Below are 72,089 nucleotides of genomic sequence, written 5' to 3'. Positions count from 1 at the left end.
TCCAGAAGATAGTAGGAAAAAATATTATCTGTAATTATATAGACCAGACCAATCCCCATAATGTTAAAAAACAATTTCTCTTTAGTCAATAATGGAAAGAAAAACTAAACACCTCTCCCAAAAAGAAAATTGTTCAATATCCCTAAGTATTAGTAAATTTAAGGAAACCTATAATAGTCAAAGAGCTAGAGGAGTTCTTCTAGACAGACAGTGGAAGAGTTGCCATCATTCATTTTAAAATAATTATTTATAAAATAAGAATGAAGTAACTATATTTGGAGAAACAGAGAGTGACTAGGATGAGAAGATTAAATCTAAACCAAATCATATCAGGATAATTTTGCTAAACTGAGGATGCTTAAATTATAGAAAAGAAGCCATAAAGGTGGTACATAATACCTTTCTTCAAGGATTTGAAAGCCATAAATCGAGGAACTAAATTTTCTTTGCTTCTCCTTGGAAAAAAGAACTAAATCCAATACATGAAAACTGTAGGCATGCAATTTTTGACTCAATATAAGGAATAACTATCTAATAATTTGTGATGCTAAAATATGACAAATGTATTATTTTATAAGGAAGTGAGTTTATTATTATTTATGACATTTAAGTTGAAGCTGGGTGGTCAGTTTTCAGGGAACTTCAAAGGAATTTTGTCTTCCATTAGGAATTATACTAGATTACTTCAGTAACCTCTTGCTCAAAAAACCATTTGTGTAAGACTATTTTTATTCATGGAAATGGGTTCCTCAATGTTGTACACCTGCATTAGGGTTGGAATTGATTAGAGCTTGAGAGAAGAAAAATCTTGATTTTCTGGCTTCCTGATTTGGGAGAGAAGCTGATGGTTCCAGATTCTCTTCAGGTTCTTGAAAGGAAAAAAAGGCTTTGGGAAGAAGCTGGCACACAGAGGGATCAGGATCTTCAACACGTCCCTATCTCTTAATATATGGGAGGCTTTGGGGAATTTCCCCTTGGGTGAAATCTGAGAATTTCTTCCTTTAGATAAGTTAACTTGTTCCTAATGGGAGAACTCTGCATTATCTGGCATATTCTGTGATTTCTGTTTTTCTATTGACTTGGATGAATGGATTGATTTGCCATTTATATTTGCTATTTAATACATGTTATCATTATGGAACTGGGATTTGGAGAAAAAGATGTCAAGCCTTGGATATATAGCTTGGGATATTTCTTTTTCTCATTAACAGACACCAACTAAGAGCACAGCATGAATTTACAAATCATTTCCCCTAGACTAATAATTTTTAAGGGAGCAAATACATATGATTTTAGCCCAGTCTCCTTCCTCTTTGAGGAAGGTGGAGTAGTCAGTCTCTCACCTCAGCTTCCTGCTTCCTTTCTTGGTAGGAATTAAAGTCCCTCTTAGAGAAGAAACAGGAGAGGACACTCCGGGAATATCTATTCTTGCTTCCCTAAGGGCTGTATCTAGACAGATCCATGTGGGCATGATTAAAAAAATGCTATATGTTCCCTTGAAATTAGGTAATTTTGAATACTCACACATGGCTCTTTTAAGCAATATGGTGATGAAGTATATTGTGATATATCTGAATTGTTTTGCTCATTGCTGTGCCATTTTTTCTATTTCAAAAGAATGCTCCAGGCATGTGGGGATCTCCCAATGAAGAAAAAAAAACATAAACCTGAAACTAAATCAATACAGAAACATACCAATGCAAATTGATAACTTCTTTGCAACAGAAAATTTTAGATATTTCCCTGTGACACTGAGAGTTCAATTGGTTTGCTCAGGGTGATGCAACCAGCCTGTCTTTAAAACTGGTCTTTTAATACCATGATGCCTCTTGTGCTAAAAATGGAAATATGTACAATACTGAAAGACTTAAGAAACTGCCAATTTAATTTATTTTTCCTTAAATACATCCCTTAAAGTCCTACTCCACTGTCCCATTGTTGTATTAATATAACATTGCATTTGCAAAGGCTATTTCTTATGATCACAAACTCTAGAAGATCCCATCAAGAAAATGAGACTTTGGTGTGGAATACAATAAACCTGGTATACTTTTTGTCCAAAGATTCAAACCCACCCCTTTTCTAAATGTGTCTATTTCTGTGAAGAATGTAGACATTTGTTCAAATTATCTGGGTTTTTATCATTGGAGTCTTTTTTAAGTCCACATTCTCATTCATCCCACATGTTCAACTCATTGACAAATCTTGCTATTTCAACCTCTACAGCAGACCTGAGCAACCTGGCAGTAGGTAGGGACCAAAATTAAAAACAGGTTAAACTTCTTCAGGCTCCAGTTAAGATAGACTAGAGGCAGACTGAAGATGATTAGTTGCCATAGGTCACGTGACAAATAAGAGAGAGTGTGCAGTGGCAAGCCTACATTTTTCTTATGTTGTGCAGGCCTGCTCTACAACAACTCTCCCAAAATTTTAAGCCATTACACTTGTCAAATAAAAGGTTATTATGTTTATTTGCTACAATAAATTGTATGTCTACTCTATTGCATTGGTCTACCTTTCTATTTCTTAGCCAGTACTAGATAATTTTGATAATTACTGTCATAATATAGTTAAAGATCTTGTGCTGCTAAATGTTCCTCTTTTACCTTTTTTCCTCATTATTTCTGCGGATATTCTTGACTTTTTGTTTTTCCAAATGAGTTTTTTTTTTCTAATTCAGTAAAAAAATTTTTTCTGTAATTTAATTGGGATGTCATTGAATATATAAATTTAGTTTGCATAAAATTGCCATTTTTATCACATTGGCCTTGCCTACCCATGAATGATTAATATTTCTCCAATTATTTAAATCTGATTTTATTTGTATAATTCTTTTAATATAACTTTGTTTATGTGGTCCTGGATTTGTTTTGAGTGATGCATACTATTTAGGATTATTTTAAGTGGAGTACTTTTTACTATCACTTCTTACAGAGTTTTGCTTGTGATTGTATAGGCATGCTGGTGATTTATGTGGATTTACATTATATCCTGCTACTTTGCTAAAATTATTAATTTCAGCTAACTTTTTCATCAAGTTTTTTGGATTTTTGAAGTATATCATCATATCATTTGCAAAAAGAGATAGTTTTATCAGCTCATTCCCTATTCTGATTCCTTCAATTTCTTTTTCTTCTCTTATTGATATTGCTGGGATTTCCAATACAATATTGAATAATGATGGTGACAGTGGGCATCCTTGCTTCACACCTGATCTTACTGGGAAGCCTGCTAGTTTATCCCTGTTGCAAATAATACTTGCTGATGGTTTTAGATAAATTCTTTTTATCAATTTAAGAAAAAATCCCTTTTTACCAATATTTTCAAATGTTTTTAATAAAAATGAGTGTTGAAATTAATCAAAAGCTTTTTTCTGCATCTATTGTCATATGTTTTTTAAAATTTTTATTATTGTGTAATCAATTATGTTAATAGTTTTCCTTATTCTAAACCATCCTTGCATTCCTGGTATAAATCCCACTTGAATACAATGTATAGTCTTCATAATATATTTTTGTAATCTCTTAGCTAGTAGTTTATTTAGGATTTTTGCATCTATATGCCTGGTTTAGGTATCATTACCATATTTGTTACATAAAAGGGGCTTGGTAGAATCCCTTCTTTGTCTATTATTCCAAATAATTTATTTAGTATCAACATTAGTTGAACTTTAAATGTTTGATAGAATTAACTTGTAAATTCATCTGGTTCTAGTGCTTTTCTCTTAGGAAGTTCATTTATGACCTGTTCAATTTCTTTTTCTAAAACAGGTGTATTTAAGTATTCTGTTTCCTCTACTGCTAATCCAGGCAATTTATATTTCTGTAAATATTCTACCATTTTACTTAAACTGTTAAATTTATTGGCATATAATTGGGCAAAACCACTCCTTATAATTGCTTTAATTTCATCTTTGTTAGTTGTATGTTCACCCTTACATTTTTAATAATAGTCATTTGGTTTTCTCCTCTCTCTTTTTAATCAAATTAAATAACTATTTTATTTGTTTTTTTAAGTAAAAAGCAACTCCTAGTTTTAATTATTAATTCAATAGTTTTTTAACTCAGTTCTGTTAATCTCACCTTTAATTTTTAGCATTTCCAATTTAGTGTTTAATTGAGGATTTTTAATTTGTTGTTTTCCAAGTTTTTTTTAGTTGCATACCCAATTCATTAGTTTGCTCTTTTTCTATTTTATTCATGTCAGCATTTAGAGACATTAAGTTTTTCTCTCCTTACTGCTTTTACTGTATCCCATAGGTTTTGATATATTGCCTCATTGTTGCCATTTTCTTTATGAAATTATTGATTGTTTTGATTTGTTCTTTTACCCACTACTTCTTTAAGATTAGGTTGTTTAATCTCCAATTAGTTCTTAATCTATGGTTCCTTGATCCCTTATTAAATTTATTTTTTATTGCATTATCATCTGCAAATGCTACTTTTTAACATTGCTGCTTTTCTGCTTTTAACTAAATTTTTTATGTACTAACATATAGTCAATCTTTGTAAATTTACCATAAACCCCTGAGAAAAAAGTGTATTCTTTTCTGTTTCCATTAAATTCTCTCCAGATTTCTATCATATCTAGTTTATCTAAAATTCTATTCAGTTCTTTAACTTCTTTCTTATTTATTTTTTGGTTAAATTTTTCTAGTTCTGAGAGGGGATGATCAAAGTCCCCTACTATTATGGTATTACTATTTCTCGCCACATGTAATTCATTTAACTATTCTTTTAAAAATTTAGATGCTATGGTTTTTTGTGCATATAGGTTCAGTATTGATATAGCTTCATTGTCTATGGTACCTTTTATGAAAATATAGTTACCTTATTTATCTCTTTTAATTAAATCTATTTTAGTCATTACTTTTTCTGTGATCATAATTGCTATCCCTGACTTTTTTGCATCAGCTGAAGCGTAACAAATTCTATTCCAACCCTTTATCTTAACTCTGTGTTTCTCTCATTTCTTAAATGTATTTCTTGTAAACAACATACTGCTGGATTCAAATTTTTAATCCATTCTACTATCCATTTTTGTTTTATTGATGAGTTCATCTCATTGACATTCAAAGTTATAATTACTTAGTGAATTTCTGTCCATGTTATCTTCACTCACTATTTTCTTTCTCAGCTTCCCTTTTTACCCTAGCCCAGTTACCTTATATTTTCCTTTTACTCTCCTATTCCTTATTTTACCCACCCCTCTAAAAGTCCCTCCTTTATCTATTCACTCTACCCTTCTAATCTTAATCTATACATCCTTCTAAAGTCCCTCCCACTCCCTTTCCCCCAGTTTTTTCAACTCTCTAGAAGTTCAGAAGACTTCTAAACCTCCACAGATGTATAAGTTGTTTTCTTTTCAACCCAAATGACAGTAAGGTTCTAATATGACCAGTACTCCACCCAGACCTTCTTCCTCTGTATGAGTTCTTCCTTTCACACCCAGTTTTTGAGATAATTTCTCATTTTAACCTTTTTCTACCCAATTTTGTTTTTTAGAATGATCTAATCATATACAACTCAACTTTTCCTTTAAACTGCCTTAGTAATGATAAGTTTTAGGAATAATATTACTAATAACAATTACTAATAGTAATAACATTTTCATATAGCATAAATAAGCAGTTTAACCAGAGGTGGGATTCAGTCAGTTTGCACCGGTTTGGCAGAACCAATACCTAATTTTATGTTGAGTTCAGAGAACCGATTGTTAAAATGGCACTTGTAATCAGGGTTCGCTCTAAGTTGGGCACAAATTTACATTCCTTACCTTTTTTTTATGTTCATCTGCACAATAGCATTTTCTAAGCACTTGTAGTAATGTTCATAGGGAAGTGTCCCTTGCTTTCCAAGGTGAGAAACTTGTTTGATCTTTTTTCCCTTTCCATCATCCCTTCTCCTCCCTGCCTTCCCCTTCCATCATCTCCTTGGGGGTAGCTCCTGCTACCGACTGGTCCAACTGCGGTCTCTGCATCTTATTATTCCAGGAGCACAGACTCTCATTGGCTGAGCCCAGGTCTCTGCAGGGTGGCGCTTTGGGAAGGGCTGTTCCCTTACTGTGAGTCTCGGACAGTGGTGCTTCCAGTATTTCAGACTTCCCTGTCACATCTTCCTTGGATGCTTGGAGTGGGGAGGGGATTGTTTCCTCTGGCCACCTGAGGGGGCTGTTTTTGTTTTGGCAACTGTGGGTCAAGGTTCAGAGGAGGCACAAGCATCATTGTTTTCCTTCCACCCCACTCTTACTTTTGGTCCCTTCGCCAAGCCATGAAGTGGAGTGGCTGAAAGGCCGCCCTGCCTTGCTTTTTTTCCGCGTCTTCATCCTCGTCCTCGTCCTCTTCCTCGTCCTCTTCCTTGTCCTCGTCCTCTTCCTCCTCCTTGTCCTCCTCCTCCTTGTCCTCCTCCTCTTCCTCTTTGTCCTCCTCCTCCTCCTGCTTCTCCCTGCCCCCTCCCCAGTAGGCTTTCTGATAGGTGCCAAACAACTGTGAGCTCAATAGATCGCTTAAAAATTAGTGAATCAGTGAAATGTGTTGTGAAATTTTTAAGGCTAATGTTAAAAAGTTGTCAGGCTTAACTTTTGGTTTGGTTTATATTTAGTGAGGGAAAAGATGGCAGCATACTTAGCACCCAAGTCCCATCTAAGTAGGCTCTTTTCAATGTAAATAGTCTACTTTCTCCCCTTCTTTACTTCTTGTTTGATAGTGTCAGTCTATTGTCTCCCAAAATTCTGGAGGGTGCAAAACAAGCAAAGGGAGGAAGAGAAAGGACTGTTTCAAGGACTCCTAGGATAATTGATGGTAGATGTTTTGCTGAAATAAAAGTGTTCTAGATGTTCTTAAGAATAGCCTTAACACCAGCTCTCAGTTTCTTCCTTAAGAATCTTGGGCAGGGCTATTTGCAGTAGTTAAATCAACAACTAGATATTAAGATATATTTATGTGTCCAGGACTGTTGGGAATACAGAAATAGAAAATAATCCCTTACTTCAAGAAGTTAGGATTCTATTTAGTAGAGACAAGACAATGGTACCAACAATGAGATGAATGAAAGATAGTCTATAATCCAGTGCTAAGTAGTTAGGTAGGGAACAATGTCACATTTTAAAACAGGGTTAGGGCATGACTTGGAATGAGTCATTTAACTTAGCCAGACTTCAGTTTCTTATCTGAATAATATGGGAGTTGGAGCTGATGATCTAAGAGGTCCCTGCCAGCTCTAAATCTCAGATCTCATGATGGTAATGACAGTTTAGGAAGGTTGGCTCATTTAGTGATTTGCAGGATGAATTGGAGGGAAAGAGGTGGGAGAAAAAACTGCTCTTGGAGACTAGTGAGGAGAGAGCTTTACTTCTATCTGTGATGGAGAATGGCTCAAGCATCTACTTCTGGTGGGACTCCTATGTTTTTTGTTATATTCTCAAGGCATCCAGATTAGATAGCCACTGAGGTATCTACTAATTCTGAAATTCTGTGAAGTGTCAGAGCCCAGATGATGTCAAATATAGGATGAGCAAAAATAAAAACCTGAAATCTGCTCCCTACTTACATGCTTAGTGACTTGTGCTTGATTTGGACTGAGGTTGTCCAGTATTTAATAAATGCTTACTAAGTGACTGACTAAAAAAAAATAAAAATAAAATGGTCATTAGGGAAGAGAACTGGTTGTTAATTTATTTGAATCCTACCACTGAGTTTAAACTTTATCAGTGCCTTATAATTAGTCTTTAATGATTTCCATAGATTTCTTCATGATCTTTTATATATAATTTTCTATTGAGTTCTGGTCTTTTTGTTACAGATACTTGAAAGTCTTTCAGTTTGTTAAATGACCTTTTTTTTCATTCACGATTATACTCAACTTTGCTGAATTAGTTATTTTTGAATGCAACCTCAGCTCCTTTGCTCTTCAAAATATAATGTTACAAGACCTGTAGTCTTTTAGTGTAGTAGCTGCTAGGTCTGCTGTTTTTCTGTAGTATTTAAATTGTCTTTTTTTTGTAACTTGAATTATTTTCTTTTTAACCTGGGAATTTTGAAACTCGACAATGACATTCCTGTAAGTTTTCTTCCTGGAATTTCTTTCAGGTGGAGATTGGTGGATTTTTTTTTTCTATTTCTACTTTACCTTCTTGTTCTAGAATTTCAGGGCAATTTTCCTTAATAATTTCTTGTAATATTGTATCCAGATTTTTTTTTATCATAACTTTCAGGTAGTCTGACAATTCTTATATTATCTCTCCTTGACCTATTCTCTAGATCAGTTATTTTCTAAAGAGATGTTTCAGATTCTCTTCTATTTTTTTCTAGTTTTCTTATTTCTTGGTGTTTTATAATGTCATTTGATTCCACATGTCCAATTCTACTTTTTAAGGAGTTATTTTCTTCCTTATGATTTTATATCTCTTTTTCCAATTGGTTAACTTTCTTTTCATAATTTACTTGGATTGCTTTTATTTTTTTCCCCTAATTTTTCCTTGATCTCTCGTTTGATTTTTAAATTCCTTTTTAAGTTCTTCCAATAGTTCTTTTTGGGCTTATAACCATTTGATGTTACTCTTTGGGAGTGGCTTTTTTGCCTCATTATCTTACTCTGAATATAACCCAGATCTTCTTTAACACCGAAATAACTATCTATGATTGCATTCTTTTTTCTTTGCTCATTCATGTTTATTTTTAATTTGCCTTATTTTTAGCAGCTTCTTATTATCAATTATTATCAATTTTTAATCCCAAATTGTGGGTAATGTTGCTTTAGGCCTCAGGTCCTCCTTACTATTGTTTTTTGAATTCTGTCTGCAGGCCCAACCTCAGGGACTCCTCTCCTCCCTTAAGCCACAATTAGAGCCCCAGCCATGCTGTCTCAAAAATGTTCTTGCTCCTTGTGGTATACTATTCACCAGGATTGTCTCATTCCTCTTTGCCAATAGCCACAGCCCTACATCACCGCTGGTCAGCCCCACTAGACCCGGCTTCCAGAGACAGCTGGGTCCTTCAATATTCCCCCACTCAGAATCTGCTCTTCCTTAGACGAAAATTTGTGAGGTGAGGTTCCTGAGGTGATCTTTCTTGAGGCCTGGTCTCCTTCCCTTAGTGCCTGCTGTTTGTTGGTTCTGTGGAATCAGCCTTGAGGTGTTTACACTTTGCTCAGGCCAAACTGCAGCCTCTGCAGCCTTTTCTGAGGTCCTCTCAAGTTGTATTAGGAGGATAATTGCTTTAATTCTTTATTTCTGCTGTTCTTTATTCATTTCATGGCATTTTCTCTGTATATTTCTGGAGGAAATCTGGAGAAACTGAAAATTTCTGAGCTAGTCTGCCTTTTCCCAATCTTACCGCACATTACTCCTCTTCTCTTAGGCAGGTAGGTCATGCAGTAAAGTGTTAGACTCACAGTCAGGAAGTCCTGAGTTCAAGTGTTATGTCAGGTACTTACTGTCTGAGTGAGCAAGTCACTTAATCTCTAGCAGTATCAATTTCCTCATCGGTAAAATAAGAGTAATAATATAACGTTCCTTCAGGGCTCTTCTGAAGATCAAGTGAGGTAATAATTGTAAACATTTCCTAAACATTTAAGCACTATATAAATAATAGCTTTTATTTTTGCGTGCTATTGTACAGCTAAATTGAGATTTGTTTTTTACTGTTCCTTATAAATGGCATACTGTCTCCTGTATTCATACCTTTGAAGTGATAGCCTCACATCTATAGAGTGAATTACTTCTTCGTCTTCATCTTTTGGAATCCCTTGTTTCCTGCCATTTCAGCTCATTGCACAAATGCATGGAGACTTTCCTGATCTCCCTAATCATTAGTACTTTTCTCCTCACAATTTTCTTATTTCTATTTGCAATATGCATGCATATGTATATGTAAATGTATATGCTTGTGGATTGCATATTGTGATGTTAATGTAATGGGAAGATATTTCCCATCCATTAATAGGCCTATGTGACCTGCTTTGAGCTCCAGAGTCACATGGAAGCCTGAGTCACACGAGCCTGTGGTGGAAGGAGCTTGCTAAATGGGTGGAGCAGGAAGGGATGGAACAGGAAGTAAGAGGGTGAGACAGAGCAGTCAGAGCCAGGGGAAAGAGAGAGAAAGAGAGAGAGAGAGAGAGAGAGAGAGAGAGAGAGAGAGAGAGAGAGAGAGAGAGAAACACCCAGCGTGAGTGAGAGAGGAAGTGATTTTGCTTAAGGGAGCTTGTTTGTGGGGATGCCTGACAGAGGGAAGATTTGGGGATGGAGGTGCTCTTTGCATTGGTAATGTGTATACACTTCTTTGTTACTATGATGGATTTGGCTTTCTGGTATTTGAATAAATGTCTTGGCTTCATCTTTGAGCAAGAGAGTCTATTATATCTTGTGATTCAAACCTGCAAATATGCCAACATATTCATAGCAGCCACTGTGGGTATAGCATTGGCGATATACATATGCATATGTGGATTTTTTTGTTTATATATTATGTGTATTTTATATGCATGCACATGTAAATGCATTTGTGTGTGTTATATATCTGGATATATACATGTGTTATATATATATATATATGTATATGTATATATGTATGTGTGTGTACATGTTGTCTCCTTTGATTAGATTATAACCACCTTGAGGGCAGAAACCATGACATCTCTTTGCATCTTCAGTGCTTGACTCTTTGTAGGAACTTTATAAATTCATGCTGATTGACTGACCAGCCAAGCTAGTTCAAAGAAGCTAATCACTAGATTGAACTCAAGGTGATTTGTTTTTCTTTTTGTTCAGACCACAGTAAAAGTAGCTACCAAGCCAAATAATGTTTGCTATTTCCATTAGTCATAGTGTTTCCTACTTGAATAAAATCATGGATTCTTGAAGTTTCCTAACACACAGCAGAATGGAGACACAAAAATATACTTGATCAGTGATAGAAAGATTGCCTGAACTTTGATACTCATTGATCCCATCGATCGGAGCTAGAAGAAACATTAGAGATGACCAAGTGTATTATTGTAGAAAAGAGGACAGAAAATGAAAGAACATATCACACAATTACAGAATCAAGGAGCTAAAAAAAGGTGAAAGGGAACTCTGAGGCCATCTAACCTTACTTCTACTGCCTGAGAATCCCTTCTTCAGTATGTACAGTATGTATGTATACATGAATGTAATGTATGCATATATGCATGTATACATGTATGTATGTATATATATTCTCCACCTAAATATCTCTCTCTGTGTCTCTCTCTGTCTTTCTATCTCTATCTCACTCTCCCTCCCTAGGAATGGAATATCTTACTTGTTATTTTAAGTGGAGTTTAATGATCATCTCCAACTAAATTTTTGTTATAGCTATGTATGGGATAGAAAAATCAAATAGTTGGAGAGATATCTTTAGGAGAAGCAAAGCTAATTTATTTTAGGGTCTCATCCACTAGGAAAGTAGAGGAAGGAGGCACATTGCCCAGTCAGCCTATGCCAGATTGACAGTAGAAGCTACATGAGGTGAAAGGTTCAGAGTAGCAATTTTTAAGAAAAGCACTTTGGGTCTATGTAGGAGGCCTGGTACCAAAAACCTTTGATTGAGGCCTGTCAGGTTAATAGTAAGTGACTGAGTCAAAATTAGTAAAGAAAAAAATTCAATTGAAACATTTTTAAATAACATTATCAGGTCAACTTTGAAAATTATATGTTGAATTTATTATATATTTTAAAAGAAAAGTAATTTGAACATAAAAGATATGAACATTTGCTTGCAGAGTCCTCTTTTTCACTTGTACTATATATGTATGTGTATATGTCTGTGTGTATGTATGTCTAAATGGTATATATGTGTGTGTATAAATGTCCATTTTATTGGTTGTTTATTAAGTTCAGAATAGAATCCATCAATTTCTTAAAGATTTTTGAAAATGATTTTTTTGCGCCTTTCATTGTATCTCTAATGCTTAGTACAATGCCTGTCACATAGTAAAGAGTCAATAAATGCTTATTATCTGGCTGGCTGAATATCAAGAATTCAGAGATATTTGGAAAGAATCAAATAATCTGATTTAAAGCAAATAAGCAGAAATAGAGTAATTTAAACAATGGATGTTCACAATAAAATAAAAGAAAAGGAGTGGTAAACAATAGTTATGGAATTAATTTTTAGTATTTCAAATTACTCATCATCGAATATCCATATCTTTTTCATTTTTATTTAAGCTTATATTTACCGGGTAGAATAATGAGTTGTATCTTGAGGTCCATTATTCTATTCCTTCCAATATTTCCTGATTGGTGCAGAATAGTCTTGTATTATTCAAACTTTTTTTTTTTTTGTAATTGAAGGTCTTTCTTATTGTCATTTGAAAATTTGTTGTTTCTTTATGGAATTATTAAATTCAACTATTCTGTGTGTTGGAGTTGTAGCCTTTTATTTTTTCTTCTGAAGAGGTAAACAATATTGTTGTTGTTTTTTAAAAATCAGTACTTTGTATTCTATGTCCAGAACTTCTAGGAAGTTTTCTTGCATTATTTCTTGCATTATGGTGTTCAAGTTTTTAAATACTTGTTATAGTCTTCTGAGAGAACTATAATGAGGAGCTTGTCTCTACATATTCTGTTTCCAAGATCAATACATTTTCCATGTATAGAGAATATTTTAAAAATGTTTTTCACTTTTCTTTCTCTTCTTCCACATTTTCCTTTACTTCTATGTATTTGAGTTCTCAAATTGTTGTTTTCGCTTTTGTTTTTATTGGTGAGAATTGCCACTTCAGTTCCAAGTTTTTCTATTCTTGCAGTTATTTCTGTTGTGCAGGACACAAATTCTGCTGTCATAGTTCTTACTTCTTTTTTAGAACCACTCAAGAGCAGGGTATTGTGGTTCCCTGCTCTCTTCAAAATCCACTGCTTTATCAGGGTCCTCTGTTTCATCAGGTATTGAGTCATTTTCCTTTGTTTCATAGTATTTATTCATAGATGCCTGAATTAATTTACCATATCTGGAGACCACATATCTCTCTACTATTAATGTTCTCCCGATCCTTTATCTGATTATTCTCAGCATCTTCGAAGTTTCTTCCTCCTGATATTTTTGGTATAATTTTGGAGTTTTTTTTTCACCTTATTTTCCTCTGCTGCTTATTTTCTTTCTCCTTTCCCTCTAATAGTGTGTTCCCTGGGGATTAGATCTCAGTGTTGTATCCTTTTCCTGTGCTGGGTAACTCATGTTTTACCAGCTTAATCTTTGCCTCAAGTAATTTTGGAAGGGACAGAACTGGCCTGGATGCTAGATTCTTTCCCTTAGGCTTAATATATTGCCACACAGCAACCTGCAGGAGGTGAGGGTAGGAGCAATTTTAAAGGACAATGATGTAAAAAGAAAAGTAAAAAGCAATAAAACATTTAATAATAAAAAATAAAATAAATATCTAGGATACTTGTAAAACTTTGAACCTTTTAGAATTATTGATTGTGGGGTTATCCTTCGAATCCTTAGACAGGTGAAATTTGAAAGTTTTTTTAAATTCTCATAAGCTTTTAAATGAACTATTTAGGGATTCTGAGACTCATATTCCTCTTATCTTCTAGAAAGCAGAGAAAAGTTGTAAAAGGAACAGTAATTAATGAAGTGAGACATTTTGTAGGTAGAGTCAATCTCTTTAAGTGCTCCACTTAGTGTTATGGAAGAGTTGATATCAAATTACTTGGTGACCTAAAAGAATTACTTTTCCTTATGGATGAGTATTTTATATTAATGATCAAGCTAAATATTAATGAGGTGTAAATGTTGGTGACTTGTTAAATTTCACATCAGCCAGTTTGGGAACACTAAGCATAATAAATTATTCTAGGAGATATCACCCAGTGGGAATAAGGAAAAAAAAATATAAATGAGATAATTACAGAATCTCAGAGTTGGAAGGGAGATAAAATGTCATCTCATTTAACAAGGAAGTAAATAAGAATTTTACTTAGAAATGCTTGATAAGAAAGAAAAACAACATATACCTTCTTAAACCACCACATTTCATTTTGTAAACTTCTAATGTTATAAGCTTCTACATTACATGAAGCTTACATCTGCCTCTTTGCAATTTCTATTTTAGTTCTGCTTTCTGGAGTTAAACAGAACGAGTCAAATCTCTCTTCTATCTGAAAGTCCATAAAGTACACCAAAAATTGTTAATGAGACATCATTAACAAAGAATAATCATAGAGGCCTTCAATATGCTTCTGCAAAATATTAATTGAAATGACTAATGTAACTTAGTATAGTAAGTAGAACGCTTGATTTAGTGTCAGGAAGACGTGTTCAAATCTGGCCTCAAATGCTTGTAACTGTGTGACTCTAGGCAAGTCATTGCATGTATGTCACCTGTAGTTTCCTCTTTTGTAAATTAATGATGATAATAATAACAATAAAATACATTGTAATATATTTATCCAAAGTGAGCAAGCAGAATCAGAAATGTATATGTGTGCGCGTGCGCACACACACACACACACACACACACACACACTGAATTCTCATCTCACTGCACTATCTTTAGAATTCTGCGATTGATTTTTCTACTATGCCCCCACTTAGAAAACTAAGGAAGAAGGAGACTGGGATGATATTCTTTGGAAAAATTTTCACTTTCACAGCTAAAAGAGAGAAGAAAAACTCAGTGAACTGGGAACACAATTCAAAGACTGGAACAAAAACAAATCTCCCCACTACAACAGAGCAAAAAATAAGAAATTGTGAGAATTTCAGAAGAAATTAATAAATGTCAAAGCAAAAAATGAATAAATAAGTAAATCTAGAAGGCTATATAGGAAAAAAAGATAAACAGCTAGTCTGATTTTTAAAAGGAAGATGAAGTTGCATGTACTAATTTTTTTAAAAAAGAATTCAAGATAGAGAAGATGGATGAATACTTACAAACATATAAAATAATCATATTAACAAAAGGAGAAATACGCTATTTTTATGTGATATTAGAAAAATAAATTGAACATGCTATAAAGGAAACTCTAATGCCAGATGGATTTACAAGTCAATTCTAACAAACATTCCAAGAACAGATATTTCTGATATTATATAAACTGCAGTAATAGGAAAAGAGGACACTTTCCCAATCTCTTTCTATGACCCTAAAAATAATCTTGATACCAAAACCCGGAAGAAGTCAACCAGAGAACAAAAGTTATAGACCAACATTCCATTATGGAAATTGACACAAACATTTTTAAAAATAGAAAATAGGTTACAATAGCATATTAGAAAGATTATACATTATGACCAGATTGGATTTATATTAATATGTAGGTTTGATACAGAATTTCCAAGTTCTAGACTTAGAGTCAGGAACACATGAGTGCATTTGCAGCCTGAGATATCTACTAACTTACAATTCATTCCTGTTCTGGAATTAAAGTCACCCAGAATTATACGCTTGTCCTCTTTTGGCACATTGATGATGAGGTCTTTGTAAAGTTTTTCTTTGGCTTTATCAGGGTTTGTAATTGTGAGAACATATGCCCTGATCATGGTGGCATGGCGCTTTCTTGCTAGTGGCAATCACATTCTCATGAACCTGTCATTCACTCCTTTTGGGAGGCATACAAGCATGTTGACTAAATTAGTTTTGATTCTAAAACCTATGCCAGCTTCATAGTGCTCCTCATCACTACAGCCACTCCAGAAAACTATATCCAGCTCCTACTTGGGCAAATTGTTTCACTCAGGGCTGCTATTTGGATAGGATAACTGCTAAGTTCAGTCAGAACGGAAGCTGTTCATCTTTCAGGTCTACTGTATTTCATGCTGTTGATAAATGTGCTCAAATTCTGTGTGAGTGTGTGTGTGTGTGTGTGTGTGTGTGTGTGTGTGTGTGTATATATAAAATCATGATCACTGTTCTGGACAATGAATCTATGTTTTCTTAAAGGGAAGATTAACAGGGTGAGTATGAGGGAAACTTGTTGGGAACAGTCACCAATCTGGGAGAGAAAAGTTGAGAAAAAGTTTCATAGCATGAAACATATAGAGCATGACCTTAGTTTTAAGGCAACTTGGGAGTCAACTGCTCCAAACTCATTTTACAGAGAAGTTTGCTGAGATCCACCAAAAAAGCCCAGAATAAAAACCATAAATTATAGTAACGGTAACAAATTCTCTCTCTCTCTCTCTCTCTCTCTCTCTCTCTCTCTCTCTCTCTCTCTCTCTCTCTCTCTCTCTCTCTCTCTCTGTCTCCCTCTCTCTCTCTCTCTATCTCTCTATCTCTCTCTCTCTCTCCCCCCCCATCTGTCTCTACCTATCACCTTACTTCACTGATCTATCATCTACCTATCCATTTGTATCACATTTATAGTAAATAATAAATGTTTGTTAACAAATAAAAGACTAAGTTACTGTCAAGTTACAAAATGAGAAAAAAATAGTTCTAAGAAAACTTTCGATTATTGAGCATGTTACCACAAAACAACTAATGTTGTTTTTTTAATTGAACTGTATGAATTGCATTTTAGAATGTGGTATTGTAAAATCTGGAGCTAACAAGTATTGGCTTTCTAGTGGTTTAAATGAATTAACTGCCACAGACACGTTAAACAAGAAGGCTATCAGACCTAGCTGTTAAAGGAAATTCATATACATTTTTTTATTGCTTGATTGATTTAGAGCAAAAACACTATCATCTACTTTTATATCTCTTGTAGACATATTGCAATGGTGATAACATAGTAGGTACTCAACACATACTCTTATTTAAAAAAAATTGTTGAATAATGAGTAGATACAGAATTTGAAGAGAAAAATATTTTAAAAAAATTATATGTATTATATTGGAAAGAATGATACTTATTCCCTTTCTTAGCCAAATGCCTAGAAATAGCTATTTATACTATTTTTATCCAATTTCTTACCCCCAATTACTTCTTACCTCCTTGAAATCTAGCTTCTAACCTCTTTACTCCATTTTAATTATATTTTCCAAGATTTTCAATGATCTTGATTGCAAAACATATTGATTTCTCAGTCCTTCTTGATATCTCTGAAGCATTTGACACTGTTGACCAGCCCCTAGTGCCAGATACTTTTTTCTCAATGGGTATTTGTTATTTTGCTTTTTCTCCTGTTTATCTTTCTCCCTGTATTTCTATTATAAAGATTATGTTGTAATAATATTATGATAGTCTGTGGTTCAATACTAAAAAGAATGACTAACATAATATATATGTAGGAGAACATTTTCTAGACCGAGACATTAAAGATCATTTAAAACATGCTACCATTTCCCTGATGCACTCTCCTATACAATTCTTATCTCAGTTCATTGACCATATGTAGTACCCATCAATTATATAAATGTATGTGTACATATGTATACATATGCATGTACATGTACATGTGTGTTTTGTGTGTATTTCACAGGCTATACATTCAACTTTATTTTATATACTGATCAACACAAGTTTTCTATTCATTAATTTTATTTTTAGTAAATAATTAAAACTAACACTTTTCTTCTAAATTGTTGCATTTTCTTACTGATGAGGCATTGTAACATTCTATCCTGTCCTAACTAGGGTAGTGAAGGTTGGGGATGGGACAGAAATAGAGGGGCTATAGATTGGATAGAATTAAACAGAATGATAGCCAGAGTCCTGGACTGGGAAATTAGGGAACAAGGTATATAGTGGTATACATAAAGATGGAACAATATCAGTAATAAAATAACATGTTACGTATCTAGAATTTTTTACTGCCTACAAAGTACATCAGAACAGTTGGAAATAAGGCCATGTGACTACTATTATCTCCATTTTATATAAGAGGCTCACAGATGAGAAATAATCCATCCTAGATCATGCAATTGATGATTGAGTAGAAGACCAGAGACTTGAACCCAGGATTCTTGATTCTCTATTGTAGGCTCTTTTAGTCACTCTTTTAATAAAGTCCAACCACAAGGTGATAATTCCTTTTAATTGATGAAATTCAAAAATACCATATAATAATTCTTATAATATCTGTTGATTTAAACATCATTGTTATGAGTAAGTTCACAAAATCTTGAAATATTGAAGATTAAATAGATTTGTGTTTTTTTTCTTGAGCTCATAATCTCCTCTATACATACCTATAGAGCTAATCAATTAAAGGTTAGTCTTTGATTGGCAAATATCTTTCAGATAAACTCTTTTGAGGATTCTAGAATTAGGGTCTGGGAAGGGACAATAAAAAGATTGATTTTACGTACATACAATGAATTTACATTATTTACACAGCAAAGAACTGATTTGTTATAACAAATTTTCAGTGTTTGCTTACAAATATGGTGTCTTTTTTTGGTAGTACTGACCTGGGATTTTATCTGGCCTTGCTAAGTAAGAGGCGTTGTACTGATATTTTTCATTTATGTTTAAATATGCCCCCAATTGCATGAAAATAGCTTTTTAAAAGAATATATAGGCCAAAATTGTCCACTGTTTCATAAAAAAAGTATACATATGATCATACGGAATTGGTTTTAATAATATAGTAGTCTATTTTATGGGGAACAAAAGTGAGTTTATTATGTTGCATGTAAATCAATGTACTTTTTCACCCTATTATTTTCATTATTATTAAATGTGATTCATGTGGCCTTTCAAATTAATAGGTGATGAATGCAATACAAGAATGTTTTTGAACAGCCTCTCAAGGACCGTTCATTATTCTTTGGTATGAATTCTGAAGGCATTACTTATTACCCCTAAGACATTCATATGGAAAAGAATAATGCATTGACAAGAAAACAGACTGCCTAGGTTTCTCCTTGGACCATGACCACTAACTAGCTATATAACTTAGAAAAATTAACCTCCCTGCATTGTCAGTATTCTCATCTTTAAAATGGGAATTAGAGAATCATCAAAGTCCCATTTCGTTATAACATTTTATGATGCTTAATATGAAAAAAAGAAAGATAAAACTAACTTCTAAGTTGCAGAAATGAAGAATGTTTCCTTTAATTTATTGTTATTATAGAATGAATGGAAATTCCCTTATTTAAAAATAGTTCTTGAAAACTGTTGAGGTTTTGTGATTTTTGAGACCTTGGATCTCTCTTATAATTAGAGCACAAAGCATGTGCACATGAATAAAAAAAGAATCCCATAATGCTGAAGTAACTGTTTTGGTTCCATGCCATTATTACATAATTACTTACTACATCATTGAACACAAGAGTTGTCCACCAACCACTTAATTTATTTTATTTCATTTAATTTTTTGGGGCAGTCTGACTTTATTAGCCAAAGGCAGGCCTCGCACCTTAGGTGCTCTTGGGTGGGCGGGTTCGCTTCTACTTCACCACCACTGGCTTCCGGCTTCCAAGGATGGCGCTGCGCCGGCGTAGAGCAGCCGTGCAGAGATCTTGCCCGTATTTATTCTTGCGGATCATGTGCCAGAAGCTGTTGAGTGTGGCCCTGGGCATGCACGCAGGCTTCTTCTGACCTGCCCTCCGAGTCAGCATCACCACGATACCCTTGCGGGTGGCTGCCACCGTCTTCTGGTGGATCAGCCCGTTGTAGCAGAACGAGTTTCCGGCCTTAATATTGCTGGGCTCGGTGCTGTACTTCTGCTTGTTGCGTTTCACGAGGAAGCTGGAGCAGTTCCTCAGGACCATCCACTGCAGGTGGGCCGACATGGTGGGGGCTCGGGCGGAAGACCCTGGAGGAGGGACTGGAGATCTTGGGCGGGGAGGAGGAGGCCCTGGAGACCTCCGGCGGCGGCGTTCAGGGCCACGAGGGGCGAGAGGAGAACGCCGTTACCTGCACTCGCCACTTTATTTTTAAAAAGTGCTTTTGTTAATTCCACTTTTTGTGCAAAGACTGTGTGCATGACCCAAGCCAAAGTATATTTTCTTATAAATGTATATAAGTATTGAGGTCCTAGTCAGCTACATTGCCCTGAAAATTGTCAAGGAAAGAAGAAACTCCAGAGTGACTAAGCAAAACTTAAGCATTATTTGTGAAGAATTGTAACATTTTTTACATTTTAAGGCAGATACTTCAAAGTATCTGTGATCTAATTGATGTAGGTAATTTCTCCCACAGTACGGATTGCATCACTCCTTGTCACCACATCCTGCATGCCTCTCATTCATATCATTTTTATGTTACGTTAAAATACTAGAGTTGTGCTGCTTTCTTCTTTGGTGCATCTGGGTGTGCCATAGGCATAGATAGTTCTCTAAAGATCCAAGGCAATTTTGCATCAATGTCATTCTTTGCGTTGCAAGATAGAGGCAGTTGAATATTATTCTTATGTGAACTAGGCTTCTCTGAATTCACTCATATGAACAATTGCTAAGTATGGCATATCCAGCAAAATATGACATTAGGTTATCTATTTCCCCCAATTACATAGGAAACACATTCACACAATTGAACAGAAAAATAATAAAACAATTCTAAGAATTGTCTTTTGATATCTTTTCTATTTCAAAGAAACGTACACTTATTTCAACCTTCAGTGATGTCAATAAAACTCATTTCAGTTTTTTTTTGTTTTATAAGTATGTTTTATAAGAGGTTTTCCCCTTTCTCATCTTTATTAGAAAGTTTTATTATTGCAGGTATAAAATAATAATTAAAATGTTTAAATTCTTTAATCTCTTTTGGATAGGTTTGGCTACATGATATTCTCCTTTCTCCTAAGCACTATTCCAGACCTCCACATAAATGCCAAAGTAATTTAGAGGATGCTAGATGGCTTTAGTAAATAGTGTGCTCAACTGGTAGTCAGATCAAAATTCAGTTTAAATTCCGTCTTAGACACTTACTAGCTGTGTGATCCTGGGCACCTCAGTTCTCTCACCCGTATGATGCAAATATTAATAGCACCTGTCTTGCATGGCTGTAGTGAGTATTAAATAATATAGGTCAAGCAACGGAAAACCTTAAAACCCTATATAAATGTTATCACTATAAATCATCATCATCATCGTGATCCTTATTCTTATTACTATCCATCTCTTATCTCCTTTCTATGCCTTTGCACCGAGGAAAAAAATTAGTTCACTTTTAATTGTATTCCCATAGCCTAGCAATCCTAGGTGCTTATAAATGCTTCTTTGTTAACTGACTAATAATAGCATTCTAAAGTTGAAGAGAAATTATTAAGCATAATTTTGAAGAATAATTATGAAGCATAACTTTATGAAACATAGTTGTTTCATCAAAACAATCTACGTTTTTTAGGCAAACTGGACATCCTTTGATGTGACTTTCGTATCTCTAAGCTTCTTCGATATATTCAGTGGCAGATCAAGTATTTGTAAAAGTTTTGCCTCTTGGCATCAAGCATCAACAATATATGCAGACCCCTTCCTCCCTCCTTTTCTTTTGTTTTTTCCTTCTTGCATTTTGGATAGAATTCTGATTATTTCTGTTTGTAAATACCTCTGTTGCTAAACTTGGCACAAGAACAGAAGAAATCCTAAAACTCATAATTGAAATGGGATGCCAATCACCGGGGAGAAGCTTCTCACAGTGTCAGTAGTCATTTAGATTTTCCTGAATTGTGTATTAGGACACCGGGATACATGGACACACACACACACACACACACACACACAAACACACACAAACACACAAATAGCTGTCATTAACGAAGCATTTCAATGTTTTCAAAGCACCATGTATCTCTATAGTATATAGATACATATAGATATACAAAATCCCACTACAGCCTTGAGAGATTAGGTGCTTTCACTATCCACATTTTATAGATGAAGAAACTGAAACGGAGAGCAATTTAAGTGATTTGCCTAGGGTCATACAGCTAACATCTAAGTTAGGATTCAAATGTAGGTTTTCTAGATTTTAAGTGCAGGATACTTTGCATGGCACCACCTAGTTATATTTGAGGAACTATGGTTAGGTACAAGTTTACTTGCATTATTCTCAGGAGAAGATAAATAGGAATAGGAATATTAGAATATGCCCCTGAAATCCATCTGATATTTCATTTACATAAGGAGATAGTCCTAGTCCAGTATTCTGTTTTCCATGGCATGCTTACATGACCTGAAAAGAAAATTCCAAGGAGAATGTATGTCAATCTCAATAACAGAAAACTTTGAATCTTCCCACAGTAAAAGGATTACTGTCTCCAAGATGAATTTAGGGGTATCTATTTTTTTCTTTTTATTTGCATTACTTTGAATTGCCATTGCTACCTTCCATTTCTTCATTCCCAAATTATCTGTCCTAAGGGATAACTCACAATTATGAGGATTTATCAGAAGTAAAAAAGTCAGTTTTTTGCTGCACTGTTAGCACAATAATCCAGCTTTGCCAGCATTTTCTGCTCCAGGTGTCACGAACATAGAAACATATACCTACACAAACACATAAAATCACAAACACACAAAAGCACAGACAGAAACAAGGAAGATAGTTGCAAATAGGATAATCTGATGAGGAAATAAGACACATAGTTAAAGAAATGATTAAAAGAATAAAAAGTTCTGATGTTATAGTGAAAAAATTTAAAAAAAAACGCTTCTGTTTCCTAGACTTCCACTAATAAGCTATGTAATCAAAGGTAAATGAGGCTCTTGGCACCTTAGTTTCCTCACTTGTAAAATGAGGGCATTGCCTCTATGGTTTCTTCCAGTTCTAAAGTGAACTGTTTCTAAAAAAAAAAAAAAAAATTGAAGAGAGGGCCTGCAAGGCACAAATATAAGTAAACCAAAAAGAAAAAAAAGTATGGTGCAAAACGAATGTAGTTCAAGAACCTGGGTTTCAGTTCTAGTTTAGTCTTTTTGTTATGAGCTGTGTGATCCACCCTGGACAAGGCCCTTCCACCCTTTCTGAAACATGGCTCCTTAGAGATAGGATATGAAGGAGTTAGACTAGAAGATCTCTAGGGTCCCTTCTAGCTCTAACAATCAAGGATTTTATGAAAGGAAATAGGAGGACAGAAAGGAGAAATTAATGTTATCATTTGGCTAAGGAAGAAATCTGGAAAGCCCCAAAGAACTACAAAAACTATCTCCAACAATAGTCCTGGAGAGTAAGTCTCACAATATTCCTGTGAATTTGGGGAATTAGGGTAGCCTCAAATATATTTCTAGATACATTCCTTTGCCTTTTGGCATTAGGGTGAGAAACAAAGGTGTCATGAACTGTTGCTGTTCATCATAATATTATCCTACACATATATCCATATATATATGGATATATGCACACATACATATACCTACATATTACATATGTAATACATGTTGCATGATATGTGCTATTTTTCTATTAAAAACTCAAAAATATATCTTTGAAATAAACTACACACTCTTCAAGGAAAAAAAAAAACTTGTATTTCATTAAAAGTAACCAAGTTACTCTTTCAACTTCAGCTCTTGGACAGATTTGTAGTAACAATAAGGGCATGCCCTCTAGGTACAGTTCCATTTGTATCTATCAGTTAAGTGTGACTTACTGTTGCTTGCCATATGAATACCACATGGGGTTTATCACCTGTTCTGTTTTAGAAGGATCTAAATCTCCTTATATCATGTGGGTATTAATGGTAGATATGGGTTTCCATCAATTATCCCTTTTTCTATTATATTCAACATGAAATTCTCTGTTTGAATTCTCTATTCTCATCCTTTGAATGAGTCTCAATCTTTATTTCTCCAGAAATTTTGGGATTTCAAATTTAATATCCATACAACATCACTAGGAAAATATTGGTATTTAAAGATGGGCGATTGTTTCAGGGGTAGCTAGGTGGCCCAGTGGATAGAGTGCCTGGCCTGGAATCAGGAAGATTCGTCTTTGTGAGTACAAATCTGGCCTCAGACACTGTGTGTAACTGTCAGCAAGTCACTTAACTGTGTTTGTCTCAGTTGCTTCACCTGTAAAATGAGCTGGAGAAGGAAATGACAAACCACTTCAGTATCTTTGACAATAAGGTGCCAAAAGGGGTCACAAAGAGTCAGACATGGCTGATAACAGCTCCAATTGTTTCAAAGAGAAGATTGGAGTATTTAAAATAACTGCACCATTCAGCCTAAATCTTTCTTCCTTTTTGGTTCTAGATCTAATTCATTGCCATTTGCAATACTTGTTTAAGATATATGTACTGATCTTCCAGTTCTCTGTGCAGTTTACTGCATATCACAGTCTGGACAATATAAAATATTTTCAAGAATCAATAAAAATATCTTCTGATTTGTTTGTGTACTTTTATTGATTTTCTCTTGTTAGACAAGAACCCTGTGTAACCAAGAAAATGCACCAAACTGGAATGAAAGCCCAATTAGACATATAAAATTATGCACCACATTCTGTTCTTAGAATATAAGCTCCTTGAGGGCAGGTTCTGTTTTGCTTGCTTGCATTTCTATCCCCAGCAGTTATAACAATTCTAGGCAGAGCATAAATGCTTGCTAAATATTTTATTTATTTATCTATCATCTATCTGCTCTTCTGTTAAACAATTGATTTTTTAAGAAAAAATGTTTTCATTTTAGCTAAAATGTTGTAAGAGACCATACAAAGGAGGTATTTAAATTCCTTTTATAGTTTTAAAAAGCATTTATTTTGAATAAAGCACCTGATAATGAAAGTCTAATTATAACTCAATAAGAAATAAATAAAATTCAATGTTCAAATAAAACCAACAATCAATGGAGGCTAGAAATGCTAGTACTGATTTTTTTTAACAACAGGTTTTGTGTAAACAAATGGAACCATTTCTAGTTCTATCCTGAATATTCTTAGTTATTGGTCATTCTCATTTCATTTAGGCTTACATGAAAAACATAAAGTTTCTTAATTCTTATGATATTTGTTCTACAGTATATATATAAACACAACGAATTAGAAACAAGAAAGAAAGCCTGCTTTAATTTCTAATCCCAAATTATCATTGGCTCAAAACTCCTATTAATTTGAAAATGGAATTTCTAGTCAGTAACAATGTTAGACTTAAGATGAGACTTAAATTGCATGCAGTAAGAGCACTTTATCATATTCTGCCTGGGGACTGTACTAGTAATGAAACTATATGTGCCGTATTTACTTAGCTTTTGAAGAAAATACATTTTGTTTCAGGACTGTTATTTGCGGGCTAATTCCCATGATCTGCTCCCAAGGAATTAGGAAATAGGCAATACTGGGTTTCAATCAAAGAAGAAATTCAGCTAGTGAGAAACCTAGAAGAAAATATTTCCTTACCTAAGCTTTTTTTAAGTGTCTTACGTCTTTTCTATCTTTTTTTTTTTATTCTGTGTGTTTATCGATTTCCTTGTCATGAATTTGCTAATGATTGATGTTGGTACAAAAAACATATAAATTATTTAACTATATTTTCCTTATGTTTCATTTTCTTTTAACACCTTTTTAAAAAAATTTAACAGAAATTTTAAGCAGATTGGTAAAGTAGTTTAAAAGGGGCAAAGAAAGAAAAGTAGAGATTTTGTTTTATGAATAAGAAAATGGTCTGGAAGTAAATTAAGTTCTTTGAAAAGACCCCTTCTCCTAACTTCCTTTACATATTTCTCTCCAGGGCACTACAATTCATCTACTCACCCAGGTGTTCAATCGTAGTATTATTCTAGACTTTCCTCCACTCTCCATATTCAATCAGTTGCTAAATTCTATTAAGAATATCTCTATAGTAATATCTAGCATCTCCATTCACGCAGCTACCACCTTAGCATAGGCACTCAACACCATTCTCCTGGATTGTTATAATTATGTTCTAAGTGTCCTGCCTTCCTCAAGTTTTTGCCCCTCTCCAAGTGATGGTTCATAAAGCTTCAAAATGGATAAACACATTCAAATCTCATCACATCAATTCCTTTGCTAAAACTTCATTAGCTCTCATTTGCCTCTAGGACTGTTTTTCTTAAACCTAGACTGCCTGAACTCTTTTTTTTTTAAATTGCAATAGCTGCATTCCAATATAATTTGCTCTTTTTTAATTTATATATTTTATTTTATGCATTTAAAACATTATTGTAGAATGTCGTTTATAGGTTATACCTGATTGACAAAGAGATCCATGACACAAAAAATGTCTAAGAACCCCTACTCTAGGATAAAATACAAAACTTCAGCCTTGGATTTAAAGCTGTTCTTAATCTGATGCTAGCCAATCTTTCTATACTGATTACACATTTATATCCTTACGTACTCTGTCCTAACCAAAATGGACTATTTACTGATCTCATTATATACCATATATTGTTTCCACCTCCATGGCTGTACTATCTATACCTCAGATCCTGGATGTTCCCTCTCCTCTCATCTTTCTAGTATCCATACCTTTCTTTAAAGCCTAACTTGGGTGGGTGGTTCATCCTGTAAAAGTCCTTTCCTGATATTTTAGCGATCTCTTCCTCTCAAAATTACTTTGTATTCACTCTCTATATACTTGTGTCCCAAAAATTCTTAATGTAGGTTTAAGCCACCAAGGATTAATAGCTTATACACAGGCTTATTGAAATACTGCCCGTCCCATCCACCCTGTATAAGATAAGCAATTTGAAAGCAGACACCGTTGCATTTTAATTGTTGAATCTCCAGTGCCTTGCCTGGCACTGAGCTTGATACATAACATGGGTTTAATAAATGTTCATTGAGTTAAATTGACTTGAGATTAACTCTTACATATCATCCATATAAATTATTTGTTCACTTTAGAAAATGAAATACTGTTGAACTGAAAGCTTTAACATAATAGCACATGGTATCTTGCTCTCTAGAGAAAGGTAATTTATGCAACAGGAGAACCTAACAGTAAATGCTTATATCATTTCATCTAGGAATGCAACTTATTATAATCTTCTTCTAAATATGACTGAGCCTACGTGGACAATCAGAAAAATTCAATCTCTCACTGGATAGAATATTCAGTGTTCAGAATTTAATGTGCTGAATAGTGTATTGATTATATGGTGGAAAATATTTCATGTGCACATTATTTTAAGATTTTGAATACATTAACCACTCAATTTAAATAGTCAATTTGAGTTATTTTTAAAAAAATCAAATTAACAAGTTTTTATGCTAAATTGACTAAATCTATTACCCATTTTGGCACAATACAGAACTCAGAAAAAGTATTCTGTATTAGACTGCTTCAGAATTTGGCCTATTTTTTAACCTTCAATGAAGGTACAGAAATCTTTCCCTTTGGAAGGGTCATGAGGGTCATGCATTTTCCTCATCTTGCAAATGGAGTTACCAATCCATCTCCTCCACTCCCTCTACCACCAGCAAACACATATGGCCATGTAGCATCAACTGCCATATCCTGGGAATGTGAGAGAATCAGTCAGCAATATCTAAATGTTTCTAGCATGACAAAGAACTAGTCATCTTTTTTTTTTTTTAGAAAAAAGAATCCAAGAGATTTTAGAAGACTGTTACCCAATGTCATTAAATTAACTATTGAGTGTAAAAATGTCATGTGTTGTTATTGTCCTTGCTGCTGTTGTTCAGTAATATACAACCTTATGACACCATTGGGGCTTTTCTTGGTAAAGATACAGGAGTGGTTTGCCATTTCTATTACATTTCATTTTTACAGATGAGGAAACTGAAAAGAAACGGAGTTAAGTCACTTGCCATGGGTCACGTAGCTAATAAGTGTCTGAGCTGAGATTTGAATTCAGGTCTTACTGACTCCAGGTCTAGCACCATATCCATGTACCCCCTCACTGTCACCCCCCCAAAAAAATTCACATATATTTTATTGATTTTTTTCTTCTTTTCTTTATTTTATATTCAAATATTCATGAGATATATTTGTTAATTTTGTTTTTTTTTTAGCTTATATGCCTCTTTCTTTTTTTATTTAACATATTTAGTTCAGCATTGATTTTCACAATAGTTTGAATTACACATTTTCTCCCTATTTCTACCCTCCCCCCCACTCCAAGATGGCATAAATTCTGGTTGCCCTGTTCCCCAGTCAGCCCTCCCTTATGTCACCCCACTCCCCTCCCATCCCCTTTTCCCTTACTTTCCTGTAGGGCAAGATAAATTTCTATGCCCCATTGCCTGTGTATCTTATTTCCTAGTTGCATGCAAAAACTTTTATTATTTTGTTTTTGAACGTCTGTTTTTAAAACTTTGAGTTCCAAATTCTCTCCCCTCTTCCCTCCCCACCCACCCTCCCTAAGAAGCCAAGCAATTCAACATAGGCCACATGCATATCATTATGTAAAACCCTTCCAGAATACGCATGTTGTGAAAGACTAACCTTACCCAGCGACCATCCAGGCTGACCTGGGCTGGAGCCCTGGTTCCCCCTGCTATTTCTTAGGTTCTGCAGTTCTAGAATTTGTTCAGAGCCATTTTTTAATCGGTGTTTGGAGGGTCCTGGGGGAGAGCCCTAGGCAAGTCCTTGCTTTCCAGCTTCCATCTTGGCTCTGCCCCCCTAAAAGAAACTTGAAGTCTAATATACTGTGAGTCCAACCTCAGAATTTTTATGCAATTTATTATCAACAGCATTATGAATGATGCTGATACCTCATGCTTCCTTGTTTCCCAGCGATCAAAAACCAAGCATTTAGCTATGGACGCTGTCAAAGTGATTTTCCTAATGAATTATAGTTGCTGTAGTGGTCACCTTAACCCCATCTTTTGTATTAAAAAAAAAAAGAATAGTTCTTCCTTACTATATGGAATTAGAAATTAGAAGGATTATGATTCAGGGCTGATTGAAATGTGTAGTGATTCTTAAGGTGTAGTATTGGGACAGATGACAACACCCAGGATTTTGGAGAACAAAATAACTGCATAGATGATAAGGGTGGAAGATCAGATGGTCCATGACCAATAGCTCTTGGGAAGACAGTAGTGCATATAGAGTGTAATGTGCCACTGGCAACCTTGGGGATAGGAATTCAGCCTCTAGTTTGGAGGAGATATACTGTATCTGGTGGGGATTGGGCAAAAGAAGCAGAATCAAAGGAGAAAAATGTGCTCCTAAAAACCAGTTCTTGTAGTTCCCCATATATTTATTGCTGTCTTCTTAGCTAGTGAGCTAGGAAAAGAAGGGGAAGATACACAAAATTTTCTCCATTTCAATGATATCCTGGTATTTACATCTGAATATAGTCTCATTGTTTTGTTAGGTAACAGTATCATCCTCCCTAATGGAAAGACAGCCAATAAGCGTTTATTAAGGACCCATTATGTAAAAGGTACTGTTCTAAGTACAGGGGATACAAAGAATGGCAAAAAAGACACTTGCTTCTCTCAAGCAGCTCAGAGGGGAGATAGGAATCAATTGTCTTCATTCAATAAGAAGGAATCCTGAGAATTTCACTTTCAGCTTTATATGCAGTTTTATTTAACTGACCCCTTCCTTTCTTACAGCTAAGAGGGAGAAGTGACTTTTGGTCTGAGTAAGGAATGGCACCTGTGACATTATAATTACTCTTGTTGCCCTTTATTTTCTGATTGAAGTCCAAATGCCATTTGCTTTGGGGAAATTAATAAGGATGTAGTTAACTGCGTTTTCCTTGCAAAATAGTCTCTAGAGTCTTTATTTCCTAAAGGGCTTTAACTACAAAGTGCGAAATTCCAATGCTGTCTCAACTTATATTGTTTTTAATTTTTCCAGTAAAGATCATCCATGCTTTTATTTATTTTTCATTCTTGTATGATTACTTATCTTGTAGATTCATCAGTTCTACTTAAATTGCCCCAGGGTTCTGTTTGAGTTGTGCCAAAACACTAGGATAAAATGTTTAAAATTCAATCAGTCATAAGATGGTTTGTCTACATGCTGTTAAACAGTCATTCATTAAGAAACATGTGTATTGACTGCCTGATTTCCCCCTTCCCCCACTGCCCTGCCATCCTTCTGATGACAACCTTGTATGGTATGGCATAGATAAAGCTAGATGAAGTTCCCTCCATTGAATTTTTCTACAATCAGTCTATTTATTATCTCTGAAATTCAGTTTCTGCATCTACAAACTGGGGATAATATTTATACAACATAATTCAATGAGATGTTGTGAAGACAGCGTCTTGTAAATTTTAAAGCTCTATAGTATTTGAGAGGCATTTTTAAAAAAGAAAATGTTTAAGTTCCTGTTAGTGATTTAATATAAGGCTGTCAAAGGAATTTGAAATAGCTACATTAACAAAAGGTACCACTGTCCATTATCTTTAAAAATTTGTGAAGTCGACAAGCATTTACCTATTAAGCACTTGTTATGTGCCAGGCACTGAGCTAAGTGCAAATACAAATAAAAAACTCTACAAGCAGTTCACATTATGATAAGGAAAGACAATAAATAAAAGGGAGCTAAGATGAATGGGGCAGAGGGAAATTACCCATGAGGCATAGTAGCAAAGTAAGTACAGAGGGTCATGAATGGATATCATGGAGAGGAGTGAATAATCACTGACCTGGGAACTTCCTCAAAATGGGAGTACTAAGAAGAACTCAGCAACGGCAGTGGGGGGATATGGTGACAAAGGGATCTTCCAACGTGAGAAGGTACCTGAGACATGTAAATAAAGTCTGGATGGTTGAGTGTAGCCAGGAGGGGAATGACATTATCACAAATATTCTCCACACATTTTAGATACTAAAATTCCCCTATTTATTGATATTGTTCACCAGATAAAACCTCTGCCATGCCTGGCAAAGGATAAAGTCAAGGAGACAAAACATTAGGAAAGCATTCAATCAATCAATCAAGAAATATTTATTAAATGTACCAAGCAGTGTGTTAAGCCCTGAGGATTTTTTTAAAAGAGGCAAAAGACAGTCCCTGCCCACAAGAAGTTAAAATCTAAAGAGGAAACAACAAATAAATGAGTATATACAAAGAGGTCATTTATAGGATAAATAGGAAATAATTAACATAATAACTTTCTAGAATTAACAGAAGTTGGGAAAGTCTTCTTGTAGAAGTTGGTATTTTATTGGAAATTAAAGGAAGTGAGGGAAAGCAGCAGGTAGAGATGAGAGAGAACATGCTGAATAGTCTCTATCTTTGCCTTCCTGGGCTGTTCTACCTACCTATTGCCCAATTACTTTGTAAATAGTATAATTATTGTATTTGTCTGCCATTTTTATTTTTCATTATTCTCTTGTTATTTAGCTGGGAACTCTTCATCTCACGTCGAAAAACTCAGGCAATAACACTCAGTTCATAGCAATTTATAAAGGTAATATTAGAAATACAAATACATGCCTCTCTGATGTGATTGAAATAAAAGACTTCTTGTCAGGAAATGCACTTTCCTTCCACTGGATATCTTAGACCTCCCCCTGCCCTACTCCCCTCAAAAAAAGATAGAAAGTTGAAAGAGAGAGGAATCTTATGCATCACATACTTGATAAGATAGAAGATAGGACATCTTCTCCAGTCCACATTAACTGTCTAAAAAATGTAAAGATCGTGTTCCCAATATCTCCATAGGATATAACATCAAAGAAGCCTAACAAAATTACAACTTTATGAATTAACAGTGGAAAACACTAATCCCTAGGGCTCACTCAGTACCCCTCCCCCACTAACCTCCAAGTTCCAAAGGCTAAATATCAACTCAATGGTGGGAGAAGGTTCCAGAGAAGGATACCCTATGGGGAGAGAGATATGTTCTGTAATGAAAAATAGGAACCTTATCAAAGGTGTAATATACAGAGATTTAATGCAGTGGAAGGAACTTTCTCTGAGAGAGGATTTTAACTACCTGGAATACACCCTGGCTCTGAAGAACAAATATTGAAGTCTCTGGGAGGAACATGGATTTAGAATCATTGAAAGACATGGACCACCCAGAGTGGAAATTGCGTAGCAAATGGGAAAGGTAATTATCATGGTGAGGGTAGAACTAGAATAACTATTTTGGGACACAGGGAAATTTCAACCATGGGGCAATATTTCTATTCGATTTACCTCTTTCAGGAAATGGAACTAATAAAAAATGAAAGAAAAGAGGAATACAGTGGGTGATGAGACAAAATCTAAAAGGCATGAAGATAGAAAAGTGTTTTAGAACTGGAAACCATTTTAGAACTTTAGAAAATTGAATTACATGAAGAAGAGGTGAAAGATGGAATAGATCATTATAAATATCATAAATTTAAAAATAGATGTTTATAATAGAAATGGAAGATAATAATGAAGAGAACATGGTAAAGAAGTCATTTTTATTCAGTAAAGTGGGCTGATATTTAAAAATAACAAATAGAAATTGGAGGAGACCAGAAAAATCGAGATTTTTTAATTGACTTATTAATTGAGAAGGTAAAAAAAGATAACTAATAATGAGAAGAAAGAAAAAGGAATCAATAAGTAAAGCCTCCAAAATAGGGAAAGGGTCAGCATATAATAGCTAATATTTATATAGTGTCTACTATGTGCTGTGCACTATCCTAAGCACTTTACAAATATTATTTCCTTTGATCATCACAACAACCCTGAAAGGTAGGTGCTGCTATCATACTCATCTTACAGTAGAGAAAACAGAGGCAAATAGATGTTAAGTGACTTGCTCAGAGTCATAAAGCTAGAAAGTAGCTGAAGCTGGATTTGAACAGTGGTCTTCCTGACTCAAGGCCTAGGACTCCACCCACTGAGCCACCTAGTTACTTGACATATAGGAAGGGGCAGGGAACTGGGAATGAGAGGAAGAAAGTCTTTGAGTAGAGGGTTGTCCTCAAGTACATTGATCTAAAATAATCTGAGAGACAAAGTATTACCTAAAAAGCTGAAGGGGAGTAAAAATTTGATCCTAATTCAGGAAAAAAACAGACGTAGCAGTAGCAATAACAACAGTAAAAGCTTAGTTGTTGGAAAGTATAAGCATACCTTTCTTAACTTTAAATATGAATGGATAAAACAAGCCAACAATATGAGAACAATGGTTTAGATAAGAAACTAAAACCTATAACATTTTATTAACCAGAAACAATTACAAAAATTAAATATATACACAGACTAAAAATGAACAGCAAGCACAAAATTTAACTTGCATCAAGTGATTCTGGGGGAAAACCATACAATCATGATATCAGACAAAACAAATAAAAAAATTCACAGTATAAATGGAGAAAAAATGAACAAATTATATATGGCTGAAAGAACCATAGGCCACAAATCAATATTATTCTCACATGCTAAAAGAGGCATAGGATCTGAATTCATAAAGGAAAAAGTAACTAAATTGTGAGAATTACAGCAGCAGATTTTAATGGCGCTCACTTAGAATTAGACAATCTACCAGAAAGACAAAGGAAGGAGAAAATACAGAATTGAACAAATTGCCAGAGAAATTGGAATGTAAAAGTTTATTGTGTTATCTGAATGGGACAGCATGAGATGAAACTAAAAAGAAAACAAAACAAAACAGCTTTCTATGCAGTAAGGAACAGATTTTAAAAAGAAATATTAAAAAGTAAAATTTTAAAGGTATTTACAGATCATAACATAATACAAATTTGTACAGCTAAATGAATATTAAAGAATGTATGTAAAAAACAAATCATAGAAAAATGGAATATAACTTGATAATGAAGAAAGAACATATCAAAATTTCTAGAATGCAAGTAATGTAATCCTAAGGACAGACGTGCTTATAAATACATATTACCAAAATAGGAAAGTAGAGGATGAATAAAATTAATACTTGTTACAAAATTAGAGGCAACAAATTAATAAAAATGCATGAAGTTACAGAAGCTGATAAACTGTAAATAAAAAATATAAAAATTAAGAGTAAAATTTTAACAAATGACATACTAAAAATATATCTAAGTTTCATAAAAGAAGGGGACAGAAAATCAAATGAAGTGCATAACAGCGAACAAGATAAAATCCCAAGTAAACCAGTAGAAAAGCCAAAAAAGATAAGTGATTGGCATACATATGTATGTTTATATGTTTAAGTATTTTAATAAACATACACATGCATGCACAAACACTTTAAACAAGTAAATAATAACAAAACTGGAAAAATAAAAGAAATAGAATATTACGTTAACAATTATAAATATTCAAAGCAACAGAATGTCAAATCTGAATTTTAAATAGTCTTATCTCCAGAAAAAGCAAGAAAATTATCTGAAAAAGCAAGAACAAAGCAAGAACAAACAAACAAATAAAAAAACTCTCATGTCCAGATGGATTCACCGAAAATCCTATCAAACTTTTAAGTAACAATAGAAATACTAGGATGCTATTCTCAAAATTTTTTAAAAAAGAAAACGGTGTTCCGGAATTATTTTATGGCCAAAATATAGAAGTGTTACCCAAATCCAAAAAGAATAAATCTAACATTGAGAACTATAGACCACTAATATTATTGGGTATTGATTTAAACATTTCAAATAATATCTTGCTAAACAGAAAAGAGCAATCTATCCAATAAGTCATTCCTTATGATCAACTTGCATTTGTACCAGGAAATAAGGATCTTTCAACATTAGGAAAACTATCAACATAATGAATTTTACCAATAAAATCATCAAAACTACATGATGCTTTAATGAATGTGTAATAGCCTTGGACAAACTGTGTGTGTGTGTGTGTGTGTGTGTGTGTGTGTGTGTGTATTTGCAATGCCTACAAAATACAATAAAATATTAAAAAATATGATAGGAGGATTCTGGGAAGATGACAGAGTAGGTCATAAAATTCCAGGCTCTCCAGATTTCCCCCCAAAAGGAGATAAAATAGTGCCTCAGGCTGAACACAGAGTGGTAAAAATAAATAATAATAGGGGCAGAATAGTGGCCCTACTGCAACAATCAGAAAAGATCTGAAAAAATCCCAGGATGAAGTTTTGTCCCCATGGGGAATAAACACCTCCAGGCTAATTCCGCTTGAACGATAAGCAACAGTGAGTCCTGGGGCTGGCTGGGTTGCTGTCTTTTTACCCTAAAGACAGGAGAGTTGGGTATCTAAGCTGGGGAAGATCAAGGGAACCTCTGCTGACAAGGAACACTAGACTCAGCAGCGCTGTGGAGACATGGCCCTGGGCAAGAAGAAACCAGAACACACCTGGTGAGTACAGAACCAGTGAGGGAGGGACGCTGTTGGCTGTGGGCACTTACAGGAGGCTGGAGGCCTTGGTTTTGGTTCCAGGTCAGAGGGAAGAGCTGAAGAAGAATCTGAGGCCAGAGGTACCACCCCCATACTCCAGGACTAGAGGTTATTACAAAAAAATAAGCTGCTACAAATAAAAAAAAATGAGCAGGCAAAGGAGAAAGAAAGTTACCATATGAACAGAGAAAACTGGGGTTGGTCTTCAGGGGAAGATACTGAAGTAAAGAAATCCTCTTTTGCCACAAAGAGTAATGTCAGATGGTCACCTGCTCAAAAATAATTCATTGAAGAATTTAAAAAAAAGATATTTTTAAAAATCAAATGAGATTGAGAAAAAACAAAAAAAATAAGAACAACTCAAGAAAAACAAGATTATGAAAAGAAAGTCAACCAACTAGTAAAGGAGATTCATAATCTTAAGGGAGAAAATGCCTCCCTGAAAATCAGAATTGGGGAAGGGGAAGCCAGTGAAGTCATAAGAGACCAAGAAATAATGAAACAAAATATAAAGAATAAAAAAAAATGGAAGAGGATGTGAAACATCTCATAAGAAAAACAACTGATCTGGAGAACAGGTCAAGAAGAGAAAACATAAGACTAATCACACTACCTGAAAGCTATGATCATGTTATCATGATTATGTTTAAAATTAAAAAAAAATTAAAAAAGAATTAAGAGAAAACTGTAAATATTATGGAAGAAATTAGGTTTTGGTCAACATCTTACCCAGAGTTATCTTTTCCTTAGAGGACATGGATAGCCCAAAGTACTGAGTTGTATTTCTCTAATTCCATAAGCTCACTTATTCTGGTGTGTTTCCCCCACTGTTAGCTGCGAAAGATTAGCAACACAATTCCATTTAACCAGTTAATATAAACTTGCTATAACAAAGGAATATTTGTTACAAAATCATAGCAATATCATAAATGCTATTGTTTGCACCCCCCAACAATTAGGTGGCTCCTATACCACTTCAGTCTCTGGGGAGAGTAGGATCAAACTTAAAGTAGTTTCTGTAAGGTATTTTTCCCACCAAGCTTATTTCAACTGTGGTATAATTGATATATATAAGTCAGTATTTCTGTCACAGTTAAACTAAGCAGGTCAAGCAGATCATAACTTAATTGCATACCATCTGGCTTTAGAAAACTTTGGCATAAACTCTAGCTCCTGACATTCTACTGACTTGCTCTCATGACATTTCAGACATTTGAGGTATCTCCTATTCGAAAGAAGCCAGAGAGAATCAATATAACACAGAAAGAAGTAACAGCAGGTCAATTTTCTCTCAGCTACATAATAGCTCCAGATGAGAGGTGGCCTAAAGCCCAAAGGACATAAGTAAGGAGGCCAGAAAGAGCCAAATACAAGAGAGTTACCCTAGTTGACTGATGCTTTTCATAAGTACTCTAGTCATGGCTTCACAATCAATCAAAATTATTCCTCTTCACCACATGGTTAGTGAATTAGAATCAATTATAGAATGTCTGTGTATGTTTCAAATCAGGGAGCAGGATGCATTCATTAAACATCTTCACTTTCTTTCCAATAATAGGTTCCTTCACCTACCAAACGATCATGCCTGCCTTTTATACACACACACACACACACACACACACACACACACACACACTTAGATAAATAGATAGATAAATAGTTTTTGATTCTTCTGTTTCTTTTGTTTATTATGTATTTATCTTATCAAGCCTTCTTTCAGTCTAAATTTCTTCCTACTACACATTGACTACATACTGGTTAGGCTTTCAATTGGGTTTAATACCATCCGATAATACATCTTAAATATCTACTACCTTTAAGACATTCTACCAAGCACAGTACAAATAAAGACTAAAGATGACAGAGTCATTTTTCTTGTGAAGCTTATATTTTGCTATGGGAGAGATTCAACATGAATACAGACGAATGTCATACGTGGTAAACTGTTGTCAGGCAAAGAAGATAGGCAGACAAAATATTATAGGAATATTTGAAAAGAGAGTTTTTCCCTTTCTCTGGATTTTATAACTTGTTTGGATATATTTAATAGCATACATCTAGCTACATATACATTATATATGTAATATGTATTGTGTGTATATATGTGTATATGTATGTATATACATACATACTTATGTGCATACATACACACACACATATATATATGTATGTAAAATATGTTATTACCCATTACGGAATATATAACACAACATCACAGAGATAAAACTAGTTTGAAGGAACTTCAGAGGTTAAATAAACCAATTCCTTTATTCTATATATGAGCAAATTGAGGCACAGGATTATTAAGTGATGATTAAGATTACAACCAGTAAAGGTTGAAATCAATTCTTTTATCTCCAGCCAGTTCTGTTATTTGGGCTTTGCCAGTATGTCTTCTCACTGGGTACCTGCAGTGAATCTGCTTGTTTCATAGCCTGATATTTATTATACTTACCTTGGGAATAGAAGCTTTGGGAATTTTTTAAAGTGTGTTATAGACTTTTTATCCCCTCTTAAACTTATAACCTGCTGCATGGCATGGAAAACAATAAATTGAAGCTCTTTCCATATATGCGTTTTTTTCCTGTCTGGAACTGTGATGTCATCTATTCAAGGAAGTCTAGGTAAAGAAACTCCCTACCCCCATGAAAATCAACACATCTCTTCTGTTATGAATAGACTCAGACTCACCTGTGACTTACAGTCTAGAAGCCAGCAGGTTTCAGGGGAAGAACTAAAAATCTGAATGGATGAATGAATGAATGAATGAATGGATGGATGGATGGATGAATGGATGGATAGATGGATGAAGCATTTATCAAGGAATTATTATGTACAAAACACTGTGATAAATGCTGGAGATATAAATAGAAAAGTAAGGGAATTTCTGCTATCTAGGAGTTCTCATTCTAATGGAGTAACTGTATGTATGAATGGTTTTGTCTTCAATCAGATGAAAAAGGTCCATTATCTTTACAATTCACTAGCAAAGCAAATGTGAATGCCTTGTTTAATGTCATTTCCACTGTTAAAATGATCTCCGTCTCTCATGTTAAAACATTGACAATATCAAGGACTTTAGCCCTGTTGTTATTATTCAGTTGTGTCTAATTCTTAGTGACATCATTTGGGGTTTTCTTGGCAAAGATACTGGAGTGGTTTGACATTTCCTTCTCTAGCTCATTTTACAGATGAGGAAATTAAGGCAGACAGGGTTCAGTGACTTGCCGAGGGTCATGCAGCTAGTATCTGAGGCCATCTTTAAGCTCGAGAAGAATTTTCTTGACTTCAGGCCTGGCACACTATCCACTATCCTATCCAGCTGCCACTCTATTTAGCTGCCTGGCAAGTCTTTACGACTTTCTTATATGTGTCTTTAGTAGCTATGGCTGTAGCTACTATAGGAAAAATTGTCAGGCTGCATCTCTACTAGTATTGATTTCCAGGACTATGGGTGCAGGCAGTGGGTCAGAGACATTGTTATTCCTCAAGGCTCTTGGGTTCAGGATTCTGGGCTCTTTCCTTCAGTTTGAGGGGAAATGGTATTTAAGGTGATGGTGGTGGTGACTTGCCTTGCACATGCTGCCTCTTGTCTCTCTCTCAGGGTGCCTTGCTGTTTTTTTATCTAAGCTGCCTTGCCTTCCACTTTATTTCCATCTACATAGGAAAGAACTTGAACCTCACTTATTTTTAAAAATAGAAGCAGATACTCAACTCTGATGGCATATCCTTTTTGTAGGATATGATTCAGTGCCAAGAATTTGGCAATTGTAAGAACTGCAGACTTTTCTAAAGCAGAATAGAGGTAAAATTGAAATGTTTTGGCTTGGAAGGTCTAGCATCATGAGGATTAAATTCTGATACTTTTCTTTCTAGGGTTTGTCATTATCTTGGATTCAGACTTAAATTTATTGGAATACGAAGTATCCTCCCAATTGTAATTTTACAGAGACTCTCTCTTATCTTCACTTTATCATTTCTTGTACCGCTATCCCTTATGCACTACTTTCTCCTGGCATTATGGAGTATTTTTAGAGAGTAAAACAATAGTTCTATACCAAGTATGCTTTAATGCTACCTCCTTTGCCTATATCTGGACTTGATTACAATTTTCCTCCCTTCCTAATAATATTTCTAAAACATAGTGCAATACAGAGGACATTATTTTAAACCATTTTCAGGAGTGAGAGTATATATTAATACTTATGAATATATATACTTATATATATATACTTATTAATAAATATATGGAAATTCTTATAGGACTAGGGACTGGATTGATGATTTCATTGGTATAGTTTCTGCAATTTATGGAGAACTGCAAGATCAAGTGACTTAACTCCTCAGGGTTCTATATTCAGTATGTGGCAGAAGTGAGATTTGAACCCAGGTTTTCCTGGCCTGGAGATAATCATTTTATCCACGTTGTAATGTTGGCTGTTTGCCTAATGGAAATTATAATGGTGATAACAATAACAAGAAGAACAGTGGTAGCTAACATATGATTAGTGCTTTAAGATTTGCAAAGTGTTTGATACACACGCACACACAACACTTCATTTAATCATCACTGCCATTCTATGAAGTAGGTACAATTATTATCCCAGTTTCAAAGATGAGGAAATAGGTTGAAAGACCATAAGTGATTTGCCCAGAGTCACACAAATAGTAAGAATCTGAGGCAAGCTTCAAACTCATCTCTTTTATTTCAGATACACCACACTATACACTTATGCCACTTTGTTAAAATCTGTGATGCAGCAGGAGGTGGTGGAAAGAAGATGTGTCTTTCCCCTGATGCAATGTGGGAAAATCATTAAAACTTTTTCATTCAACTTTTCTTACTAAAATTTGTGAGATGTAGCTAAAAAAGACTTCATGGAAAAAAATATACCCCTAAAACATACATTAACATTTTTTTTATAAAAAGGAGGCTAATGAAATGAATATTCATCTAGAAAAAAAAAGAAAACCAACACACAAAGGAAGAGAGGAGGAAGGGAACAAGCACTCATTAATTTGTCTGCTGTGTGCCAGGCAGTGCATTAAATGCTTTACGAGTAGATTATATAATTTGATCCTCACAATAACTCTATGAGGTAGGTTCTATTATTGTTCTTATTTTACACTTAAGGAAACTGAGGCAGATAGAGTTTAAGTGCTTTGCTTTATCACAGCTAGTCAGAGTCTGAGCCTGAATTTATACTCAGATCTTCCTGACTCTAGGCCTAATGCTGTATCCAATGCTCCATGAAGAAACTGAGATTAAGCACAAAACAGATGAAAAATCCAAGGAGAAATTGCTAAACCAGAAACAAACAAAATATTTGATACCATCTTATAGCAGAACTACAAGACTGTTCTTTGAAAAGTCCAACAACATTAATGTTTTATTCAAATGGGAATGGTGGTACCAGCAGCTCCACCCCCAACCCCCTTTTCCTACCCTTCTCCCAGTAGCCTCTCACCCCAGCTGCCCTGTTACATCAGGTCCTGGTGGCCTCCCATGGGAACAAGAAAGTCATTGTTAGGAAGGTTTTGTGAATTATAAAATGGTTCAGTGTAAGAAACAGCTATGGTTTCATTAACAGGGATGACACCAAGGCAGATGTATTTGTAACCAGGCTGCCATAAAGAGTAGTAACCCCATGAGGTCCTTCACGACATAGGAGATGGAGAGACTGTAGAGTTTAATGCTGAAGGAGAAAAGGGTGCAAGGGCACTAATGGTACAGGCCTTGGTGGTGTTCCAGTGCAAGGCAGTAAATAATGCAGCTGATTGTAACCATTATAGACATTATCCACATGCTAGCTGTCCTCTACAGAACTACCAAGAGAATTACCAGAACAGTGAGTTGGCAAAAGAATGAGGGATCAGAGGAGGCTCCTGAAGGCCAGTTTCAACAACAATGTCCCTACCACCATGACTATATGTGGAGAACTTGTGCCTGCTGACCACACTATTCTGATCCTCCCATAGAGAGAGAAGAGATGAAGGGCACGGACAACTAGGTTACAGGAGAAAAAGGTAAACCAGTGAGATAGAATTGCATAGAGGTTAGAGACCATGATTCTGAAGGGGCCTTCCTTGTCAAAGACAATCTGGAGAAGAAGACAAAGAGAACCAAATAAATGAGACCCTGGGTCAGCAGTCAACTCAATCAGTGTTGGTACCAGGGTAACTTTAATTGCCGATGCAGACACCCAGAGAACCCTAAATCACAAGATGGAAAAGACAAAAGCAGCTGAAACAGTAGGTTAGAACATGTTTGCTCCTGAGGCTGAGCATAGCAGGGCTGAGTTAATGCCAAAGTACCATCTCTACCAGTTTAATCATCATAAAAGAAGAAATAATATGAAATTCCAGAAATAATAAGAAATTATTGGAAAATTTGGAACAGAAGATCTAAATGCTTGCTTTTTGTTGTTGCATAGATAAGTAGAACTCTCTGCATTATCTATGCAGCATGACATTTATTATTATTATTATTACTGTTTTTACCTAAATAAGTTTCTTTGTGGGAATGACTTTTTTTTAAAGCCTGGCTCTCTCAATATAAAAATTTTAAGGCAGTTGCTGCCTGGGAGTTTCTCTTCCTTTATCTCTGGTCCCCAGTGTCTTTGAAGAACCTTGATGCAGCCACTGTCAATGGTGCCACCACTGCCTCTCATGAGGGGGCTAAGCCTGGGATGGGTGTGCACCATGGACCTATAGGCCTATGGGCAAGAGGTTACAGCAGAAATTGATGACCCCAATGATGACTTGAGAGAAAGGAATTTCTGCTTTTCCAAAGTCAGATAATTTCTTCAAATGCACTGGGGTCATCCATGGGGTAGATGGGAAATTATATGAAGACCTGTGGTACAAGCTTTCCCTGGAGTTCCCTAGCAGCTACCCGTATAATGCTCCCACAGTGAAATTTGTCAAACCTTGTTATCATCCTAATGTGGACACCCAGGGCAATATCTATTTGGATATCTCAAGGAGAAGTGGTTAGTTCTATATTATGTCAGGACTCTTCTACTATCTATCCAGAGACTGCCGGGAGAACGTACCATTGACAGCCCATTGAACACACATGCTGTTGAATGCTGGACAAACCTCACAGCCTTTAAAAAGTACAGTTGTCTCTTTCACATCATGACTTTCTCCATCACGATTTTGGGAGAGTTTTGCAGAAGCTGCAGATGACATACTAAGGCCAGCAGAATCACAGAGACTATGACCAAATGTTTAACCCAAATTTTACAACAAGGTACTACAAACACCCCATAAAATAAAAATTAAAAATTCAGTATCCATTTATTCCTATGCTCTCTAGTGTTTTTAATAGGAATGGGTGCTGTATTTTGTCATGGGCTTTTTCTGCATATATTGAGATAATCATATGACTTCTGTTGGTTTTGTTATTGATATCATCAATTATGCTCTTAGTTTTCCCAATATTGAACCAGACTTGCAAATCTGGTATAAATTCCATCTGGTCATAGTGTGTGATCCTTGTGATATATTGCTGTAATCTCTTCGTATCAGTATTCATTAGGGAAATTAGTCTGTAATTTTCTTACCCTGTTTTGGGTATCAACCCTATATTATTATCATAAAAGGAATTTGGTAGGACTCTGACTATTTTTTCCAAATAGTTTATATAGTATTGGGATTCATTGTTCTTTAAATGTTTGGTAGAATTTGCCTGTGAATCCATCTGGTTCTGGGAATTTTTTCTTAGGAAGTTCATTAATGGCTTGTTCAAATTTCTTTTTCTAAAATTGGGTTATTTAAGTATTTTATTTCTTCTGTTAATCTAGTTAATTTATGTTTTTGGGCAAAATAGGTCCTAAACATTGTCTTAATTTGCTCGTCATTGGTGGTCAATTCACTCCTTTTTTTTTGGCTGTAGTAAAATCTATTTTGCTTCAGCAGAGTTAAAAAAGGAGAGGGGATCAATCAAAATAACAGCTAAAGTAATAAGAAAAATAGAAAATTAATAGATATAAGGAAACTATAGGTGCCACTTCCCCTGGCTGTGCAAAGGCACATCTGGGTCCTGGTGTTGACATTTGCTAGCTCCACCCCCCTCTGGGGCTCAGGAACTCCTGCTATTCTGCTGAGGTGGGGCCTGCTGGAGCACCTCTCTTCCTGCACTAGTCTCCTTCTGCCATCACAAGAAGGGCCCTCTCCCCAACTTCTCTTGCTAAAAGGCTACTGAAGTCCCACTTCTGGCTCCTCTATTTCAGGGTTTCTCCCAAGGGAGTATTATCTGGATGACAAAGGGAGGGAGGAGACATGTTTTACCTGGTCATTATGGCTCCCAAAAGTTCAAGAGGGCAAGTTTCACACCTTTAGACTGTGGGCTGGAGACCTCAGGGGTAGGTGCTGTTGAAGCTGCAGGCTTTGCACTGGTGTCTCTCATAGTTCTGACAGACTCCTATCCTGGGGTGAGAGGTCTAGGGATTGAGCGCTGCCATAGCCACTACTTCCACCCTTGGCCTGCTCCTACTGCTGTGTTTCTCATGCCTAGTGCTCTCCCAGACTGGTATGCTGGCTGGGTTCCTCTGCTGTTCCTGGTTGGTGTGGTCTGGAGCCCGTTCCGTGTGCTCAGCACTCCTGCTCCACTCAGTCTACTGGCGGCTTCCAAGTCTCTCAAATCTGCTCAGATTCACTTTTTTAGACTTATCTGAAAGAATTTGTGAGAGAGCTCCAGTAGCTCCCTCCTTTCACACGCCATCTTGGCTGCACCCCAACGTAATAATTCTTTATAGTGTTTATATTTGTTGCTTTTTGCCCATGGTACTTGCCTTTTTCCTGCCTTTTAAAGGTGATCTCTGCTTCTAGGGCACAGGGGGCACTGTCCCAAGCTTCCTGTGCTAGAGGCCCGCATCGTGCTCACTGGCTTTGTGTGCTGGGGCCTCAGGTATGGGCACCTGGAGGCTGTAGGAGTCTTGTAGCTTAACTGGTGCTGAGCTGGAGCTGGTGTTGGTGGCTGGTATGTTCTGAGGCCAGGTGATGTTTCTGTGCATTTCCATGGGGCTACACTGAAGTTCACCAGATGGGGGGGTAGTCTGGACACTTGAGGATGCCTCCTCACTGGGGTTGTGCTAGAGTACAGGTAGGTTCAGCTGCTGGTGGCAGCCTATCCACCAGTTCATGTGGTGGTTCTATAAGCTGAGGTCTCCTGGTCCCCTGGCTGTGTCAAGGCACGCAGAGTGGGGTGGGGGTGGCCAGCCAATAACCTGGGGCTTAGGATCTCTTGCTGGTTTGCTGAGGTGGGGCTTGCTGCTGACTTGCTGGGATACCTCTCATCCTATATTGCTCCCCTTCCACGACAGGGAGAGGGTCCTTTCCTGTTAATCCCCCAAGCCCCCTGGGCTAAAAAACTGCTGTACCCCATCTTTCTGCTGGCTCTACTTTTCCAGGATTTTTCCTGGGGTTATATTTTCTGGGTTTTTCAAGGTCAGTAAGGGAAGGTGAGAACAACTCCCTGCTTATTCCACCATCTTGTCTCCTGGAAGTCTCCAAATTTGTTTTTAAGGTATGGTTTTCTTCACTATTTTTTTGTGCCTTCTTTACCAAGCTATTGACTCTTTTTCAAGATTTTCTTGCATCATTCTCATTTCTCTTCCCAATTTTTCCTCTTTCTTACTTGATTTTAAAAAAATCTTTTTTGAACTTTTCCAATGACTTGAGGCCAATTCATATTTTTCTTTGAGGTTTTACATGTAGTAGTTTTGAGTCTTCTCCTGAATTTTTGTTTTGATCTTCCCTGTCACCATAGTAAGTTTCTATAGTCAGTATCTTTTTTTGGCTGTTTGCTCATTTTACAAGCTATTTCTTGACTTTTAACTCTATGCTAAAGTAGGGTTCTACTTCTGGAGTGGAGGGGGCACTGCCCCAAGCTTCAGGTTTTTTGTGCAGCTCTTTTCAGAGGTAATTCTGGAAACCTCTTGGTTTTTTTTTTTTTTTTTTGGTTTTTTTATAGTGGTATGATCCAGGGAGGGGTTTGTACTCCTGTACTTTGCACTGGTTTGTGAGCAACCACAAGCACTTTTTCACCCTGGAACTGTGACCATAGTCCCTGATCCCATGTATCTGCAGGCTCTGGTGTGCTGGTACTCCTCCTTGCCTTGGGACTGAGACCTAAGACTGTGGCACAGATTCAAGCATAGGCAATTCAATAAAGTCCTGTCCCTGCTGCCAGCAAAAGGACCCCTGTAATCTCCTTGTGACCAGTTGTCCAACGCCCTTACTCTCTGTGGGCTGAGAAGTCCCGAAACTGCCGTTGCCTCCACTGATTCAGTCGCCTCCAAGGCCTACTCCTCATTTGCTGGGGCCAGGTCTGCAATGGTGCACCCTGTGCTGGATTGCACTCTACTTTCACACTGGTGTATCCAACATTTCCTGCCAACCTTCTAAGTTGTCTTGCTGTGGAAGAGTATTTCATTCCATCCTTTTGTGGGTTCTGGTATGCTGGATTTTATTTTGAGACATTATTTAAAGGTATTTGGAGGGGTTTGGGGAAGAGCTGAGGTGAGTCTCTGCCTTTTCTCTGCCGTCTTGGCTCTGCCACCTATAATAATTTTTCTAAAAGAAGGACATGTTTTTTTCTTTAAAAATCTTATTTTTACACGGATTACCTCTCTGAGGGTAGAGAGGAAGAATACTGGGAAAATGTTATTGATATCAATAATATCCATAAACATTATTTTCAGAAAGATGTCAGTTTATCTTCAAAGCAATATGGAAGCACAAAATTTTAGGAATCAAAAAAGATATTTTCCATTGACAAGAAGAAGTCAAATCCAGAACTAGTTATGGTCATTGCTTAACATAATGCCTGGCATATAGTAGATGCTTAGTAAATGTTTACTAATTTTGATTCTGAGTCAAAACATTTTTGAGACTGTATATTTTTGTATTGCTAATGGTTATCATCAACTGTTGGCCTCAGGGGAGGCCTTTGGAAAGAAAAGCCTTTCTGCCTTTATGGCAGTCATATTTGTCTAAACTGCTTGGATTTGAATGACTTTTTAAAAATGATATTTCACCTGATCAGTAGTCCTAAAATTTATATGGACATAGCCACGCATTGAGAGTTGTATGAGGGCCCCTCACAATGAGTGAATGCAAGCCAAGGAAAATTCCTGAACTTTTAGGATTCTTTATCCTGCTGAAATAATTGTTAGAATTGTGTTTGTTTGTTTCAGATTTGGAATTTGAAAAAGCATTCGTTGTTTTGCCCACACTCACATTTTTTTTTGTGATTCCTTGTTGAAAGCCCCTGAGGAAGGAACTTGGAATAACAGTGAAAAACTCTCCCCAGGAGCACAGAAATATTTCTGAAATTGGAGATATGGACAAATGTGCCAATTGCACTCATTTAATTAGCTGAGGACAGGAATGAGTGTTGTACCAGATTTAAAAGTTTCCATTCTTCTCTAAACTGTAACCTGTCAATTGGAATCCTATTCTTTCCCTTTCTTTGTTTCTCCCTCCCTGTTTTTCTCTTTCTCTCTCAGTAAGGGGCATGTGCAATGCATCAAAGTCAGACTACAGGAGAAATGTCCTAGCCACAGCAGAAATGGCTATTGTTTGCCCTGGTTTTATTGCTTTTTCTGTTGCTTTGTGTCTTTCACTCAGTGTAGGGAAGAGAGGTTCCAGCAATGGCAGCATCCACAATATTTGTGCAGAGCATAGGATAGCAGTGGAAGCTTAGGCTTGTAGCAGCCTTCTGCATGGGGGTTGGGGTTGTGCTGCAGAGTTAGGGCTTTCATAGCAGGGAGAAGTCATTCCTCAGCAATGGCAAAACAGTAGTGTTCAGACTTGTAGCAGCACTCTGTTCCAGTATGGGACAGAAGACCTCAGGGTCTGGTAGTGGCAGTTGTTCTGTGTCATGTGTGTGTTCTGTGTCATTGTGCATTGATTCTAAGCTCTATGCTTATTAGGGCTGACACTAATAGAACTTTCACTCATTAGTGCATACAAGGAAACTTTATTCCTAAAGATAGTAGTAAGTATGTTTTGAAATGATGCTCATGAAGATTTCCTTTTTGCCCAACTATTGACTGTATATCTACAGTCTGGCAAGTCTTCCCCAGTCAGAACTACTCCTGGGTCTACACAGGATGCTCAGATTTCAGAATGCAGGGAACACAGGGGTGTTTGTAACCTAGGAACCACCTTGATGGCTTTGTCTCTATTGGGTCTTTATGGTTCTAGCTAAAGATGTTTACAAATTATATTTAAATTGTGATTGGCAATTGATTTTTTAAAGCTCATGATGACAGGAAACTGTCAATCAAAATTTTAACTTCTTAACATCATTAGCAAGTGTTTATCAATTATTTACTCATTTTGAGATACATGCAAGTCATTAGAAGGTGTATATCTGTTTTGGGGGACAACATAAACATCAAAGGAGTTCTTTACCATATTTGGAACACACCATTAGTACTTGTTTATCAGATTTGTGAGATACACTGTATTGCCAAATTATTCTACTCAAACCTTTCTCTTTTTATAGGGAAATGACAACAACAACACACAGACTTTATAACAACTACTAAGTCACAAAATAGAAGCTTAAACCAAAAGGAGTTGTTCATCCTGTCAATAGAATTATTCTCACTACACTCCAGCACAAGGGATGGGTAGCATTTGACCCAAGCTGGGCAGAAAGAAAAAATATGCAGGCCCTAGCATTAGAGGCCAGAACCAAGGAACAGGACCAAGGAATGGCTCCTGTCACCAGTATAAAGCAATGGGCAGGGATGTCATTACTAGTGGGAACTAATGACAGTGAACAGAGACACATGGCCCAGTAGGCAATGAACAGGGAAGGGGAAGGGAATAATCATTTATATGGTGCCTACTATGTATCAGGTACCATACTAAGCACTGTTTAATTCCTTACAACAACATTGAGAAGTGGGTATTGTAATTATTATTTATTATCTTCATTTTACATTCGAGAAAACTGTGGAAAAAAGGTTAGGTGATTTGTCCAGGGTTACACAGGTAATAAGTGACTGAGACCAGTTTTGAACTCAGATGTTCCTGACTCCAGGCCCAGAACTCTATCCAGTATGCCAACTAGTTGTCACTTAGCTGAGCAAAGACACTTTGCTTCAGGAGAAATAGACAGTAGTGTGCTATGGGCGTAGATGTTAGGCCATAGTGGCAACAGCTAACAAACGACTCTGGGCACAGATATAGACCCTAACAGCAATCTACAGAGAAACAGCTCCCATTGGCAATAGCAGTGGCAAAAGGGTGGGTACTGGCATGAGCAGTGGCAAAAGCCAGGCTTATTTTCTCCAGTTGTTTACTCTAATTTAAAACCACTTGGCTCCTTCACATTGTTGCCAGTACATTGTCCAATATTCACTGAACAATTCCTCCCTAGGGAGGGCGTCAAGGATAAAGAGGTGAAATTTTTGGGAGGGGATTTGCTTCATTACAAGAAGGAGAACTGAAAGTCTCTAAATAACTCCCACAGGAATAAATGAAGCAATCCCTCAGAGACCACTTGTTAGAGGTGACAGTACAATGTTATATACTATTTTTCAGAGAGAGAAGATAACATCCATCAAAACTTAAAATTTTACTCACATTACCCTCTTAAAATTGTGAGTAGGGGTTTTAGAGTGATTATTTTCCATTTTCATTCACTTTTTGATTGTTTATTTGGTGGTAACATTTAGATTTCTTTGAAGTAATAACTTAAAAGTGCAGTGGAATTACCTAAAAATTCATCAGGAAAACCTGGCAAATAGTACGTTGAAATTACTTAGCTCACAATATTAATCAATCAGTAATGAACAATAATTAAGTGCTTACTGTATGCCAGGTACTGTGCTAGGTGCTGGGCATAAAAATCCCTACACACATAGAGCTTATATTCTCAAGTGGGAGAGAAAAAAACATTTTTGAGGCCTTACAGAATAAAGACAAAGATAATAAAACTATTTTTGAAGTAGTTTGAGAGGAAAGACATTAGCAATTTGAGGTATTAGAAAAGTCCCCAGGTAGAAGGTATTGCTTGAGTTCTGTCTTTAAGGAAGAGAGATAATCTCTATGTGGAGGTAAGGAGCGAATGCATTACAGGCTTTGGGAAGGCCAGTGCAAAGGCCCAAAGATGGAAGATGGAGCGATATGTGGGAGGAAAATGCAGAAGGCCAGTTTGGCTGGCTGGAAGAGTACCGGAGGAGGAGTAATGTACAAATATGTTAAAAGTAGAAGGTGAACCCAGGTTTTGAAGGCCTTTAAAGATTAAAGGTTTACATTTAGTTCCAGAAGCAAAAGAGAGCCACTAGAGTTTATTGAATAGGGTATTTGCTAGGTTAGGTCTGTGCTTAAAGAAAATCACTGGCAAGAGTGTGTAGGACAGACTGAGGTGGGGAATGACTTCAGACAGAGATCAGTCTGTGTGTGTGTGTGTGTGTGTACAATTATCTAGAAGAGAGTTAATTAAGAGTTTGAATGGAGATGGAGGTTATATAAATGGAGAGAAGGGGTCAGATCAGGAGATATTAAAGAAGTAGAAATGGAAAGATTTGGCAATTGATTTTATACATATACATATACAAACTTACGGTACATGTCTCAGCATATATCTGAATATTGAATAAATTAATAAGTTAATGTTTTCTATTGTTAGTGAAATTGGGATTAATGTTCAGAGGAATAAAGGCTCTTTCTGTCTCCTTTTTCCCTATTTTCTTTATCATTATATACTTTTTTATTATGACTGTAGCAAATATTCTAAGTAACGGTAATCATCAAACTATCTTTAAAATACCTTATTTATCCATCATGGGGTGTGTGTGTAGTAAATATAGTTGAGGCAGAAGTTGAATTAATTGTGTATTTCTTTAATCAAGACTTTTATATATTTTTTAAAAAATTCAAAATCATTTCTGAGCTGTCTCCTTTACAAAGCCCTAAGGCAAGGTCCTGTCTGTTTCAATAAGCTTTAACTTACCTGTGATTGAGTTTTGCACATGACAAACCAAAAAGACTCATAACTTCTTCTTACTTTTTCCCACTTTATGCCCTCCATATTTTCAGAGCCATTTATTTCCTACTGTTGCCTTCTATCATTGTTCTTAACTTCTGAACAAACCTATTCAAATGCATTCTATTGGAATACTACATGTACATACGTAACACTTAATATGCCCCAGCAACAAGGATAAAAGAACCCATTATCTAGAATATTGAGCTACTGATCTATTTGTTCTAAAAATGTCAGTATTGTCCTGCACTCAGGAATTATTGTTCTTTGGATCTTGTAAAGTCAGCAGGGAAAAGTCTTTTCAGTCTTTGAAAAAGATGTATCTAGACAGGGAAACACACTTTGTTCTGTAAAACAACAGTAGTATTTTTTCAAGTCCTTATGATCTTGATATTTTTCATTTGTGTGGTGACCCAAAGCCCTTTAGTTGACCTTATATTTCTGGAAGCTACACAGTGTGACATATTTCCCTGTCACTAGAGCATTTTGTTCGCATCTGTATTCATGAAAAAGAAAAGTTAGGCCATTTTATTTCTTCCTTCTGTGGCATTTTTCCTGCAGAAAATCAAAGTTCCTTTTCCTGAAAATTGTAAAATCTCATCAAATTTTAGTAATCCATGATGGATTGCCTAAATTATATGCCTGGGCAGTTTTGTTTTGTTTTGTATTCCCCCAGAAGCATCCTAAGTTATTCAGATCTTTAGTCTACAGCAAAGGGCACAGTTTTTTGAGGACAGAAAGAATTCTCAAGTTCACTCTACTCTTTCTTTACAATTCAAGGATCATTTATGGAGTGCCTGCTGTAAGCCAAGAACTAGATTAAAGTCTTTGGGAGATACATATGCAGAAGACAATACTTACATATATTGGGAGGATCTAGTTGCGATATTTATAGGCATACTGACTGAATCTGGGGCAGGGGACATAAGCTAATAAAAGGAATGTGGTCATTATTGTGAAATTGTAAGGCAGAAAGATTTAATTGCCAAATCCTGGGGAGGCAGAACTAGAAATAGGCACATGGAAATCATGAAATGTCAATTTGGAATTTTTTAGAGTCCTTTCAATATCATGTAGAACTTATATAGGTTTTATGAACCTCTGAAGTAGAATATTCTGAAAATAATTTCGTGATGTTGGTGAAATTCATAGTTAATAGAATCACAGTAGATTAGTAAATGAAATTAAACAAGTAAAATTTCAGTACTACTTAATAGTTTTGCATCTATAAAACAAGACTTGTTTATGTTAACCAGATACAGTACTTACAACAAGGATCCCTCTACCAAGTTTTTGGTGGTGATAGATGAGGGATTTTTGGAATCTGGTTTGCTTATATGTTCCTTTTTCCATTTTAATATGACATTATTAAAACAAGAGAATGTATTGGTTAATCTCTAGCTTACATTTCAAAATGTTATGGGATATATATTAGGCTGTTAGAAAGAAATGCAAACATACACTCACTGACAGACACATGTGCCGTAAAATATCTCACATTTATAAAATGCTTTAAGTTTTGCAAAACACTTTATATGCACTACCATTTCATCTTCATATCCTTGTAAGGGGAATACTTTAAATCACATTAGAATATAGTTCCAGAGAAGCATTAAAGCAGCCCATGATCAGCCTATGCTAGATTCACAGAGAATCGACATAAGGCGAAAGGTTAAGAGCAGCAATTTGTAAGGAAAGCACTTTGGTTCTATGTAGGAGGCCTCATACCAAAAATATTTGACTAAGGACTATCAGGTTAATAGTAAGTGACTGAGTCATAGAATTAGTGAACTTCAGGGAGTTTTTATGATTTTCATTTTCCATTTGGCCAATTATATTTTTTAAGGAGTGCTCTTCAGTGAATTTTTGTATATGTATTTTTTTCAATTTGGCCAATTCCACTGTTCAAGGAGTTCTCTTCAGTGGAATTTTGTGCTTCTTTTATCATTTGGCCTATTCTGTTTTTTTAAGGTGCTTTTTTTTGGAGGGGGAAGCCCAGGCAATTGGGGTTAAATGACTTGCCCCAGGTAAAGCAGCTAGTAAGTGTCAAGTGTCTGAGGTCGCATTTGAACTCAGATCCTCCTGATCCCAGGGCCAGTGCTCTATTCAGTGCACCTCCTAGCTGCCCTGGTGCTATTTTTTTCAGGTGCTATTTTCTCTCTCTCTCTCTCTCTCTCTCTCTCTCTCTCTCTCTCGGCAATTGGGTTTAAGTTATTTGTCCAGGGTCACACAGCTAGTAAGTGTCAAGTGTTTGAGGCTGCATTTGAACTCAGGTCCTCCTGACTCCAGGGCTAGTGCTCTATCCTGTGCACCACTTAGCTACCCCTAGGTGCTATTTTCTTCAACATCTTTTGTGTCTCTTTCATCAGGCTTTTGACTCTTTTTTTTTCATGATTTTCTTGTGTCACTCTCATCTTTTCTGAATTTTTTTCTACCTCTCTTATTTGATTATTAAAATCACTTTTGGAATGTTATTGGAATTCTTTTTGGGATTCAGACCAATTTGTATTTTCCTTTGAGGCTTTGCGTGTAGGTCTTTTGACATTGCTGTCTTTTGACTTTGTGTTTTGATATTTTTGTCACTGTAGTAACTTTTTTTGTTATTGTTGCTGTTGTTTGTTCATTTTTCTAGCCTATTTCTTGACTTTTAACTTTATATTTAAGTTGGGGTCCATTCCTGGGGTGGAGGCCTTTCTGTCCCAAGATTCAGGTTTTTCATACTTTTTTTTCAGAACTATTTTTTGGTGGGGGGGGCTTCTGAAAGTTTTCAAGGTGGTATGAGCTAAGGAGATGTGTCGTCCCTGTTCTCTTGATTTGTCCTCTTGTCTGTGAGTGACTGCAAATACTCTTTTTCACCCTGGAACTTAGTCCAGGGTTCCTAGTCCTGCTATTGTTCCTCCTTGCCCTGGGACTAGAACCCAGAAATCTGTATAGACAATGCTCCCAGTGCCAGCAAAAGGTCGTCTATAATCTTTTTCTGACTAGTTGTCCCACTTTCTTACTATTTTGGGGCTGAAAGCTCTGGAAGCAGCTGATTCAGTCACCCTCAAGGCCTGCTGCTGGCATGGTGCGGCAAGGCCTGTGCTTGCATGGCCTGCTGTATACTGTGCTCCACTTTTACCGCAGTGAGACAGACCTTTCCTGTTGACTTTCTAAGTTTTCTTGGGTTGGAAAATTGCTTCACCATGTCCTTTTTTAGGTTCTTCTGCTTTAGAAATTGTGATGGGTATTATTTTAACGTTGTTTGGAGGAAAGCTTACGCACGTCTCTGCCTTTACTCTGCCATGTAGGCTTCCTCTCCACCCACAGTCTCCATGTTTTATCTCTATTAATTGTGCTTAAACCGGTTTCTCTGTCAACCTAAAAATATAATCTGAACTACTCTCCTGGCCTGGGCTAAATGATTTATGGTGCCACTTTGTATAATAACAAAGAGCTAAAATCAAAGTCGATCCCCATGGATTGTGTAGTGTTTTAATGTAATGCAATATCATTGTGCAGCAATTCATAAAAACATGGGAAGACCTATATACTAATACGGGCTGAAATAAATAGAACCAGGAAGACAATGTTTATTATTAAAATAATGTAAATGGAAGCAATAATAAAATCAAAGTGAATATCATATAAATATAATATGGCCCAAGAAACGAGATGATAAATATGCCTCCCTCCTTAAACTGAAGAGGCTGGAGACTGTGGATAACAGTCTATGTGTCTATGCTGTCAACATCATCAATCTGTGGGTTTGTTTTGCTGAATTGTTATTTTAATTGTATAATTTGTTTTCGTTAGAATGGAGACTCACTGGAACAAAAAGGACTGGGGGTCATTCAGAAAAGAATACAATAAAAACGAAAGGGCATCAACTGGACTTTGCTTTAAACGAGAGATCAGCAACAAAACAGTTTTTCCCCTCCATGTTGATACGTATTTAGCTTTCAGTTCTATGATGCCTCTAAAGAATTTCAAACAAAATGCTGCCTACTCATATTGCCCATTTTGTTTCTATGAAGTTTCTATTTCAATCCTAAATATAACATGTCACACTTATCTTTATTAAATTCTATAATATTAGAATCAGTCTGACATTCTACTCTGTTATGAACATTTAGGATCTTTTGATTTGGTCGAATCTAGTTAAAATACATCTGTAGAACTGTTCTGATCTAATCTACCAACCATGTCACAAAAGGAAATGAGCATAGTCTGGGGTGACATGTTATAGATGAGGCCATGCTGTTGATCACAGTTTTCTTTTCTAGATGTTCAGTGAACACTTCTTTAAGAAAGTATTCTAGAATTTTGCCAGGAGGCAAATTTAAGCTTATTTTAAAATAATTTACATGGTTCAGTTTCCTTCTATTTTTTGAAGATTGGGAAAATGTTTACCCTCAAATCCTGCGTATGCAATTACTCCCTTTCTTTATGATCTCTCAAAGATCACTGCCAGTAACTCAGAATCACTTCTATTATTTCTTCAGTACCTGAGAGCTCTGTAAGGTCTGATGACTTAAACTGCTTGAGAAGATACCTTGAGTAGGTATCTTATTTTTCCTTATATGCTTTGGGTATCAATTCCTTTAATTTTTTTTATCTTTTTAGATTCATAATTCATTTCTATTACATAGAAAACAAAAGAAAAAAGTAGGATTATGTTGCTTTGGCTGCTCTTAATTAACAGTTTTAAGCATTCCTTGGAGCTGGCAAAGAACCTGCTATTCTTTGAGTCTTTTTTATTTCCAATATGACATTTGTAAAATGAAAGAAAGACAAATACTTTTTTTCTTGCTCATAGATCTTACCATCCTTAGATCATGATGAACTTCATCATTCTTGACACTATTTTGCATAAATATACCACAACACCTTAAAGTTAGCTTGCTTGTTGATTGCATAGGGATGTGCATTCATACTGAATTAAATCAGGTCTATGCACCATATTTTAGGGAGAATATTAAAAAACTGGAGAAAATATAGAAGGCATATGGTAGGATGGTAAAGAGCTTCAAGTTTTTGCCATCAGAAGAACAAGTTGAAAAATATGGAGAGGTTCTGCTTGGGAACAAGATTTTCAGGGAACACAGTAAGTATGTTTAAGAACCTGAAGGAACAAGGTATGGAAGTGTTAACAGACTTGTTTTCCTTGGTTCCAGAGAGAACAATTAGGAGTGGTGGGTGGAATTTACAAGAAGGTGTACTTAACAGTAATATAGGGAAAAGCTTCTTTATAATCAGAACTCTAAATGAAATGGGCTTCAGTAGAGAATAGTAACTCACTAGAGGCCTTCATTCAGAAGTTATAAAATCACAGGTCATTTCTGACATACCTTTTAATTTAGTTTTTATTGATTTGTATTTTTTAGGTAATTTTTTCCTTTCTTCCTCATCATAACTATTTCATTTTCTTAACAAAACAACAAATTGAAATTAACTGCTTACTTCACTTATTTCATGTAAATTTATGAAATGTGCTTTATAATTTCCTTGTGCTACTGTTCTGCTCCTCCACCAGAGATGACAAAGCATCCAGTTTTAAGTTTGCAATATAAAGATATTTCTAGTGAATAGAACATTGAATTGTATCATTATCACACACCAGCTGTTTACTCAATGTTTTGTAAATGAATGAATACATGAATTTGTACAATTGTACTTTAAAAATTAAAACAGATTTTAGCTTATGCGGTACTATACAAATCTTAAATAAATTTCAGGTAAAACAGCATTTTCATTTTCTTTAACTTAGGAAATCTTCATTCTTAATGTCAACAAGGGAAAAAATTCTTGAAGATGATTTAACAAATAAAAGAGAGATAATAATGAGATAATTAATGCCCAATGAGATACAAAATAAGCAAAATATTCTCAAAAGATAACTTATCCTAGAAAACTTACTTGTGTGATTTTGATTTTTGAAAATTCTTTATGTATAGGAATGACATGTGTAATTCCAAATTGCCCATCTTCTTTTAGCATTTTAAATTTAATTTGCAAAAAAAAAGTATTGTCATATATCAGTTCCTCATTTTTGGGGGTTTGCATCACATTCTTTTTCTACTCTGAATTCCAAGTAACTCACTTTCATGTAAAAGGCATTCTTAATATTAATGCAATTCAATGATAATTTATTTTAAAGGTTAAATGTTACTGCTCACTGATCTAAAGAAGGCATCACAAAAGCCAAACCAAGTTCCATAACTGGAATTCAAAGGCATATGCTCTTTTATTTGGAGCTGAACCCTGGCTTTTGTTCTCATTTGGCAAGGGACTTTGTCATGTCTTCACATCCTGTGGAACTGATGAGAATGGGATCTTACAACTGAGAACCTGGCGCCACTTGGATGAATCTGTATTTGATACCTTAGGTTGGATTTTCCACACTGCAGAAAGCCTGACAAAGATAGAACATGTGTACAAAAATCAATTTGCTTGCTGGTAATTGGGTACAGCCCCCTTACTATTATTGATGATGTGTGTTTGAATAAGAGCTTTTCCCCCTTTTGTCCTAGCCTTTCTTTGACAATTTGTTGTGCAGAGAATTGTAGTCATGTTACCAATTTATTGTTATGCCTGGATCACTGGAATGAGCTTCAGCAAAAAGATGAAATGGACATCATTTCAAAATTTTAAGCATTTTATTCTTGCAGAAATACAAATTTAATACTCATTAAAATTTATTGTTTGCCCATGCTAGGCATGGAACTATTAACCATATTTCATAGCAGACCAAAGGTTAAAAATAGTTTATGACCAGAAAATTTATCAATCATTTGCCTTATTGGGACACCTTAGAAAATGATCAGTAAAATGACTTGCCGTAAAAAAGGGGGTTTTTCCCTGGAGCACTTTGCTATCTTTGAATTGCCCCTGAACGTTATTTTTCTCCCCAAATCCTATGCTTCTTTTATGGCTATATTGTCTCCCACTAAACTTTATAGAAGAACAAAGTAATATTTGGACTAAAACTCTCGAGAAATCCTTTCTTAACAGGAAAAATTGGGCCCATTAGATATAAAGTACATGTTCATATGTCATTGCCACATGTACTGTTGAATATCAAAAAGTTTACGTTTATTTAGATTTACTGATATAAATGCTTTATGTATATTCATTTTTAACTTTAAGAGGAAGTTAATGCAAAAGTCATTTCTATATTACAGATGGGATAGTTGAAGGTTAAAGAGGTTAAGTGACTTGCTTAAGATTAAGAGATTAGTAAGTGGCAGAATTAAGCCATGATATGGAATCTTCTCACTCTAGGTCTAGTGTGGTTTTATAATATCAAGATCAAACCCAGGGAAAACTCTTTATCTAATTAGTGTTGTTAAACATTTCCTTAATTTGCTTTGAGGGGTACTAAAAATGTCTTCTAATAAAAATATGCCCCCAATTTGTCCAACTCAGGATTTAAGTGTTATGCTGTTGTTATCTTTCCTTATACATTAAAACATTGCTAATCATTTTCAGAGAGGTTGTGGATCCGGAGCAGAGGGGATGACCACTGGAACAGCACATTTTGTTGGGAGGCAGGAGGTTGGAAATATGGAATTCTTTCTAGAGTTAGTAGTTGTGGGAGTTGGGGTGGAAAGCGGAATATAAGAGAGAGCAAACAGGTGCTGTCAGTGAATGACTCTGCTATGCAGATTTCCCTAGGGTTAATGTGAGTGGTTGAATTTGGCTACTAATTATAACATGAATATAAGCAACCAGTTGTAGAATTTGATAAAATGATCATTCACTTATATTCATGGAAATGTTACATGATGATTATTGAGCATGGCATGCATGTAAAATGTTGTAACTTTGTGATCTCCATCAATCTAAATCAGGTGTGGGCTCTATGAACTTGGATGGGAAAAACATATCTTTATTTTCAATAATATTTAACTGAAATTTAGCATTTCTTTCAATTACTTCAAACAATCTGTGTAAGGGTCCATGTTCTTCATCAGATTATAATTAGGCTTTACACAATCAGAAAACGAAAAAGAACCTTAGATGTAAATAAAGATTAGTAGGTGAAGCTAGCATCTGTGTTAGAGCAGATGTTAAATGTTTAATTAGTCTCTCCTGATATTTGGAAGATTAGTTAGACCTAGAAGCACACTCACTCATGAGGTCAAAGGAGGGCTAAGAAAGAATACTATCTTGAAGCAGAATGAATATGGATTTGAGTTGGAGGTAATAAGGAAATCATGTAAAGAAATTTTTTTCTGATTGAGCATGCATCCACAGTTTAATTCACCTAGGTAACAGTGTTAGCCACTTATGGTTAAATAAGAGGCAGCATAAATTTAGATCTTTGTATCCTGTAATTTGTCAGTTCGGTATTGTTTAAGTTTCTTTCCTTATGCTTCCCATTTTTTTTAATGACCAGTAAAATCTTTTTTGAGAAATTTAAATTATGTCTCAGGTGACTACAGAGAACCAAAGTGTTGTGATCTTCCAGGATCTGAAAATCTACATGCTAATTAAGAATTTCCAGAGTTGAGACCCAGATTAATAGCTATAGGGAAAAATAAAGGAAAGGAAAAAAAATTGAAAGCAGTACACTCAATAACTTCGGGTTGATACTAGGGATAGGACAAGTATAGAGAAAATCTCAAATAAAATTGTATTAGACATACAGCTTCAAGTCTGTCCCTTATAGGAGGTCACATCATTGGAAGAAAACGAAGTGGTAGAAAGAGAGAAAAAAGAAAGAGGAACCATTAATGGAATTTATTTTTATTTTCTGGACTTGAGCCCTGACATATAATTTCTTCAATTAGGGCAAATTGAAAAATATGTTTCATTGATTTTAAAGTAGGTATCTTCTTATGGGAAAAAAGGAGAAAATGAGTACTGGTACTGTTAGTGTATTGACAGAAGTCTGAGACAACAGAGTTGTTAGCTTAATCAGAATCTCTCTGAGTAGTGAGATTTTTCCCAAAGTTCAATGGATTGCCATAAATCCAATTCACAGGATAATTGCCCTTCTTGACTTTCATCTCTCGCCAAAATACCCACATTTCTGTGATATGGTATGAGATAAAGGTAGGGATGGAAAAAGAATAAAAATATCTAGTTATTGTGTCGTGCTTTTTTTTTTATTAAAGAAATACTGCAAAGATCCAAGAACAAGTACAATATGATGGGGGAAAACATCCTTTGACTTCTTAGGAGAGTTAAGGTTTCTTTTGTGGTTGTATTACTGTGTTCTGTTGTTGTTATTCAGTCATTTCAGTCATGTCTGATTCTTTTTGATCCCATTTGGGGTTCTCTTGGCAGAGATGCTGATACGTTTTGCTATTTCCTTCTCCAGCTCATTTTGTGGATGAGAAAAATAAGGCAAACAGGATTAAATGACTTGCTCAGAGTCCCACAGCTACTAAGTTTCTGAGATCAGATTTGAACTTAGAAAGGTGAATCTTCCTGATTCCAGCCCTGGTACTCTATTCATTATGCCACTTAGCTGCCCTGTTGTGCTCTATAGCGGAGGAATTTCCTGTCCTATTTATTTTTATTCAAGACCTGAAAGTATTGTAGAATGAAAGCTGAATTAGAAGAGGCCTCCTCATTTGGATTTGCCATTCTCTGCTTGCTTTTATCAGTAAACTTGTCCAATTAGGCCATATGTTTTTTTTTCCTTATTAAAGAGAGAAAAGGATAAACAAAATAAAATAAAGTGGCTAGAAATGTACAGTTATTAATCATAACTGAATGGGAATGTGATGAACTTACCAATACACAAAAGTTGATTGCAGAGTGGATTAGAAACTATGGCTAACAAAATGTTGTTTATAAGAAATGTACCTGAAACTTCTGACACACACACACACAGTTAAAATAAGGTGCTAGAGAAGAATTTATTATGTATCCACTGAGGTAAAAAAGGCTGGAGCAGCAATGATGATCTCACACAAAGCAAAAGCACAAAAAAAACTAATTAAAAGGAAAATCAGGTAAATTACATCTTGCTAAAAGGAACCATAGACAATGAAGTAGTATCAATGCTAAACATATGCACCAAATGACATAGCATCAAAATTCTTAAAGGACAAGTTAAGTTACCCCAAGGAAATAGTAAAACTATACTAGTGGTAGACCTCTTTCAGAGGTAGATAAATCTAACCATAAAATAAATATGAAAGATTCAAGGAGATGAATAGAATCTTAGAAAATTTATATATGATAAACCTCTGGAGAAAACTGAATGGGAATAGAAAGGAGTATAACTTTTTCTAGCTGTACCTGACATCTCCACAAAAATTGACCATGTATTAGGGCATAGAAACATCATGATCAAATGCAGAAAAGGAAAAATATTAAATGTTCCCTTTTCACGCCATAGTGCTATGAAAAGTACATTCAATAAAGGGCTGTGGAAGTATGGATTAAAAGCTAATTAGAAAGTACTCTAATCCTAAAGAATTAGTGGCCCAAAGAACAAACCAGAAAAAAAATCCAATAATTTTATTAAAGAGAATGACAACAATGAGACAACATTCCAAAATCTGTGGTATACAGATAAAGCAGTGCTTTGGGGAAACATCATACCTCTAACAATGTACAACAATAAAAGAGTGAAAGAACAGATCAATGAATTGATCATGCAACTAAAAAACCTGCAAAAAAGAAAAATTAAAAATCCCCAATTTAACATCAAAATTTCTAAAAATCAAAGAAGAGATTAATAAAATTGAAAGTAAAAGAAACCATTAAACTTATAAATAAAAGTAGGAGCTGGCTTAACCAAAAAACAATAAAATATATAAATCATAGCTTAATATCATTAAAAAAGAGAAAGAAGGATCAGCCCCTGTGCTACTTCTTTCCTTCTTTCTCTTTCTGTAGGCGCTTCCCGTGGAGGGGCCGCTATCTTCTCTTTGCTGGCTCCATGCCTGGCCTCAGACCCCTTGTGAAGCCTAAAATCATCAAGAAGAGGACCAAGAAGTTCATCCAATGCCAGTCCCACAGATATGTCAAGATCAAGAGAAACTGGCGTAAACCAAGGGGCATTGACAACAGGGTGCGAAGACAATTCAGGGGCCAGATCTTGATGCCCAATATTGGTTATGGAAGCAATGAGAAGACAAAACACATGCTATCAAGTGGATTCAGAAAGTTTTTGGTGCACAGTGTCAAAGAGCTTGAGGTGCTCCTGATGTGCAACAAATCTTACTATGCTGAGATTGCTCACAATGTTTCCTGTAAGAATTGGAAAGTTATTGTTGAGAGAGCAGCTCAACTCGCCGTCAAGATCACCAATCCAAATGCTAGACTGAGGAGTGAAGAAAATGAGTAAAAAGCTTTGCACATTTTTATTTGTGTTACATAAATCTTTTAAATACTAAAAAAAAGAGAAGAAAACCAAATTACCAGTATCAAAAATAAATAGGGTGGATGCATCACCAAAGAAGAGGAAACTAAAGAAATTATTAATATTTATTTTGCCCACTTATGTGCTAGTAAATTGACAATCTAAATGAAATGGATAAATATTTACAAAAAATAACATGCCAAGATTAAAAGAAGAGGAAATAGAATATTTAAATAATCCTGTCTTAGAAAAAGAAATGAAAAAGTCAGCAATTAGTTGCCTAGGAAAAAATTTCCCAGGAGGACCAAATGAATTTACAAGAGAAAACATTAATCCCAGTACTCTATAAACTATTTGAAAAAAATTCATAAAAAATAGGAGTCCTGAAAATGTTTTATAAGAAAGTTTTGATATCTAAAGCAGAGAAAGCAAACACAGAGAAAGAAAACTAAAAACCAATTTCCATAATGAATATCAATGCAAAAATCTTAAAGTAAAGACTAGGAAGGAGATTACAGTAATATGTCACAAAGATTATACACTGTGATAAGGTGGGATTTATACCAGGAATGCAGAACTGGTTCAATATTAGGAAAACTGTCAGCACAATTGACCATATCAATAACAATAACAACAAAAAAATCATATAATCATATCAGTAGATGTAGATTTAATTTTTTTCCTTTTTAAATTTAATTTTTTTTTTAGTTTTAGATATTCACTTCCATAAGCTTTTGAGTTTTAAATTTTCTCTGCCTCCTTCTCCTCACTCCTCCCCAAGATGGCATACAATCTGATACAGACTCTACACACACATTCTTATTAAACATGTTTTCTCATTTGTCATTGTAGTATTAATGTGATTGCAGATCTTCCCCACCCATTCAATAGCCTCAGGTGGGAAAGCTTTTATTGTTTGTAAGTAGGCCTAAACCACCTCCTTCCTAGGTGCTAAGCCATGTGGGGGTGACGCCCTCAGGACCCTAAGGGGAGCTGGTAAGACCAGAGGCAATGGTATGTGCACTGAATTCTAGTCAGTCATGAATTTAGCCAATCAGAGACCTGAGTTCTGACCAGTCAGATACTGGCTAGGACTGTATAAAAGGAGAGGGCAGAATTGAAGAGGAGAAGAGAATTGCAGAAGAACAGAATGGAGAGCAGCAGAACTAAGAGCAGAAGTGCAGAGGAACAGAACTGAGAGGAAGACACTGAGGCAGCAGACATGAAGAGAGCGCTGAAGAGCAGACATTGAGAGAACCAGCATCCGCAAAGCTGCAGAAGAGAATGCTGAGCAGAGAGTTAGAATTTGTGAGTGCTTGTTTACAGGAAGACCCTAGCAGGGGGGAAGCTTACAGGATGACTTGGTTCCTTGCTATAATACTGAGTTATAACTTCCTTGTTACTACATTGAGGTAGACTTACTGGTTTTGGAATATAATTGCTACCATATGGAATTGGGGGTGTTGGTTCTCAGATATGATCCTCTGAAGTCTAAATAAATGTTATACTATCTCCGCATTCTACATAGAGAGTTTTTCATACTTTGTGATTCTGAACCATTCAGGCATGTTCATGGTCATTCTTGAGGTCATGAATCTTGCCTTACTGATATACTCGTGTATATGAAGGGGAGGAACCATGAGAGAGAAAAAACAAAACAAAACAAAACAAAAAAAGAGCAAATAGATATGCTTTGATCTGCATTTAGACTCCATAGTTCTTTCTGTGCATGTGGATAGCATTTTCTATCATTAGTCATTTGGAGCTGTCTTAGATCCTTGCACTGCTGAGAACAGCTAAGTCACTAAGTTAGTCATCACATAATGTGGCTGTGTAATAGTAATTAAGGTAGGACTTTTTGCTGTTGACCTTTAATGATTCTGGCCTTTGTTTGAATGGGGCAGATAAAGTGGGATGTTTTTGTATTTCTTAGCACTGAGACAATTGGGAGCCATTGATTTGTATCTGATGTGATATTGGGGGTGGGGAACTTTTCCATGCCCAGCCTGGGTGGGGTCAGGGCCCTTCGGGGGCCCTGAACAGGATATATAAGTGCAGAGGTTAGCGTTCTTGCTTGGAGCTCTGTGGCACAGCAGGAGTGGCGAGTGACTCTGGGCCAGCCATTATAATGTGCTCCCCGGCTGTACACCCAGATGTTGAATTGTATTTGGTCTGTAATTCAGGGTGCTGTTTTTTCCCCTGAAATAAGCAAATGATATTTGTATGCTGCATCAAAGTAATATTGTTAACCCCTTAACATTGTTTTCCTTAAGTAAAGCAGATCAAAAGGACCTGTGTGGGCAGCTTTCTTGGTGCTGGTTGTTGATGGATCTTACATCCCCACAGAAGCTGCTAGCTGGATTGTTGAAACTGGCTGTTAGTGTGTACAATGTTCTCTTTGTTCTGCTCACTTAATTCAGCATCAGTTCATATAAGTCTTTCCAGATTTTTCTGAAGTCTACCTGTTCACCAGTAGTATTCCATTACATTAATATACCGCAACTTGTTCAGCCATTTGCCAATTGATGGGTATCCCCTCAATTTCCAATTCTTGGCCACCACAAAGTAAATATTTATGTGCATGTGGGGCCTTTTCTCATTTTTATGATCTCTTTGGGATACAGACCTACAAGTGGTATTGCTGGGTCAAAGGTATGCACATTTTTATAGCCTTTTGGGCATAGTTCCAAATTGCTCTCCAGAATGGTTGGAGCAGTTCACAACTCCACCAACAATGCATTAGTGTTCCAATTTTCCCACATCTTTTTCAGTATTTATAATTTTCCTGTTTTGTCATGTTAGCCAATCTGATAGGTGTGATGTAGTACCTCAGAGTTGTTTTGATCTGCATTTCTCTAATCTATAGTGATTTAGAGCATTTTTTCTTATGACTATAGATATCTTTAATTTCTTCCTCTGAAAATTGCCTATTCATATCCTTTCACCATTTGTCAGCTGGGGAATGACTTGTATTCTTATAAATTTGACTCCTTTCTCTTCATATTTTAGAAATGAGACCTTTATCAGAGACGCTGGTTGTAAAAATTCTTTCTCAATTTTCTGCTCCCCTCAGTCTTGTTTGCATTGGCTTTGTTTGTCCAAAAACTTTACAATTTAATGTAATTAAACTTACCCTTTTTGCATTTTGTAATGTTCTCTATCTCCTGTTTGGTCATAAAATCTGTTCTCCATATATCTGACAGGTAAACTATTCCTTGCTCTCTCAGTTTGCTTATAGTAGCATCCTTTATATCTAAATTGTGTATCCATTTTGACTTTATTTTGTTATATAGTATAAGACATTGTTCTGTGCCCCATTTCTGCCATAGTATTTTCAGTTTCCCAGCAGTTTTTGTCAAATAGTGAATTCTTATCCCAGAAGGCAGGGTCTTTGGCTTTATCAAACAGTAGATTACTATAGTTATTGATTAATGTGTCTTATGTACCTAACCCATTCCACTGATCCACTATATTTTTTAGCCAGTACCAAGCAGTTTTGATAATTGCTGCTTTTTAATACAATTTAAAATCTGGTATACATAGTTAATTCTTTTGATATTCTAGACCTTTTGTTCTTCCAGATGAATTTTGTTATTATTTTCTCTAGCTCTATAGAATAATTTCTTGGTAGTTTAATTGGTATGACACTGCTTAAGTAAATTTAGGTAGAATTGTCATTTTTATTATATTAGCTCAGCCTACCCATGAGCAACTGATGTTTTTATTTGTGTGAAAAGTGTTTTGTAATTGTGTTCATATTGTCCCTAGATTTGTTTTGGCAGGTAGACTCCCAAATATTTTATAATGTCTACGGCAACTTTAAATGGAATTCTTCTTTCTGTTTCTTGATGCTGTGCTTTGTTAGTAATATATAGAAATGTTGATGATTTATGTGGTTTTATTTTATACCCTGCAACTTTGCTAAAGTTGTTTATTATTTCAAGTAGGTTTTACTTGATTCTCTAGGATTCTTTTACTTGATTCTGTAGGATTCTGACTTAAATTAAATTTTTTTTTTTACAAAATACAAATACTTATTCCTATCAAAAACACAAGAAAGCATAGGAATCAATGGAGTTTTTTGTTAAAATGATAAGTATTATCTCTCTAAAATCAACACCATGCATTATTTCTAATGGGGATAAAGTTGAAGCCTTCCCATTAAGACCAGGAATGAAGCAAGGATGTCCGTTATCACCTATTACTCAATACTATACTAAAAATGCTAGCTTAACTATAAGAGAAGAAAAAAAATAGAAGGAATAAAAATAGACAGTGAGGAAATACAACTATCTGTCTTTGCATATGATGTGATGTTTTACTTTGAGAACGCTAACGAATCAACTAAAAATTTAACTGAAACGATTAACATCTTCAGTAGATTTTCAGGATATAAAATAAACTCAAAGAAATGATGAGCATTTATATATACTACCATCAAAACCGAGTAAGAAGAGCAGACAATATACAATACTTGGCAATCTACCTGCCAAGACAAATCCAGGGATACAATTACAACCACTTTTCACACAAATAAAGACAGATCAAACAACTGGAGAAATGTTAATTGCTCATGTGTAGGCAGAGCCAACATAATAAAAATGACAACTCTATCTAAATCTGTTTATTCAGTGCTATACCAAACAACCAAATAATAATTTTATACAGCTAGAAAAAATAATTACAAAATTCATCTGGGAGAACAAAAAGTCATAATACCAAGGGAATCACATAAAAAAAAACAGCTCCAGATTTCAACAACATTACAAAGTGGTAATCATCATATAAAGATCTGGTACTGACTAAGAAATAGAGTGATGGATCAGTGAAATAGACTATGTACACAATATAGAGTAGTAAGTGACGAAAATAATTTAATGTCTGATAAACCAAAAATCTAAGTTCTTGGGTTAAAAACTCACCATTTGACAAAAATTGCTGGGAAAACTAGAAGAAAATTTGGCAGAAACTAGGAATGGACCAATATTTCACATTGTATACCAAGATAAGATCAAAATGGATAAATGATTTCAACATGAAGGATGATGTTCTAAGTAAATTAGGTGAGCATGGGAAAGTGTACCTTTCAGAACTTTGGTTAAGGGAACAGTTTATGACCAAGTGAGATAGAAAGCAACACAGAAATAAAAATTATAATCTTAATGGCATGAAATTTAAAAGTTTTTGCCCAAACAAAACTATTGCAGATTGAAGCATATGTTCTTTAAAAAAACCTTTTTTTTATTTTCTTTTCTAACAAGGCATTAATATGGAAATAAATTTTGCATAACTTTACATGTGTAATGATATAAAATTGTTTGCCTCCTCAAGTAGGGTATAGAGGTGGGAGGGAGGAAGAAAATTTGGAACTCAAATTTTAGAGATTGTTAAAAAATTTTACATGTAATTGGTAAATATTTAGTGAAAAAATATATTTTAAATAGCCCTAGATATTGATATTTATATCAAATATTGATATTCAAATGGTCATCAAAACTTCCTGAGGATAAGGCACATTGAATGATACAGGTAAGTGGTAAAGTTCTAATCCAGTAAATAACAAAATATGTTAAAAGAATGACTCTCATGGTTTAAATAAATGACCCTCCAAGTAATTATAAATCATTTCTTTAACTGTATTCTTCTCATAGCAGGCAATCAGTCAGAAACCTATGGTTTAATGGTAATCTACATTTTCCATTTATCTAGCTCCTGCTTCATTTAATTCTGCATCATTTGCAAAAGGAACAAAGTATTCTGTCATTTTCAGAGTCCCCATATTTTTTGGACTGCATCAAATAGACTTTGTGAGAAAAAAAATCTAGCACAATTAATTATTAGTGTTAAATATAATATACTCACTGCATCAATATATACTCACAAATATACCATAGTTTTATAGATGTGAGTATGTATTAATACATTCATATACACATATATACTATAGATATAACATTTTGAAGTACAAATATCATTTTAATGTCCACTCGGGAAAAAAAAAAGACAGAGTAAGATAATGGATACATTATAAAAAGTACTCCTATATTTACCTTTACCCCATTTTGTAGCTTAGGAACTATGTATTAAGTTCCAAAAATAAAGACATAAGCAAAGAGAGTCCCTGCCCAGAGGGAGATACTCTAAAAAAGAAGAAAGCATTTCAAGTTTGGAAGGCCAAGAAATCCCTCTTAGAGTATGTGGGATTTGAGTTTAGTCCTGAAGGAAGTCAGGAAAACAAAGAGGCAGAGTATCAGGGGCAATTAATAAAAAGGCTCAGAGAGAGGAGATAAAAAAGCTGTTTTCAAGGAACTGCATTTAGACTGTTTTAGGGTTCCAGCAATGTAGGGAGCTTATATGAAAAAAGGTATTTTTTTAAAAGGAGAGAACTGGAATATTGGGAAGGGGCCAATTATGATGAATTTTAAATGAGAAATAAATGTAAATATATTTGATCCTGGAAATGACAGTGAGGCATTGGAACTCATTTATGAGAGATATGACATGGTTATACCTATGATTTAGGAAAAAAAAAAACTTTCTTGGCAGCTGATTAGAAGTTGAATAGAGTGGGGAGAGACCTGAGACTGGAAGACTAGTGTAACCTTAGCTCAGGTCTGTGAGGTCAGATACTCCATAGGGCTTGGATTTGTGGCAATTCTATACTTTTGATATAAATTGTGTTTATACCTCTGGTCAGAAATCAAAACTCTCTGAAAATATGTTGGTGTATTAGCAACCTGCACTCTACTGAGAAAGTCCTCTCTCTCTTGAGCAGCTCCCAATGCTCTCTTACACACTACTTTCACAAAGTACAACATACGACTTAAAGGCAAGATCAGTCACAGGTGTTAATAAAATTCATATTTGTAATCTAGGAAATGTAGTCTTTTAGCAAAATTTAAAATTAAAAAAACAACTAAGTGGAAGTAAAGGAGGGACAGGATTAGAACTGCCTTTTCCTCCCATATGCTTTTCACACAGTACTACTGTTACTGGAATGAATGCCTGACGCAAAGGTGTGCTGGGTATGAACCTGTTGGTAAGAGCCAATTGTTAAATTTTCTGTGCAAGCTTTTATAACTCAGAAATTAGCAAACACTACAAATCAGAGTGTGATTTAATGTTTCATTTGTTGTTTAGACTGAGGAAAATGCTAGAGAAAATATGAATAATTCAGATTAAACCTAAAATTTACTGTGCTTTTCTTGAGACCCATTTGTTAGGCATTTACCATAACACCTCTGAAAAGGGCACATCTGTACGTGTGTGTGTGTGTGTGTGTGTATATTCATATATAAATGCAACAAAGTTGCATCAAGTGTGAATGGCTCCACAATATATGACAAATGAGTGTATGAATGTAATGATATTTTATTGCATCATAAAAAATAACAAACATTGATTTAGAAAAATGTGAGAAGACTTATATGAACTGATACATAAGCGATTGAGCAACACCAAAGAAACAATTTATAAAATGCTAATGTAAAGGAAGACAATTTTATGAGACTTATTAACTGATCAATGCGATACCTATTCATGATTCCAGATGTAGCATACACCTTGTTCTTGATGGGGAGATAATGGATTGTAGATATTAAATGAGACCTGCATTTTCAGCCATAGCTGTTAAAATGTAACTTGTTCATTGAATATAATTTCATGGCAAGAGAGAAAATTCATTAGGGGACAGTTGATGGAAAGTGGGGGTAATGTCAATTATGGAGAAAAATACAGGGAAAAAGGAAAGAAGAAATAAAAGAACATCTATGAAATAAGAAAAGAGATAAAAGTTTCAGAGAGAACACAGACAAGACAGGTAATATGGTTACTACCATTTAAATATAAAGTTTACTGAAAGGAATGAAATTTATGTGATAGATTTGTGGCTTCATGTACAATATCATTTTGGAGACATAGTTATGAAGCAGTTATTTTCTAGTTAAAAACAATAAAAATATAATAATAATAATAATAAATTCACTAGACCCTAGCTTTCTCTAAGCTATTGTCCTGTTTCTTTTGTCCCTTTCTCAGCCAAATTCCTTGGAAGAGAGGGACATAAAACCTCTTTCTATACTTGTTGCTGCTATTGCTTCTCCTCCCATTCATTTCTTTACTTATCATTACCTAGTTTCCAACCTTGTACTCGATTAAAATGCCCTTTCTAAAGTAAACCAATTATTTCTTCATTACCAAGTCTTATTTTTTTTTCTCATTTCTCAACCTCAGTAGTTTATACTGTCCACTATGCTCTCCTTCTGGATACTATCTACTCTCTAGTTTTTCATAACACTACTTCTTCTAATTCTTCTTTTGGCCAAAATACTGCTTCTCAGATTCTTTTGCTAAATCATCATCCATATCATTGTTCATTATTATGGAAATTCCTCCAAGACTCTGTCCTCTTTTCAGAACTTTCTTATATGGTGACCTCATCAGGTCCTATGATTTAATCATCCTCTCTAAGTAGATGACTCACTTATCAATATATCTATCCCTAGGTTGTCTTATGAAACTTATTCCTATATATTTCAAACTACCATTTCAAACATTGGGACTAGAGTGAGTAAGACTCAGCTTCATGAGTTCAAATCTGGTCTCAGATAATTACCAACTGCATCGTTGACCCAAGGCAAGTCACTTAACTCTGTTTGCTGTTTTTCACATGTAAAATCAGCTGGAGAAGAAAATGACAAACCACATTCAATCGTTGCTAAGAAAACCTCAAATGGGGTCACAAAGTGGAAGACTCGATGAAACAACAAAAATAAAGTAAAAAAAAAAGATGTCTCAAACTCATCATGTCCTAGACTGAAATCACTATATTTTACTGAAGACCCATCCCCTTAACACACTCCCCCATAATTGTCTGTTCTTTAGACGTATCCACCATCCTTCCAGGTTCCCAGCTTCACAACCCTAACATTTTCCTCAATACCTAATTTTCCCTCCTCGCATATATTCACTTAGTTGCCACATTTTATCATATATACCTCCACAGTGGCTCTCTATTGCCCATTGGTAAAATAGATTCATTAATACAGCCTTGCATACATGTGTGTACTCATATACAGGTATGTATGTGTGTATATGTGTGTGTATATGTATATATGTATACATGCATACATACATGTATATATGCCCCCACACAAAGACATATCTGTTTATCAAAGACCCTCAAAAGCTGGCTCCAAAATACCTTTGTACATTATATTATGCATTATTTTCTGATAATCTAAAGAATATATAAATGTTTATGTATATATGTATATTCATGTAAACATACACATATACATATATACACACACATAGGTATATACACCCATACCCACATTAAATGGACCCCTTTGGTGAGCTTTTGGGAGTATATGGGTATATGGAAGGGAAGGGCAAGCATGAATGGATTGTAATCTGAATAACTGGAGATAGATGGATGGATGGATAGATATATACATACTCACAAACATATATGATGTCTCCAACGATAGAATGCAAACTTCTTCATAGCAGGGATTATTTGATTTCTGGTCTCTGTTTTCCCAGAATCAGGAACAGTGCCTGGCACATAGTTGAACTATGTGTTTGCTGAGTAAATCCAGTTTTCTTTCTACAATATCACATTATGTACAGGAATGCTTTTATTTTGAATTTTCAGGGTTATTATTTCAAAATTTGTTAGCAATATGTAAAATTTATTTTGATTGATTTATATGATCTAGATATTTCCCTGAATATCCATTTGCATCTTGTTCTCCATTAAATACTAACCCTGCCCCCATCTCTATGGCTAAGAAAATTGGCTGTGCATTCTTTGGGGCTTGGCTTGCCTTGACATGTGTCTTACTGACCATTGCCTTGACCCTCTCTTCATTCATCTGAGATGCATACATTAAATGCAAAGCACTTCAGGAGAAACAAATTAGAAAGTCCAGTCTCTGCCTTGAGGGAATTTATAAATTTACTAAGGGAAATGAAATTTTATAAAAGAAACATGTAAAGGGCAATTCTGAGATAGTATACAAGGAAACACGAGGTGATGTAGAATAGATTTCTGTACATTTAAACAATATTGACGCAATACCTCATGAACAAAACATGAAACTCATTTTTAGTTTTCCCTGGGGAAATGTGAATAGTTCTTCTTCTTCTAGATTGTCATTAATCTCATTTGTTTTAAAACAACATCTTAAACATCTGAAGTTTTAGATAAGAAAACTATATAACTAGTAAATAATTTAATTCATAATTATTAATGTTCTGAATATTCAGAAAAGGTAATTAATTTCTCTTAACATTCTTTGTATTTTTCACATTTTTCTAATTCTGAATTTAAGATTTTCAATAAAATTTTGGTCATTATCACATATTTTTGTCTTTTTTTGCTATGAACTTTTCCCTCCCTCTATTCTATGGGAAACTGGCTTTTCCATTTGCCAAAAGACTATACTTACTCTTTACATTCTGACTTTACTTAAGGTTGCTTGACTATCTGTTCTAAGCATTCAATGGAGGGATTGCTGAGTCAAAAATATAAAAGCTTTTGAAGTTGTTTTCTTGAATATAGACTTCCCCCTCTAAGACTATACCACCCTCCCTTTTACTTTCAGGTTCAAAGTTGGAGTTGCTCTCTTGTAGTAGAAGTAAATTAAGTTTATTGATGAAAAGCATCACATACTAGATTAGTGAATGTACTAATATGTTCCACCATGTTTCCTGTGGAGAGGGAAAG

At 35.3% G+C, this 72,089-nt stretch overlaps 2 protein-coding genes and 1 pseudogene across 2 annotated transcripts; 2 read left to right on the top strand and 1 right to left on the bottom strand.

Moving 5' to 3' along the window:
• Positions 1 to 19,304: 19,304 nt before the first annotated feature.
• LOC118834932 (60S ribosomal protein L28-like) lies at positions 19,305 to 19,649 on the bottom strand. The gene has a single exon (XM_036742367.1). The coding sequence runs from the start codon at positions 19,647 to 19,649 to the stop codon at positions 19,305 to 19,307; it is 345 nt and encodes a 114-aa protein (XP_036598262.1).
• On the top strand, positions 19,648 to 45,452 carry LOC118834707 (annotated as a pseudogene).
• Positions 45,453 to 60,934: 15,482 nt separating this feature from the next.
• Positions 60,935 to 61,342, top strand: LOC118833990 (60S ribosomal protein L32-like). Its single transcript, XM_036741430.1, has one exon. The coding sequence runs from the start codon at positions 60,935 to 60,937 to the stop codon at positions 61,340 to 61,342; it is 408 nt and encodes a 135-aa protein (XP_036597325.1).
• The last annotated feature ends 10,747 nt before the right edge of the window (positions 61,343 to 72,089 follow it).

The sequence above is a fragment of the Trichosurus vulpecula genome, chromosome 1 (genome assembly GCF_011100635.1).
Source record: "Trichosurus vulpecula isolate mTriVul1 chromosome 1, mTriVul1.pri, whole genome shotgun sequence".
NCBI classification, from domain to species: domain Eukaryota; kingdom Metazoa; phylum Chordata; class Mammalia; order Diprotodontia; family Phalangeridae; genus Trichosurus; species Trichosurus vulpecula.
This window is presented reverse-complemented; position numbering and strand designations above follow the sequence as displayed.

Excerpts from the sequence above, each read along its gene's own strand:
- LOC118834932 (XM_036742367.1), bottom strand. The coding sequence starts at position 19,649 with ATGTCGGCCCACCTGCAGTGGATGGTCCTGAGGAACTGCTCCAGCTTC.
- LOC118833990 (XM_036741430.1), top strand. The coding sequence starts at position 60,935 with ATGCCTGGCCTCAGACCCCTTGTGAAGCCTAAAATCATCAAGAAGAGG.